The sequence below is a fragment of the Ranitomeya imitator genome, chromosome 10 (assembly GCF_032444005.1).
Source record: "Ranitomeya imitator isolate aRanImi1 chromosome 10, aRanImi1.pri, whole genome shotgun sequence".
In the NCBI taxonomy this organism is placed as follows: Eukaryota; Metazoa; Chordata; class Amphibia; order Anura; family Dendrobatidae; genus Ranitomeya; species Ranitomeya imitator.
Window position 1 is genome coordinate 861716 of NC_091291.1, and position 72089 is coordinate 933804.

Below are 72089 nucleotides of genomic sequence, written 5' to 3' on the forward strand. Positions count from 1 at the left end.
TGTCCCTTAGTATATAGTGAACTCAATTATTATGTATAGCACAGTCCCTTGGTGTATAGTGTATTCACTTATTATGTAAATCACAGTTCCGTAGTGTAGTGAAATATGTTAAGGTATGAATGTATGTCTAGCAGTAATTTAACATTTTAACATCTGTCCTGAGACTGCAGGTCTCACAGGGGGTCACAGCATATGTTATCCCGAGAAAGCAGTCTCCTGTCTACAATCTCGGCGGGGGGCTTCACTGAGAACCAGGAAGGGGAAACCTTTCACACCTTCTGGCTCTTTTGAAGAGAGATGTCAATTACAGCCTGACACTATCTATGAGAAACGTTACACAAAGAATTTCAGAGAAAATATATTCATTGGTGGAGTGGCCATGGTCCAGTCAAAAACAAGCAATTATAATATTAACATGAGAGGCTGGTCTAGAAATTTGACCTCCAGGGTGACTATAAATTAGGTCTACACACAAAGAAAGTTGTTCACAGACCGAGGGACAGCCAAGCTGATGTGATCCATTGCATATTCATTCCCCCCCTCAGGGAGCAGAAAGCAGACTACAAAGTAAGATATTTCTGTAAGTTTTCTCCCGTTTATTTTTATAACTGATATGCATATTTGTGTGTCACTTTTTATTCCCAGATTTGTATACCCTTTTTATTGTAAGCACTGTACCTTTTCTAATAAAGGTTAAAACTTTAATAAGTCTGAACCTTGCATGCTCTAAAGAATCCATAACTTTATGAATGGCAGACAGTAGTAGTAATATTTCCAGGACTCATCGCCCGCATGTTCAGTGAGTGGTGGCAGCGTGTATGAGCGGGGTGTGTGGACTGTGTCAGGGTGTGATTTATGCTCCCATTACAGCATAGGACAGAGGTTGAATGCTGGACTGAGAGGAGATAGGTTAACCCTTGCAGGCGCAACCCCAAGTCACATGCTGAGAAGCGGGTACGTGACACTTAGTATATAGTGCACTTCCTTATTATGTATAGCGCAGTCCCAATGTACATAGTGTACTCTCTTATTCTGTATAGCACAGTCCCTTAGTATACAGTGTATTCACTTATTATGTAAAGCACATTTCCTTAGTATATAGTGTACTCACTTATTATGTAACGCACAGTTCCTTAGTATATAGTGTACTCACTTTTAATGTATAGCGCAGTGCCACTGTATGTAGTGTACTCTCTTATGTATAGCACAGTCCCTTAGCATATAGCGTGCTCACTTATTATCTATAGCACAGTTCCTCAGTATACAGTGTACTCTCTTATTATGTACAGCACAGTCCCTTAGTATATAGCGTACTCACTTATTATGTATTGCACAGTCCCTTAGTATATTATATACTCACTTATTATGTATAGCTCTTCTGTGGCCTACCTTCTAACACTCTTGCACCCCTCCAGTCCGTCCTTAACTCTTCTACCCGACTAATTAATCTCTCTCCTCACTACACTCCTGCTTCCCCTCTTTGCAAATCTCTTCACTGGCTCCCAATTTCCCAGCGTATCCATTTTAAACTACTAACAATTAAATAGATGACGTAGGCACTACTAAAGGAGTGGTGCTCAAGTAGGGGCCCAAGCCGTCATAAACGTAGCGATAAACTTGGCACACACCAATATGTAGATGCAGTGAAAAAGGGGTTTAATGAGGTAAAGTACATACAGTAGTAGACGTTTCGGTCTATACAACAGACCTTCATCAATGTACGGAAAACAAAATGAAAATAAAGTATATACAAAATGGTGGGTCACTGTGTAGCGGTTGATTTAGAGAAATATAACATTTTATGGACGCAATCCAAATACATAGGTAAAACAGAAGCCATCAATAATATTATACCAAAATGGTAATAGCCACAAGATCGTGAGGATATGCAACCATATAGCCCAGTCAAATGTGATGGACAGATCAGATATATCTAATGTCAAATATTGTCCCCTGTTTGTGAGATGGAAAAACAATTTGAACCACACCTACCCTCACTCAATTGTTATATAGGGTACCCCGGGTCATGTGGAGGACAAGGAGTCCTAGAAAAAAAAGTGTAACACATGGTTACCGCAGGGTAGTGAGGTGAGAGGCTCCGTGGAGTAGTTAATGCAGACAAAACACACATACCCTGCTGTGGTCAGTAGGCTCCTGCTGTAAAGAGGGCCGCTAGGAGATCAGAAAGGAGCGGTGTTAGAGTCATGGCCATAATTGGGACCTGTCGTGTCACGAGGGAGCTAGTAGGCAGCAAAGTGTAGACTTACCAAAGAAAGATGAGAGGGATGCATGCGGACCTTGGACGCAGTATCCACCGCTTGTCCAGTGTGTCCAGAAGCATGGGTCGAATGTCTTTTATAAGCGTCCTGTATGCTCCTGCGGTGAGCGCGCGTGGCCGGATGTGCTGTCCCGGCAGTGACGCTTGTCATCACGTGACGTTTGTCTGCGTTCCACTGGGCTTTGTGAGTAGGTGGGTTCCACCCACCGCGCATGCGCACTAGGAGGATGTGAGGAGTATTCTGTGTATCCTCTGAGCGCCGGTGATGCTATCGGGAACTAGAACAGTGGGATCGTGAGCCTATGAACAGGTCCTAAAAACGGTGCACTTAGGGATCTTAGTAGGGTCGGTTCTGTGAAGAAAGTATAAATATGTTAATAAACTGAAATGTGCATCATAAACGCAACAATTTTAGCGCAACATTGTAAAGCGTACCATACCACATTTACAATAATACAGAATTGTATTGAGCCCTAGGTTAGTCAGATACGATCGATTGGATGTCATACTCCCTGTTCAGGCCTCGTGGGGCTAGTGTTTGATGTCATGTATCCAATAAGGAGGCGAACCCGATCCCCACTCCGCGAGGTGGTGCTACTGAGTCAATAACTGGGAATTTTAGTTGTGGAATGGTATGGCCGCAGGTTATGAAATGGTTAGGGACGGACAATAAGAAATTCTTACATCTAATTGTCGATTTATGCTTCGATATGCGATCACGTATGGGTTGTGTGGTTTCATTTTGTTGTATTTTGTTTTCAGTACATTGATGAAGGTCTGTTGTATAGACCGAAACGTCTACTACTGTATGTACTTTACCTCATTAAACCCCTTTTTCACTGCATCTACATATTGGTGTGTGCCAAGTTTATCGCTAAACTACTAACACTGACCTACAAAGCCATCCATAACCTTTCTCCTCCATATATTTCCAAACTAGTCTCCCGATATCTTCCCTCACGTAATCTCTGGTCCTCCCAAGACCTCCTACTCTCCTCCACGCTTATTCGCTCCTCACACAATCGCCTCCAAGACTTCTCCCGAATATCCCCCATCCTCTGGAGTTCTGTGCCTCAACACGTCCGGTTATCCGCCACATTTGGATCCTTCAAAAGAAACCTGAAAACCCGTCTCTTCAAGGAAGCTTACAACCTGTAATGACCACACAGCCACCTCAACACCATCGGAGCTACTGCAACTCTCCACCTACTGTCTCCTTCCCCACCATCCTGTAATGTAAGCCCCCCAGGGCAGGGTCCTCTCCCCTCTGTACCAGTCTGTCATTGTTAGTTTTCTTTAATGTGATATTTGTACTTTGATGTAACCCCTTCTCATGTACAGACCATGGAATTAATGGTGCTATATAAATAAATAATAATAATATAGCACAATCTCTTAGCATATATGCTCACTTCTTATGTATAGCATAGTTCCTCAGTATATAGTGTACTCTCTTATTATGTATAGCAGTCCCATAGTATTTAATGTACTCTCTTATGTATAGCACAGAACTTAAGTATATACTGTACTTACTTATGTATTGCGCAGTCCCACTGTATGTACTGTACTCTTATTATGTATAGCACAGTCGCATAGTATATAGTGTACTCTCTTATTATGTATAGCACAGTCCCTTAGTGTATAGTGTACTCACTTATTATGTATAACACTGCCCTTAGTTACATAGTTTCCTCTTTTATTATGTATAACATAATCCCTTATTATGCAGCTTCCTCTCTACTTATATATGGTGCTGTCCCTTATTATATAGCTTCCTCTGCTGTTATGTACAGTGCTGTCTCTTACATCGTTTATTCTTGTTATTTTTGTTATTCACAGTGTCCTCTTTTATTTCATAGTCCCCTCTCTTGTTAGATATAAAATGACAGCTGATGGATCAGCTTGAGACCAGATGAACAGTCCATCAGCTCCTCCATTAGAAAAGAAGCTTTCCCGTGCTCCACAGCCGCCATTGCATTACATATCTAACAAGACAGGACTGTATGTATAAAGACAGGGGATGCGGTAAATAATATGATATATAAAGGACAGTGCTGTATATAACAAGGGAGGGCACTGTGTAATAAGGGATGGCAATATACATAAAAATGAAGACTATGTAAGATATACATATGTATGTGCGTGTGGCTGTATATACAGTATATCTATATTATATATCAGTAGATTTGATTCTAGGAGGAAGGGGGCCCAGATACATTTCTTCCACAGGGGCCCCAAGCTGTCAGAGTCCGCCCCTGACTCGGCAGAATGAGTTCTGAAGTTTTTACATAACATGTGGTAACAGCAAAGAAGACTGCCACTCCACACAACTGACGAGAGCAGATCTGACGTATGGAAGCCGCTTAGGCGTGTGTCTTCCATAGTCCGATAATCACAGCCACATGCGGTGTCTGCGCGAGGCGCGGTGTCTGCGCGAGGCGCGGTGTCTGCGCGAGGCGCGGTGTCTGCGCGAGGCGCGGTGTCTGCGCGAGGCGCGGTGTCTGCGCGAGGCGCGGTGTCTGCGCGAGGCGCGGTGTCTGCGCGAGGCGCGGTGTCTGCGCGAGGCGCGGTGTCTGCGCGAGGCGCGGTGTCTGCGCGAGGCGCGGTGTCTGCGCGAGGCGCGGTGTCTGCGCGAGGCGCGGTATAGCAGGACAGACGTCGCCTTTTCCTGCTGTATCTTCTGTCCAGAAACTAATAAAAGATGGTTTTAGCAAGGGGTGAGGGCCACGTTTTTTCTTCCTCACTCTTCGGCTCTACCTGCCCTGCGTTCCTCATTTCACCTGTCACACACTGTAGTAAGCTTGTTGGACACCAGCATTGTTTTCTGCATCGACTCAGAAAGACCAGAAGCCAAAGACTCCAAGAAATAGTGGCCTTGTCATGTAGGCCCAGATACCATGATGTCTGCCAGGAGAACGCTCTAGCATTGTGGACACAGTGTCTGCCAGCTTCTCCATCCAGCTTTCTGGAAGTGGACATTCTTCATGTTCAGCATATTTCTAATTTCTCTTACAAGAAATGAAACTTGTGGTTCCAGTCACAGATGGAAAAAGCAGAAGAGAAAATCCTAGTGTCAGCACCAGCAATGGAGGAGGAAGGTAGATGTGAAATACAACACTATCTTCTGAGGCAGAGATTGCCAGTCACCGAGGATAGAGAATTCTTCAAAGGTGTCCAGAGACAGAGGTCAGTGCGCAAAATTATGTGGCCTATGGGGATGAGGACTGTGTGGAGCATGCAGATATAGAAGGGGCACAGACAACCTGCGCCGTCACCCCAAAGACTGCACCTTTCTCCATTCACTGCATCTTCCTAAAGTGACTGCACCTTCCTGTAATGACTGCACCTTCCTGTAGTGACTGCACCTTCCTGTAATGATTGCACCTTCCTGTAATGACTGCACCTTCCTGTAATGACTGCACCTCCCTGTAATGACTGCACCTTCCTGTAATGACTGCACCTTCCTGTAATGATTGCACCTTCCTGTAGTGACTGCACCTTCCTGTAGTGACTGCACCTTCCTGTAATGACTGCACCTTCCTGTAGTGACTGCACCTTCCTGTAGTGACTGCACCTTCCTGTAGTGACTGCACCTTCCTGTAATGACTGCACCTTCCTGTAATGACTGCACCTTCCTGTAATGACTGCACCTTCCTGTAATGATTGCACCTTCCTGTAATGACTGCACCTTCCTGTAATGACTGCACCTTCCTGTAGTGACTGCACCTTCCTGTAATGACTGCACCTTCCTGTAGTGACTGCACCTTCCTGTAGTGACTGCACCTTCCTGTAGTGACTGCACCTTCCTGTAGTGACTGCACCTTCCTGTAGTGACTGCACCTTCCTGTAGTGACTGCACCTTCCTGTAATGATTGCACCTTCCTGTAATGACTGCACCTCCCTGTAATGACTGCACCTTCCTGTAGTGACTGCACCTTCCTGTAGTGACTGCACCTTCCTGTAATGACTGCACCTTCCTGTAGTGACTGCACCTTCCTGTAGTGACTGCACCTTCCTGTAGTGACTGCACCTTCCTGTAATGATTGCACCTTCCTGTAATGACTGCACCTTCCTGTAATGACTGCACCTCCCTGTAATGACTGCACCTTCCTGTAGTGACTGCACCTTCCTGTAATGACTGCACCTTCCTGTAATGACTGCACCTTCCTGTAATGACTGCACCTTCCTGTAGTGACTGCACCTCCCTGTAATGACTGCACCTTCCTGTAATGATTGCACCTTCCTGTAATGACTGCACCTTCCTGTAGTGACTGCACCTTCCTGTAGTGACTGCACCTTCCTGTAATGACTGCACCTTCCTGTAATGATTGCACCTTCCTGTAATGATTGCACCTTCCTGTAATGACTGCACCTTCCTAAAGTGACTGCACCTCCCTGTAATGACTGCACCTCCCTGTAATGATTGCACCTTCCTGTAATGACTGCACCTTCCTGTAGTGACTGCACCTTCCTGTAATGACTGCACCTTCCTGTAATGACTGCACCTTCCTGTAGTGACTGCACCTCCCTGTAATGACTGCACCTTCCTGTAATGACTGCATCTTCCTAAAGTGACTGCACCTCCCTGTAATGACTGCACCTTCCTGTAATGATTGCACCTTCCTGTAGTGACTGCACCTTCCTGTAGTGACTGCACCTTCCTGTAGTGACTGCACCTTCCTGTAATGATTGCACCTTCCTGTAATGACTGCAGCTTCCTGTAATGACTGCACCTTCCTGTAGTGACTGCACCTTCCTGTAATAACTGCACCTTCCTGTAATGACTGCACCTTCCTGTAATGACTGCACCTTCCTGTAATGACTGCACCTCCCTGTAATGACTGCACCTTCCTGTAATGACTGCACCTTCCTGTAATGACTGCACCTTCCTGTAATGACTGCACCTTCCTGTAATGACTGCACCTTCCTGTAATGACTGCACCTTCCTGTAATGACTGCACCTTCCTGTAATGACTGCACCTTCCTGTAATGACTGCACCTTCCTGTAGTGACTGCACCTTCCTGTAGTGACTGCACCTTCCTGTAGTGACTGCACCTTCCTGTAATGACTGCACCTTCCTGTAATGACTGCACCTTCCTGTAGTGACTGCACCTTCCTGTAATGATTGCATCTTCCTAAAGTGACTGCACCTTCCTGTAATGACTGCACCTTCCTGTAGTGACTGCACCTTCCTGTAGTGACTGCACCTTCCTGTAGTGACTGCACCTTCCTGTAATGACTGCACCTTCCTGTAGTGACTGCACCTTCCTGTAGTGACTGCACCTTCCTGTAATGACTGCACCTTCCTGTAGTGACTGCACCTTCCTGTAATGATTGCATCTTCCTAAAGTGACTGCACCTTCCTGTAGTGACTGCACCTTCCTGTAATGACTGCACCTTCCTGTAGTGACTGCACCTTCCTGTAATGACTGCACTTTCCTGTAGTGACTGCACCTTCCTGTAATGACTGCACCTTTCTGTAGTGACTGCACCTTCCTGTAATGACTGCACCTTCCTGTAGTGACTGCACCTTCCTGTAGTGACTGCACCTTCCTGTAGTGACTGCACCTTCCTGTAGTGACTGCACCTTCCTGTAATGACTGCACCTTCCTGTAATGACTGCACCTTCCTGTAGTGACTGCACCTTCCTGTAATGATTGCATCTTCCTAAAGTGACTGCACCTTCCTGTAATGACTGCACCTCCCTGTAATGACTGCACCTTCCTGTAATGACTGCACCTTCCTGTAATGACTGCACCTTCCTGTAATGACTGCACCTTCCTGTAATGACTGCACCTTCCTGTAGTGACTGCACCTTCCTGTAGTGACTGCACCTTCCTGTAGTGACTGCACCTTCCTGTAGTGACTGCACCTTCCTGTAATGACTGCACCTTCCTGTAGTGACTGCACCTTCCTGTAGTGACTGCACCTTCCTGTAGTGACTGCACCTTCCTGTAATGACTGCACCTTCCTGTAGTGACTGCACCTTCCTGTAATGACTGCACCTTCCTGTAATGACTGCACCTTCCTGTAGTGACTGCACCTTCCTGTAATGACTGCACCTTCCTGTAATGACTGCACCTTCCTGTAATGACTGCACCTTCCTGTAATGATTGCACCTTCCTGTAATGACTGCACCTTCCTGTAGTGACTGCACCTTCCTGTAGTGACTGCACCTTCCTGTAATGACTGCACCTTCCTGTAGTGACTGCACCTTCCTGTAATGATTGCATCTTCCTAAAGTGACTGCACCTTCCTGTAGTGACTGCACCTTCCTGTAATGACTGCACCTTCCTGTAGTGACTGCACCTTCCTGTAGTGACTGCACCTTCCTGTAATGACTGCACCTTCCTGTAATGACTGCACCTTCCTGTAATGACTGCACCTTCCTGTAGTGACTGCACCTTCCTGTAATGACTGCACCTTCCTGTAGTGACTGCACCTTCCTGTAGTGACTGCACCTTCCTGTAATGACTGCACCTTCCTGTAATGACTGCACCTCCCTGTAATGACTGCACCTTCCTGTAATGACTGCACCTTCCTGTAATGACTGCACCTTCCTGTAATGACTGCACCTTCCTGTAGTGACTGCACCTTCCTGTAATGACTGCACCTTCCTGTAATGACTGCACCTTCCTGTAATGACTGCACCTTCCTGTAATGACTGCACCTTCCTGTAGTGACTGCACCTTCCTGTAATGACTGCACCTTCCTGTAGTGACTGCACCTTCCTGTAGTGACTGCACCTTCCTGTAGTGACTGCACCTTCCTGTAATGACTGCACCTTCCTGTAGTGACTGCACCTTCCTGTAGTGACTGCACCTTCCTGTAATGACTGCACCTTCCTGTAATGACTGCACCTTCCTGTAGTGACTGCACCTTCCTGTAGTGACTGCACCTTCCTGTAGTGACTGCACCTTCCTGTAATGACTGCACCTTCCTGTAATGACTGCACCTTCCTGTAATGACTGCACCTTCCTGTAATGACTGCACCTCCCTGTAATGACTGCACCTTCCTGTAGTGACTGCACCTTCCTGTAATGACTGCACCTTCCTGTAGTGACTGCACCTTCCTGTAATGACTGCACCTTCCTGTAGTGACTGCACCTTCCTGTAGTGACTGCACCTTCCTGTAATGACTGCACCTTCCTGTAATGACTGCACCTTCCTGTAATGACTGCACCTCCCTGTAATGACTGCACCTTCCTGTAATGACTGCACCTTCCTGTAATGACTGCACCTTCCTGTAATGACTGCACCTTCCTGTAGTGACTGCACCTTCCTGTAATCACTGCACCTTCCTGTAATGACTGCACCTTCCTGTAATGACTGCACCTTCCTGTAATGACTGCACCTTCCTGTAGTGACTGCACCTTCCTGTAATGACTGCACCTTCCTGTAGTGACTGCACCTTCCTGTAGTGACTGCACCTTCCTGTAATGACTGCACCTTCCTGTAATGACTGCACCTTCCTGTAATGACTGCACCTTCCTGTAATGACTGCACCTCCCTGTAATGACTGCACCTTCCTGTAGTGACTGCACCTTCCTGTAATGACTGCACCTTCCTGTAGTGACTGCACCTTCCTGTAATGACTGCACCTTCCTGTAGTGACTGCACCTTCCTGTAGTGACTGCACCTTCCTGTAATGACTGCACCTTCCTGTAATGACTGCACCTTCCTGTAATGACTGCACCTTCCTGTAATGACTGCACCTCCCTGTAATGACTGCACCTTCCTGTAGTGACTGCACCTTCCTGTAATGACTGCACCTTCCTGTAGTGACTGCACCTTCCTGTAGTGACTGCACCTTCCTGTAATGACTGCACCTTCCTGTAATGACTGCACCTTCCTGTAGTGACTGCACCTTCCTGTAGTGACTGCACCTTCCTGTAATGACTGCACCTTCCTGTAGTGACTGCACCTTCCTGTAGTGACTGCACCTTCCTGTAATGACTGCACCTTCCTGTAATGACTGCACCTTCCTGTAATCACTGCACCTTCCTGTAATGACTGCACCTTCCTGTAGTGACTGCACCTTCCTGTAATGACTGCACCTTCCTGTAGTGACTGCACCTTCCTGTAATGACTGCACCTTCCTGTAGTGACTGCACCTTCCTGTAATGACTGCACCTTCCTGTAGTGACTGCACCTTCCTGTAATGACTGCACCTTCCTGTAGTGACTGCACCTTCCTGTAATGACTGCACCTTCCTGTAGTGACTGCACCTTCCTGTAATGACTGCACCTTCCTGTAATGACTGCACCTTCCTGTAGTGACTGCACCTTCCTGTAATGACTGCACCTTCCTGTAATGACTGCACCTTCCTGTAATCACTGCACCTTCCTGTAATGACTGCACCTTCCTGTAGTGACTGCACCTTCCTGTAATGACTGCACCTTCCTGTAGTGACTGCACCTTCCTGTAATGACTGCACCTTCCTGTAATCACTGCACCTTCCTGTAATCACTGCACCTTCCTGTAATGACTGCACCTTCCTGTAGTGACTGCACCTTCCTGTAATGACTGCACCTTCCTGTAATGACTGCACCTTCCTGTAGTGACTGCACCTTCCTGTAATGACTGCACCTTCCTGTAATGACTGCACCTTCCTGTAGTGACTGCACCTTCCTGTAGTGACTGCACCTCCCTGTAATGACTGCACCTTCCTGTAATCACTGCACCTCCCTGTAGTGACTGCACCTTCCTGTAATGACTGCACCTTCCTGTAATGACTGCACCTTCCTGTAATGACTGCACCTTCCTGTAGTGACTGCACCTTCCTGTAGTGACTGCACCTTCCTGTAGTGACTGCACCTTCCTGTAATCACTGCACCTTCCTGTAATGACTGCACCTTCCTGTAGTGACTGCACCTTCCTGTAATGACTGCACCTTCCTGTAGTGACTGCACCTTCCTGTAATGACTGCACCTTCCTGTAGTGACTGCACCTTCCTGTAGTGACTGCACCTTCCTGTAATGACTGCACCTTCCTGTAGTGACTGCACCTTCCTGTAGTGACTGCACCTTCCTGTAATGACTGCACCTTCCTGTAATGACTGCACCTTCCTGTAATGACTGCACCTTCCTGTAATGACTGCACCTTCCTGTAGTGACTGCACCTTCCTGTAATGACTGCACCTTCCTGTAATGACTGCACCTTCCTGTAGTGACTGCACCTTCCTGTAATGACTGCACCTTCCTGTAATGACTGCACCTTCCTGTAGTGACTGCACCTTCCTGTAGTGACTGCACCTCCCTGTAATGACTGCACCTTCCTGTAATCACTGCACCTCCCTGTAGTGACTGCACCTTCCTGTAATGACTGCACCTTCCTGTAATGACTGCACCTTCCTGTAATGACTGCACCTTCCTGTAGTGACTGCACCTTCCTGTAGTGACTGCACCTTCCTGTAGTGACTGCACCTTCCTGTAATCACTGCACCTTCCTGTAGTGACTGCACCTTCCTGTAATCACTGCACCTTCCTGTAATGACTGCACCTTCCTGTAGTGACTGCACCTTCCTGTAATGACTGCACCTTCCTGTAATGACTGCACCTTCCTGTAGTGACTGCACCTTCCTGTAGTGACTGCACCTTCCTGTAATGACTGCACCTTCCTGTAGTGACTGCACCTCCCTGTAATGACTGCACCTTCCTGTAATGATTGCACCTTCCTGTAATCACTGCACCTTCCTGTAGTGACTGCACCTTCCTGTAATGACTGCACCTTCCTGTAATGATTGCACCTTCCTGTAATGACTGCACCTTCCTGTAGTGACTGCACCTTCCTGTAGTGACTGCACCTTCCTGTAATGACTGCACCTTCCTGTAATGACTGCACCTTCCTGTAATCACTGCACCTTCCTGTAATGACTGCACCTCCCTGTAGTGACTGCACCTTCCTGTAATGACTGCACCTTCCTGTAGTGACTGCACCTTCCTGTAATGACTGCACCTTCCTGTAATGACTGCACCTTCCTGTAGTGACTGCACCTTCCTGTAATGATTGCACCTTCCTGTAATGACTGCACCTTCCTGTAGTGACTGCACCTTCCTGTAGTGACTGCACCTTCCTGTAGTGACTGCACCTTCCTGTAATGACTGCACCTTCCTGTAATGACTGCACCTCCCTGTAATGACTGCACCTTCCTGTAGTGACTGCACCTTCCTGTAATGACTGCACCTTCCTGTAGTGACTGCACCTTCCTGTAATGACTGCACCTTCCTGTAATGACTGCACCTTCCTGTAGTGACTGCACCTTCCTGTAATGACTGCACCTTCCTGTAATGACTGCACCTTCCTGTAGTGACTGCACCTTCCTGTAGTGACTGCACCTTCCTGTAATGACTGCACCTTCCTGTAGTGACTGCACCTTCCTGTAATGACTGCACCTTCCTGTAATGACTGCACCTCCCTGTAGTGACTGCACCTTCCTGTAATGACTGCACCTTCCTGTAGTGACTGCACCTTCCTGTAATGACTGCACCTTCCTGTAATGACTGCACCTCCCTGTAGTGACTGCACCTTCCTGTAATGACTGCACCTTCCTGTAGTGACTGCACCTTCCTGTAATGACTGCACCTTCCTGTAGTGACTGCACCTTCCTGTAGTGACTGCACCTTCCTGTAATGACTGCACCTCCCTGTAGTGACTGCACCTTCCTGTAATGACTGCACCTTCCTGTAGTGACTGCACCTTCCTGTAATGACTGCACCTCCCTGTAGTGACTGCACCTTCCTGTAATGACTGCACCTTCCTGTAGTGACTGCACCTCCCTGTAGTGACTGCACCTTCCTGTAATGACTGCACCTTCCTGTAGTGACTGCACCTTCCTGTAATGACTGCACCTCCCTGTAGTGACTGCACCTTCCTGTAATGACTGCACCTTCCTGTAATGACTGCACCTTCCTGTAATGACTGCACCTTCCTGTAATGACTGCACCTTCCTGTAATGACTGCACCTCCCTGTAATGACTGCACCTTCCTGTAATGACTGCACCTTCCTGTAATGACTGCACCTTCCTGTAATGACTGCACCTTCCTGTAATGACTGCACCTTCCTGTAATGACTGCACCTTCCTGTAATGACTGCACCTTCCTGTAGTGACTGCACCTCCCTGTAGTGACTGCACCTTCCTGTAATGACTGCACCTCCCTGTAGTGACTGCACCTTCCTGTAATGACTGCACCTTCCTGTAGTGACTGCACCTTCCTGTAATGACTGCACCTTCCTGTAGTGACTGCACCTTCCTGTAGTGACTGCACCTTCCTGTAATGACTGCACCTCCCTGTAGTGACTGCACCTTCCTGTAATGACTGCACCTCCCTGTAGTGACTGCACCTTCCTGTAATGACTGCACCTCCCTGTAGTGACTGCACCTTCCTGTAATGACTGCACCTTCCTGTAGTGACTGCACCTTCCTGTAATGACTGCACCTCCCTGTAGTGACTGCACCTTCCTGTAATGACTGCACCTTCCTGTAATGACTGCACCTTCCTGTAATGACTGCACCTTCCTGTAATGACTGCACCTTCCTGTAATGACTGCACCTCCCTGTAATGACTGCACCTTCCTGTAATGACTGCACCTTCCTGTAGTGACTGCACCTCCCTGTAGTGACTGCACCTTCCTGTAATGACTGCACCTCCCTGTAGTGACTGCACCTTCCTGTAATGACTGCACCTTCCTGTAATGACTGCACCTTCCTGTAATGACTGCACCTTCCTGTAATGACTGCACCTTCCTGTAATGACTGCACCTCCCTGTAATGACTGCACCTTCCTGTAATGACTGCACCTCCCTGTAATGACTGCACCTTCCTGTAGTGACTGCACCTCCCTGTAGTGACTGCACCTTCCTGTAATGACTGCACCTTCCTGTAATGACTGCACCTTCCTGTAATGACTGCACCTCCCTGTAATGACTGCACCTTCCTGTAATGACTGCACCTCCCTGTAGTGACTGCACCTTCCTGTAATGACTGCACCTCCCTGTAGTGACTGCACCTTCCTGTAATGACTGCACCTCCCTGTAGTGACTGCACCTTCCTGTAATGACTGCACCTCCCTGTAGTGACTGCACCTTCCTGTAATGACTGCACCTTCCTGTAATGACTGCACCTTCCTGTAATGACTGCACCTTCCTGTAATGACTGCACCTTCTTGTAGTGACTGCACCTTCCTGTAATGACTGCACCTTCCTGTAATGACTGCACCTCCCTGTAATGACTGCACCTTCCTGTAATGACTGCACCTCCCTGTAGTGACTGCACCTTCCTGTAATGACTGCACCTCCCTGTAGTGACTGCACCTTCCTGTAATGACTGCACCTTCCTGTAATGACTGCACCTCCCTGTAATGACTGCACCTTCCTGTAGTGACTGCACCTTCCTGTAATGACTGCACCTTCCTGTAATGACTGCACCTTCCTGTAATGACTGCACCTTCTTGTAGTGACTGCACCTTCCTGTAATGACTGCACCTTCCTGTAATGACTGCACCTCCCTGTAATGACTGCACCTTCCTGTAATGACTGCACCTCCCTGTAGTGACTGCACCTTCCTGTAATGACTGCACCTCCCTGTAGTGACTGCACCTTCCTGTAATGACTGCACCTTCCTGTAGTGACTGCACCTTCCTGTAATGACTGCACCTTCCTGTAATGACTGCACCTCCCTGTAGTGACTGCACCTTCCTGTAATGACTGCACCTTCCTGTAGTGACTGCACCTTCCTGTAATGACTGCACCTTCCTGTAATGACTGCACCTTCCTGTAATGACTGCACCTTCCTGTAGTGACTGCACCTTCCTGTAATGACTGCACCTTCCTGTAATGACTGCACCTTCCTGTAATGACTGCACCTTCCTGTAGTGACTGCACCTTCCTGTAATGACTGCACCTACCTGTAATGACTGCACCTCCCTGTAGTGACTGCACCTTCCTGTAATGACTGCACCTTCCTGTAGTGACTGCACCTTCCTGTAATGACTGCACCTTCCTGTAATGACTGCACCTTCCTGTAATGACTGCACCTTCCTGTAGTGACTGCACCTTCCTGTAATGACTGCACCTTCCTGTAATGGCTGCACCTTCCTGTAATGACTGCACCTTCCTGTAGTGACTGCACCTTCCTGTAATGACTGCACCTTCCTGTAATGACTGCACCTTCCTGTAATGACTGCACCTTCCTGTAATGACTGCACCTTCCTGTAGTGACTGCACCTCCCTGTAGTGACTGCACCTTCCTGTAATGACTGCACCTTCCTGTAATGACTGCACCTTCCTGTAATGACTGCACCTTCCTGTAATGACTGCACCTTCCTGTAATGACTGCACCTTCCTGTAGTGACTGCACCTTCCTGTAGTGACTGCACCTTCCTGTAATGACTGCACCTTCCTGTAATGACTGCACCTTCCTGTAATGACTGCACCTTCCTGTAATGACTGCACCTTCCTGTAGTGACTGCACCTTCCTGTAGTGACTGCACCTTCCTGTAATGACTGCACCTTCCTGTAATGACTGCACCTTCCTGTAATGACTGCACCTTCCTGTAATGACTGCACCTTCCGGTAGTGACTGCATCTTCCTAAAGTGACTGCACCTTCCTGTAGTGACTGCACCTTCCTGTAATGACTGCACCTTCCTGTAATGACTGCACCTTCCTGTAATGACTGCACCTTCCGGTAGTGACTGCATCTTCCTAAAGTGACTGCACCTCCCTGTAGTGACTGCACCTTCCTGTAGTGACTGCACCTTCCTGTAGTGACTGCACCTTCCTGTAATGACTGCACCTTCCTGTAATGACTGCACCTTCCTGTAATGACTGCACCTTCCTGTAGTGACTGCACCTTCCTGTAATGACTGCACCTTCCTGTAATGACTGCACCTTCCTGTAATGACTGCACCTCCCTGTAGTGACTGCACCTTCCTGTAATGACTGCACCTCCCTGTAATGACTGCACCTCCCTGTAGTGACTGCACCTTCCTGTAATGACTGCACCTTCTTGTAGTGACTGCACCTTCCTGTAATGACTGCACCTTCCTGTAATGACTGCACCTTCCTGTAATGACTGCACCTTCCTGTAGTGACTGCACCTTCCTGTAATGACTGCACCTCCCTGTAATGACTGCACCTTCCTGTAATGACTGCACCTTCCTGTAATGATTGCACCTTCCTGTAATGACTGCACCTTCCTGTAATGACTGCACCTTCCTGTAATGACTGCACCTTCCTGTAATGACTGCACCTTCCTGTAGTGACTGCACCTTCCTGTAGTGACTGCACCTTCCTGTAGTGACTGCACCTTCCTGTAATGACTGCACCTTCCTGTAATGACTGCACCTTCCTGTAATGACTGCACCTTCCTGTAGTGACTGCACCTTCCTGTAATGACTGCACCTTCCTGTAATGACTGCACCTTCCTGTAATGACTGCACCTCCCTGTAGTGACTGCACCTTCCTGTAATGACTGCACCTCCCTGTAATGACTGCACCTCCCTGTAGTGACTGCACCTTCCTGTAATGACTGCACCTTCCTGTAGTGACTGCACCTTCCTGTAATGACTGCACCTTCCTGTAATGACTGCACCTTCCTGTAATGACTGCACCTTCCTGTAGTGACTGCACCTTCCTGTAATGACTGCACCTCCCTGTAATGACTGCACCTTCCTGTAATGACTGCACCTCCCTGTAATGACTGCACCTTCCTGTAATGACTGCACCTTCCTGTAATGACTGCACCTTCCTGTAATGACTGCACCTTCCTGTAATGATTGCACCTTCCTGTAATGACTGCACCTTCCTGTAATGACTGCACCTTCCTGTAATGACTGCACCTTCCTGTAATGACTGCACCTTCCTGTAATGATTGCACCTTCCTGTAATGACTGCACCTTCCTGTAGTGACTGCACCTTCCTGTAATGACTGCACCTCCCTGTAATGACTGCACCTTCCTGTAGTGACTGCACCTTCCTGTAATGATTGCACCTTCCTGTAATGACTGCACCTTCCTGTAGTGACTGCACCTTCCTGTAATGACTGCACCTCCCTGTAGTGACTGCACCTTCCTGTAGTGACTGCACCTTCCTGTAATGACTGCACCTTCCTGTAATGACTGCACCTCCCTGTAGTGACTGCACCTTCCTGTAATGACTGCACCTTCCTGTAGTGACTGCACCTTCCTGTAATGACTGCACCTTCCTGTAATGACTGCACCTCCCTGTAGTGACTGCACCTTCCTGTAATGACTGCACCTTCCTGTAGTGACTGCACCTTCCTGTAATGACTGCACCTTCCTGTAATGACTGCACCTTCCTGTAATGACTGCACCTTCCTGTAGTGACTGCACCTTCCTGTAATGACTGCACCTTCCTGTAGTGACTGCACCTTCCTGTAATGACTGCACCTTCCTGTAATGACTGCACCTTCCTGTAATGACTGCACCTTCCTGTAGTGACTGCACCTTCCTGTAATCACTGCACCTTCCTGTAATCACTGCACCTTCCTGTAATGACTGCACCTTCCTGTAGTGACTGCACCTTCCTGTAGTGACTGCACCTTCCTGTAGTGACTGCACCTTCCTGTAATGACTGCACCTTCCTGTAATGACTGCACCTTCCTGTAATGACTGCACCTTCCTGTAGTGACTGCACCTTCCTGTAATGACTGCACCTTCCTGTAGTGACTGCACCTTCCTGTAGTGACTGCACCTTCCTGTAATGACTGCACCTTCCTGTAATGACTGCACCTTCCTGTAGTGACTGCACCTTCCTGTAGTGACTGCACCTTCCTGTAATGACTGCACCTTCTTGTAATCACTGCACCTTCCTGTAATGACTGCACCTTCCTGTAGTGACTGCACCTTCCTGTAATGACTGCACCTTCCTGTAATGACTGCACCTTCCTGTAGTGACTGCACCTTCCTGTAATGACTGCACCTTCCTGTAATGACTGCACCTTCCTGTAATGACTGCACCTTCCTGTAATGACTGCACCTCCCTGTAATGACTGCACCTTCCTGTAATGACTGCACCTTCCTGTAATGACTGCACCTTCCTGTAGTGACTGCACCTTCCTGTAATGATTGCATCTTCCTGTAATCACTGCACCTTCCTGTAATGACTGCACCTTCCTGTAATGACTGCACCTTCCTGTAATGACTGCACCTTCCTGTAATGACTGCACCTCCCTGTAATGACTGCACCTTCCTGTAATGACTGCACCTCCCTGTAATGACTGCACCTTCCTGTAGTGACTGCACCTTCCTGTAATGACTGCACCTCCCTGTAATGACTGCACCTTCCTGTAATGACTGCACCTTCCTGTAATGACTGCACCTTCCTGTAATCACTGCACCTTCCTGTAGTGACTGCACCTTCCTGTAATGACTGCACCTTCCTGTAATGACTGCACCTCCCTGTAATGACTGCACCTTCCTGTAGTGACTGCACCTTCCTGTAATGACTGCACCTTCCTGTAATGACTGCACCTTCCTGTAGTGACTGCACCTTCCTGTAATGACTGCACCTTCCTGTAATCACTGCACCTTCCTGTAATGACTGCACCTTCCTGTAGTGACTGCACCTTCCTGTAATGACTGCACCTTCCTGTAATCACTGCACCTTCCTGTAATGACTGCACCTTCCTGTAGTGACTGCACCTTCCTGTAATGACTGCACCTTCCTGTAATGACTGCACCTTCCTGTAGTGACTGCACCTTCCTGTAATGACTGCACCTTCCTGTAATGACTGCACCTTCCTGTAATGACTGCACCTTCCTGTAATGACTGCACCTCCCTGTAATGACTGCACCTTCCTGTAATGACTGCACCTCCCTGTAATGACTGCACCTTCCTGTAATCACTGCACCTTCCTGTAGTGACTGCACCTCCCTGTAATGACTGCACCTTCCTGTAATCACTGCACCTTCCTGTAGTGACTGCACCTTCCTGTAATGACTGCACCTTCCTGTAATGACTGCACCATCCTGTAATGACTGCACCTTCCTGTAATGACTGCACCTTCCTGTAATGACTGCACCTCCCTGTAATGACTGCACCTTCCTGTAATGACTGCACCTCCCTGTAATGACTGCACCTTCCTGTAATCACTGCACCTTCCTGTAGTGACTGCACCTTCCTGTAGTGACTGCACCTTCCTGTAATGACTGCACCTTCCTGTAATGACTGCACCTCCCTGTAATGACTGCACCTTCCTGTAATGACTGCACCTCCCTGTAATGACTGCACCTTCCTGTAATCACTGCACCTTCCTGTAGTGACTGCACCTTCCTGTAATGACTGCACCTTCCTGTAATGACTGCACCTTCCTGTAGTGACTGCACCTTCCTGTAATGACTGCACCTCCCTGTAATGACTGCACCTTCCTGTAATGACTGCACCTTCCTGTAATGACTGCACCTCCCTGTAGTGACTGCACCTTCCTGTAATGACTGCACCTTCCTGTAATGACTGCACCTTCCTGTAGTGACTGCACCTTCCTGTAGTGACTGCACCTTCCTGTAATGACTGCACCTTCCTGTAATGACTGCACCTTCCTGTAATGACTGCACCTTCCTGTAATGACTGCACCTTCCTGTAATGACTGCACCTCCCTGTAATGACTGCACCTTCCTGTAATGACTGCACCTTCCTGTAATGACTGCACCTTCCTGTAATGACTGCACCTTCCTGTAGTGACTGCACCTTCCTGTAATGACTGCACCTTCCTGTAGTGACTGCACCTTCCTGTAATGATTGCACCTTCCTGTAATGATTGCACCTTCCTGTAATGACTGCACCTCCCTGTAATGACTGCACCTTCCTGTAATGACTGCACCTCCCTGTAATGACTGCACCTTCCTGTAATGACTGCACCTCCCTGTAATGACTGCACCTTCCTGTAATCACTGCACCTTCCTGTAGTGACTGCACCTTCCTGTAATGACTGCACCTTCCTGTAATGACTGCACCTTCCTGTAGTGACTGCACCTTCCTGTAATGACTGCACCTCCCTGTAATGACTGCACCTTCCTGTAATGACTGCACCTTCCTGTAATGACTGCACCTCCCTGTAGTGACTGCACCTTCCTGTAATGACTGCACCTTCCTGTAATGACTGCACCTCCCTGTAATGACTGCACCTTCCTGTAATGACTGCACCTTCCTGTAATGACTGCACCTCCCTGTAGTGACTGCACCTTCCTGTAATGACTGCACCTCCCTGTAATGACTGCACCTTCCTGTAGTGACTGCACCTTCCTGTAGTGACTGCACCTTCCTGTAATGACTGCACCTTCCTGTAATGACTGCACCTTCCTGTAATGACTGCACCTTCCTGTAATGACTGCACCTTCCTGTAATGACTGCACCTCCCTGTAATGACTGCACCTTCCTGTAATGACTGCACCTTCCTGTAATGACTGCACCTTCCTGTAATGACTGCACCTTCCTGTAGTGACTGCACCTTCCTGTAATGACTGCACCTTCCTGTAGTGACTGCACCTTCCTGTAATGATTGCACCTTCCTGTAATGATTGCACCTTCCTGTAATGACTGCACTTTCCTGTAATGACTGCACCTTCCTGTAATGACTGCACCTCCCTGTAATGACTGCACCTTCCTGTAATGACTGCACCTTCCTGTAATGACTGCACCTTCCTGTAATGACTGCACCTTCCTGTAATGACTGCACCTTCCTGTAATGACTGCACCTTCCTGTAATGATTGCACCTTCCTGTAGTGACTGCACCTTCCTGTAGTGACTGCACCTTCCTGTAATGACTGCACCTTCCTGTAATGACTGCACCTCCCTGTAATGACTGCACCTTCCTGTAATGACTGCACCTTCCTGTAATCACTGCACCTTCCTGTAATCACTGCACCTTCCTGTAGTGACTGCACCTTCCTGTAATGACTGCACCTTCCTGTAATGACTGCACCTTCCTGTAGTGACTGCACCTTCCTGTAATGACTGCACCTTCCTGTAATGACTGCACCTTCCTGTAATGACTGCACCTCCCTGTAGTGACTGCACCTTCCTGTAATGACTGCACCTCCCTGTAATGACTGCACCTTCCTGTAATCACTGCACCTTCCTGTAGTGACTGCACCTTCCTGTAATGACTGCACCTTCCTGTAATGACTGCACCTTCCTGTAATGACTGCACCTCCCTGTAGTGACTGCACCTTCCTGTAATGACTGCACCTTCCTGTAATGACTGCACCTTCCTGTAATCACTGCACCTTCCTGTAGTGACTGCACCTTCCTGTAATGACTGCACCTTCCTGTAATGACTGCACCTTCCTGTAGTGACTGCACCTCCCTGTAATGACTGCACCTTCCTGTAATGACTGCACCTTCCTGTAATGACTGCACCTTCCTGTAGTGACTGCACCTTCCTGTAATGACTGCACCTTCCTGTAATGACTGCACCTTCCTGTAGTGACTGCACCTTCCTGTAATGACTGCACCTCCCTGTAATGACTGCACCTTCCTGTAATGACTGCACCTTCCTGTAATGACTGCACCTTCCTGTAATCACTGCACCTTCCTGTAATGATTGCACCTTCCTGTAATGACTGCACCTTCCTGTAATGACTGCACCTTCCTGTAATGACTGCACCTTCCTGTAATGACTGCACCTTCCTGTAGTGACTGCACCTTCCTGTAATGACTGCACCTTCCTGTAATGACTGCACCTTCCTGTAGTGACTGCACCTCCCTGTAATGACTGCACCTTCCTGTAATGACTGCACCTTCCTGTAATGACTGCACCTTCCTGTAGTGACTGCACCTTCCTGTAATGACTGCACCTTCCTGTAATGACTGCACCTTCCTGTAGTGACTGCACCTTCCTGTAATGACTGCACCTCCCTGTAATGACTGCACCTTCCTGTAATGACTGCACCTTCCTGTAATGACTGCACCTTCCTGTAATCACTGCACCTTCCTGTAATGATTGCACCTTCCTGTAATGACTGCACCTTCCTGTAGTGACTGCACCTTCCTGTAATGACTGCACCTTCCTGTAATGACTGCACCTTCCTGTAATCACTGCACCTTCCTGTAGTGACTGCACCTTCCTGTAATGACTGCACCTTCCTGTAATGACTGCACCTCCCTGTAATGACTGCACCTTCCTGTAATGACTGCACCTTCCTGTAATGACTGCACCTTCCTGTAATCACTGCACCTTCCTGTAGTGACTGCACCTTCCTGTAATGACTGCACCTTCCTGTAATGACTGCACCTCCCTGTAGTGACTGCACCTTCCTGTAGTGACTGCACCTTCCTGTAATGACTGCACCTTCCTGTAGTGACTGCACCTTCCTGTAGTGACTGCACCTTCCTGTAGTGACTGCACCTTCCTGTAATCACTGCACCTTCCTGTAATGACTGCACCTTCCTGTAATGACTGCACCTTCCTGTAGTGACTGCACCTTCCTGTAATGACTGCACCTTCCTGTAATGACTGCACCTTCCTGTAATGACTGCACCTCCCTGTAGTGACTGCACCTTCCTGTAATGACTGCACCTCCCTGTAATGACTGCACCTTCCTGTAATCACTGCACCTTCCTGTAGTGACTGCACCTTCCTGTAGTGACTGCACCTTCCTGTAATGACTGCACCTTCCTGTAGTGACTGCACCTCCCTGTAATGACTGCACCTTCCTGTAATCACTGCACCTTCCTGTAGTGACTGCACCTTCCTGTAGTGACTGCACCTTCCTGTAATGACTGCACCTTCCTGTAATGACTGCACCTCCCTGTAATGACTGCACCTTCCTGTAATCACTGCACCTTCCTGTAGTGACTGCACCTTCCTGTAGTGACTGCACCTTCCTGTAATGACTGCACCTTCCTGTAGTGACTGCACCTTCCTGTAGTGACTGCACCTTCCTGTAATCACTGCACCTTCCTGTAGTGACTGCACCTTCCTGTAGTGACTGCACCTTCCTGTAATGACTGCACCTTCCTGTAGTGACTGCACCTTCCTGTAGTGACTGCACCTTCCTGTAATCACTGCACCTTCCTGTAGTGACTGCACCTTCCTGTAGTGACTGCACCTTCCTGTAATGACTGCACCTTCCTGTAGTGACTGCACCTCCCTGTAATGACTGCACCTTCCTGTAATCACTGCACCTTCCTGTAGTGACTGCACCTTCCTGTAGTGACTGCACCTTCCTGTAATGACTGCACCTTCCTGTAATGACTGCACCTCCCTGTAATGACTGCACCTTCCTGTAATCACTGCACCTTCCTGTAGTGACTGCACCTTCCTGTAATGACTGCACCTTCCTGTAATGACTGCACCTTCCTGTAATGACTGCACCTTCCTGTAATCACTGCACCTTCCTGTAGTGACTGCACCTTCCTGTAATGACTGCACCTTCCTGTAGTGACTGCACCTTCCTGTAATGACTGCACCTTCCTGTAATCACTGCACCTTCCTGTAGTGACTGCACCTTCCTGTAATGACTGCACCTTCCTGTAATCACTGCACCTTCCTGTAGTGACTGCACCTTCCTGTAATCACTGCACCTTCCTGTAGTGACTGCACCTTCCTGTAGTGACTGCACCTTCCTGTAGTGACTGCACCTTCCTGTAATGACTGCACCTTCCTGTAATCACTGCACCTTCCTGTAGTGACTGCACCTTCCTGTAGTGACTGCACCTTCCTGTAGTGACTGCACCTTCCTGTAGTGACTGCACCTTCCTGTAATGACTGCACCTTCCTGTAGTGACTGCACCTTCCTGTAATCACTGCACCTTCCTGTAGTGACTGCACCTTCCTGTAATGACTGCACCTTCCTGTAATGACTGCACCTTCCTGTAATCACTGCACCTCCCTGTAGTGACTGCACCTTCCTGTAGTGACTGCACCTTCCTGTAGTGACTGCACCTTTGTTAAAAATCATTATTGCTCAAAAATATCTAATCAAGACTTAACCAGGTGCGTTATTCTTAAAAGAAAAATGTCATGATATTCTGACGAAAGTATAGTGGTTTATTGAGTTATCCACCATCGCAGCAAAAACATAAAAGGTAGATGAAACAATTACAAACAGAGTGTCCATGTGTAAATATCAGCGCTTCTCCTGTTACTCATCTTTCCAGGGTCCTGAATGGTAGAAGTCATCTGTCTGTGTGAAAGTCTGAAGTCATCATGGCATGGAGTAGCTAACAGCTGTTGTTCCTCGTGTCTTGTCCCATGTCCATGGAGAATGATGGTGAAGGAAGGGAGGTGACCGTCCCACGTGACAAAAAGCCCCCCACCCCCTCCTAAGAGACATTTATATATGCTCAACACTGATCACGTGTTCCCTGTATATGGAGTTAACTTATACTCTGAGCTACATACACAGAAATAGCTTTGGATAATGTCAGCAAGAAACCATGTGCTCGGTACAGAATAAAAATAAGAATAATTAATATTTAACAACCTTCCTGTAATGACTGCACCTTCCTGTAATGACTGCACCTTCCTGTAATGACTGCACCTTCCTGTAATGACTGCACCTTCCGGTAGTGACTGCATCTTCCTAAAGTGACTGCACCTTCCTGTAGTGACTGCACCTTCCTGTAATGACTGCACCTTCCTGTAATGACTGCACCTTCCTGTAATGACTGCACCTTCCTGTAGTGACTGCATCTTCCTAAAGTGACTGCACCTCCCTGTAGTGACTGCACCTTCCTGTAGTGACTGCACCTTCCTGTAGTGACTGCACCTTCCTGTAATGACTGCACCTTCCTGTAATGACTGCACCTTCCTGTAATGACTGCACCTTTCTGTAATGACTGCACCTTCCTGTAGTGACTGCACCTTCCTGTAGTGACTGCACCTTCCTGTAATGACTGCACCTTCCTGTAATGACTGCACCTCCCTGTAATGACTGCACCTTCCTGTAATGACTGCACCTTCCTGTAATGACTGCACCTTCCTGTAATGACTGCACCTTCCTGTAATGACTGCACCTTCCTGTAGTGACTGCACCTTCCTGTAGTGACTGCACCTTCCTGTAATGACTGCACCTTCCTGTAATGACTGCACCTTCCTGTAATGACTGCACTTTCCTGTAGTGACTGCACCTTCCTGTAATGACTGCACCTTCCTGTAATGACTGCACCTTCCTGTAATGACTGCACCTTCCTGTAGTGACTGCACCTTCCTGTAATGACTGCACCTTCCTGTAATGATTGCACCTTCCTGTAATGATTGCACCTTCCTGTAAAGATTGCACCTTCCTGTAATGATTGCATCTTCCTAAAGTGACTGCACCTTCCTGTAGTGACTGCACCTTCCTGTAATGACTGCACCTTCCTGTAGTGACTGCACCTTCCTGTAATGACTGCACCTTCCTGTAATGATTGCACCTTCCTGTAATGACTGCACCTTCCTGTAATGACTGCACCTTCCTGTAATGATTGCATCTTCCTAAAGTGACTGCACCTTCCTGTAGTGACTGCACCTTCCTGTAATGACTGCACCTTCCTGTAGTGACTGCACCTTCCTGTAATGACTGCACCTTCCTGTAATGATTGCACCTTCCTGTAATGATTGCACCTTCCTGTAATGACTGCACCTTCCTGTAATGACTGCACCTTCCTGTAATGATTGCATCTTCCTAAAGTGACTGCACCTTCCTGTAGTGACTGCACCTCCCTGTAATGACTGCACCTTCCTGTAGTGACTGCACCTTCCTGTAATGACTGCACCTTCCTGTAATGATTGCACCTTCCTGTAATGACTGCACCTTCCTGTAGTGACTGCACCTTCCTGTAATGACTGCACCTTCCTGTAATGACTGCACCTTCCTGTAATGACTGCACCTTCCTGTAGTGACTGCACCTTCCTGTAATGACTGCACCTTCCTGTAGTGACTGCACCTTCCTGTAGTGACTGCACCTCCCTGTAATGACTGCACCTTCCTGTAATGACTGCACCTTCCTGTAGTGACTGCACCTTCCTGTAATGACTGCACCTCCCTGTAATGACTGCACCTTCCTGTAATGACTGCACCTTCCTGTAGTGACTGCACCTTCCTGTAGTGACTGCACCTTCCTGTAATGACTGCACCTTCCTGTAGTGACTGCACCTTCCTGTAATGACTGCACCTTCCTGTAGTGACTGCACCTTCCTGTAATGACTGCACCTCCCTGTAATGACTGCACCTCCCTGTAATGACTGCACCTTCCTGTAGTGACTGCACCTTCCTGTAATGACTGCACCTTCCTGTAATGACTGCACCTTCCTGTAGTGACTGCACCTTCCTGTAGTGACTGCACCTTCCTGTAATGACTGCACCTTCCTGTAATGACTGCACCTTCCTGTAGTGACTGCACCTTCCTGTAATGACTGCACCTTCCTGTAGTGACTGCACCTCCCTGTAATGACTGCACCTTCCTGTAATGACTGCACCTTCCTGTAGTGACTGCACCTTCCTGTAATGACTGCACCTTCCTGTAGTGACTGCACCTTCCTGTAATGACTGCACCTTCCTGTAGTGACTGCACCTCCCTGTAAAGAAGGGGGGCTGTAATGGGCGCAGCTGGATGAAAGCCCCCACATGACTGCGTTGCCAAGAAGGGAGTTTTAGAGTTTTGAATAAAAAAAGGGATCTTATAGGTGATTGGTGGAAATTTTTGAATAAGGGGTGGACCTAGTGGGGAAAGGAGGCAGGGGCTGGAGAAGTGCGGGAAGGATCACTTGTGAGGTGAATCATCAGGAGAGAAGAAGTGTGCAGCTACTCACCATGGCCTCCATAGACAGCCTCGTGGAGCAGCTGCGCAGGGAATCCAGGTCCAGGAGCGATGGATGGCTGGAAGAGCAGCTCACCAGGCTGCTGGGCGACTGCGGGAGCCGGGGCAGCAGGACCAGGAGAACCCGGCCCCCAGAAAGATTGTCCCCCGACATGTCACCGCGCGGCAGGCGCAGGCCGCGGAGCCCCTCCGGGGACCCTGCGGGGGCTGCGGGACGCGGCGCGACCATCCTGCCCGTCCCCCCCTCCGGCAGGAATCCACCCGGCGGCTCTGCCGGCGCGAGGCGGCGACGTGGAGCGGCGACCAGCCAGGCACGGCCCGATGCCAGGGCCGCAGCGGAAGCCAGGGCCGCAACGGAAGTGCGGCCTAGTCCGGGAGCGAGCGGCGGTGCGGCGCCCTCTAGCGGTGCCAGAAGCAGCCGGAGCACAGCGCGGGCAGCGGCGGCAGAGTCAGGAGGAGTAGGGAGCACAGCGACGTCAGCGGTGAGGGCCGCACAGGTAGTGCAGCCTAGTCCGGGATCGAGGGGAAGTGCGGCGCCCCCCAGCGGCGCCAGGAACAGCAGACTTACAGCACAGTTAGCGGCGGCGACAACAGGAGGAGCCAGGAGTCCAGCGACGGCAGCAGTGAGGGGGAGCTATGGAGCAGCGGTGACAGCGGCGGGCTCACCTCCCCTAGGTGGGCCTGGCAGCGGCACGAGACGACAGAGTAGGGCGACGGGCAGGCTGGCATCGGTGGTTCAGCTGGGCCCGGGACGCGTTGGTCGTGGGGCAGGTGCCGGTCGGGCAAGTAGGCCAGGAGGCCGAGGTGGATTGCAAACAGCCGTCAGGTCAAGATCCGCCAGGAGGTCCAGCGACAGGAGTGTATCGCCAGTCTCGGTCCCCCCTGGTGACGTGGAGGCCAGGGGCGCGGGCCTGGGGCAATTCAGCGGCAGCGACGACCCCGGATCTGAGAGCGAACATCCAGAAGATGGCGAACAGCGGGATTCCGGAGACACGGCTGGTGGGGACACAGCACCTGCGCAGCCTCGTGAGTACATGTCTATTCCTATTTCGGTGCCGGGTACGGTGGGGTTAGTGGAGGGGGTAGGGGACGCTGGTTCTGGGCTTCCTGGCGTTAGAGAGCTTTTGGCAGGTATGTCGCATATTTTGAGGCGATTGGACGCGGGGCCAGCAAGTAATATGGGAGGGTCACCTGCTGGGGCTTGGTTGGTGGATCCTGTTAGTACAGCCGGGGGAGGGGGCTCCGGTGAATTAGTGAGGTCTGGGGCGGCCGCGTCGGCCCAGGCAGCTGGGGTGTCAGTGTCGGTTCAAACGGAGACGGGTAAGAAGGATGAGATAAAGTTGGATGATCGGGCAAAAGGGGAGGTCTTTGTGTGCTTTGAGGGTCCCCTCGGTGCCCATTTAAAGAAGGAGGTGAAGGAGAAGATCTGGAAGGATGAATTTGTCGAGATTTTCTCCCTCCTCCCTTTGGAAAAATTTAATCTGGACAAAGGGAAAAAAGATGATAGCAAAAAGGAAGAGGAGGAAAAAAGGCGTTGGCGCCTGATTCCGCAAACGTTTGTTAATTGGCAACAGGCTTTTGCTATCTTGGCCAGTGTGATAGGAGAAAAATTCCCGGAAAATTGCTCGGGTCTTTTCTGTTACTTTGATTCTATTGGTGAGGCACATCGTACGTATGGGGGCCAGGCTTGGCAGCGTTACGATGAACAATTCAGGCAGCGGAAGGCGGTTAGGCCTGAGATAAAATGGGAGCATAAGGACATTGGATTGTGGCTGAAGGTGATGGCCCCTGTGAGGTACGGGCAGTCCTTTCAAGGGGGCGCGGGGAGTAGTAGTCAGCAATCAGGACAAGGGGGAGGAGGAGGACAGGGGTATCAAGGGGCGAAGGAAAAAACGGGAACGTGCTGGCAGTTCAACGACGGCCAGTGCAAGTATGGCAATACCTGCAGGTTTAAGCACGTGTGTTCCCATTGTAGCGGAGCTTCACACGGGGCTTCAAAATGTTTCAGAAAAGCAAGGGGCAAGCCAGCAGGGGGTAGCGGTCATGGGGGTGACGCCGGTGAGGCTTCAAAAGATGGCCCCTTATCTAAGTAGATATCCGGACCGGTTGAAGGCGGTGGTGATTAGGGACGGTTTTGCTGAAGGTTTTAGGATTCCTCACCCGAATCATACGGTCCCCTTTTCTACAAAAAATCTGAGGTCAGCAAGTTTACATGCGGATGTTGTTTCGAGTAAGTTAGCAAAAGAGGTGGAGTTAGGAAGAATGGCGGGCCCGTTTAGTTCGCTGCCTATGGAAGGGGTGATCGTTTCTCCATTGGGGGTGGTGCCCAAGAAGGAGCCAAATAAGTTTCGTTTAATCCAGCACCTATCGTACCCAAAAGGTTGTTCTGTTAACGATGGCATTGCGGAGGAATTATGCTCGGTTGTATACACGTCGTTCGATGCGGCAGTGCAATGGGTTCGTATGTACGGAGCGGGGGCCTTGATGGCGAAGACAGACATCGAGTCTGCCTTTCGGCTTCTGCCGGTACATCCGGAGAGCATTCCGTTACTAGGTTGTTTTTGGAATGGAGAATTTTATTTAGACAGGTGTTTGCCGATGGGCTGTTCCATTTCTTGCTCGTTGTTTGAAACTTTCAGTACTTTTTTGGAATGGGTTGTTAGAGACGTTTCTGATGTTGCTTCGGTCATTCATTATTTGGATGACTTCATGTTTGTGGGCCCCCCGGACTCTGCGGTTTGCGGTAATTTATTGGCCACCATGGAATGGGTGTCCGGGCATTTCGGGGTCCCTTTGGCGCAGGAGAAAACAGAGGGTCCCTGTACGGTCTTAAGTTTTCTCGGGATTCTTATCGATTCTAGAAAGATGGAATGCAGGTTGCCCGACGACAAATTGTTGTTGCTGAAGCAGGAGGTGTCCAGAATCGGAAAATTGAGGAAAGTGACGTTGAAGGAGTTACAGTCGTTGCTAGGGCGCTTAAATTTTGCGTGCCGGATCATGCCTATGGGCCGGATTTTTTGCCGAAGGTTGTCCAGAGCTACGGCGGGAGTCCGTGCAGCTCATCATTTCATACGTTTGAGCCGGGAGCACAAGGACGATCTGTTGGTTTGGCAGCGTTTCTTGGAAAATTATAATGGCAGATCATTGATTCAGCAGGAGGATTTGAACGCCTTTGATTGTGAAATTTATACGGACGCAGCAGGGGGAGCCGGTTATGGCGCCTACTGTGCAGGCAAATGGAGTGTCGGAGTGTGGCCGGAAGAATGGCGGCAAAACGGGCTAACCAAAAATTTGGCATTGTTGGAGTTGTTCCCAATTGTAGTGGCAGCGTTTATTTGGGGCGAGAATTTTAAGGATCGTCGGGTACGATTCCATTGTGATAACTTGAGTGTCGTGTCAGTTATCAACAGTTTATCTTCCTCTTCTCCCCCCGTGATTAGGTTGGTTAGGGAATTGGTGTTGAGGTGTTTGGAATTGAATTCGTGGATTTCGGCGGTGCATGTACCAGGTGTCCAAAACAATATAGCTGATGCTTTATCTCGTTTTCAGTGGGACCGATTCCGGGAACTGGCGCCAGATTCGGAACCTACAGGAGCGGGATGTCCTTCGCATCTGTGGCAGATTGTTGCGGAAGGGGAGGTCGCTTGATACAGGCCTCACTGTCGAGCAGGACATGGTCGGATTATGCAGCGGCGTGGGAGATGTGGGAAGGTTGGTTGGTCCAATGCGGCCCAGTGGAATCCGACGGCGATAAGATTATGGCTCTGCTGGCTTTGATGGGTAAGGCGGCCGAATGGGGATGGTCCGTTTCGAGGTTAAACAAAGTTGTTGCGGGTCTGGCCTTTGGTTTTCGGTTGCAAGGTTCAGCTGATCTGACAAAAGATTTTTTGATAAGGCAGGCTTTGAAGGGTTTTCGGAAGGGCAATGTGTCTTTTGATAAGCGTAGGCCGATTTCTTTTGGTATGCTGGAACGGCTTGGGGAGGCTTTGGGCGGTATTTGTAGTTCGCAGTTTGAGGTTGTATTGTTTAGGTTAGCCTTCTCTTTAGCGTTCTTTGGCGCTTTGCGCCTGGGGGAGCTGGTGTCCCCAAATAAAAATAAGGTGGGTGGTCTGTTAGCGGAAGATGTTGACTTTTGGGCAGGAGGTATTGTATTTTGGATCAGGCGTTCTAAGACTGATCAGCTTGGTAGGGGTAGGCGAGTGGTGCTGGGGAGAGTTGACGGTAGCGGGATGTGCCCGCAGCACTGTTTGGAATCTTATTGGCGTCTGTCGGCACTGAGGGCAGGCCCTTTGTTACGACATCAGAACGGGGAATTTTTGTTGCGCTACCAATTTACGGCGCTGTTGAAGAGGGGTTTGGGATCGTTGGGTGTTGACCCGAAGAATTTCGGGTCGCATTCATTTCGAATTGGTGCTGCGTCCGAGGCGGATGGTCTGGGCCTAGGCGTTGATGTTATCAAAAGAATAGGCAGATGGAGTTCGGATCGATATCTGTCTTATATTAGGAATTAGGTCTGTGGGGGAGAGAGCCTTGTTATGGTGTTAATCATTGTTGTGTTTTTTCAGGTCGAACCTCCCTCCTGGCATGGATTATCGGACATTCATTTGTTCATTGGGGTGCGCTTCGTGCGGAGGTCAGGCGAAATGGTAGGCAATTAGGCTTTGTAAGGGATTCGGTGGTTATTAGATGGTTGGGATTTCGGGGTATGTTATGGCGGAGTTTGTTGCCGGCAGTTGCCAACGCCGCTAGATTGGATCGACCCCCGGACATTTTGGTGGTTCACCTTGGAGGAAATGATTTGGGAGTTAGGCCAGTGAGGGAGTTGATCAGAGACATTCGTTTTGATTTTTTACGGTTGTGGGTATCTTTCCCGGGTGTTGTGACGGTGTGGTCGGACATTGTACCAAGGCGGAAGTGGCGTGATGTACGGTCCCATAGAGGGATCAATAGAGCCCGGGTGAAGCTGAATAGGGCGGTGGCAGGATTTGTGTCTCGGAACGGGGGTATTGCCGTTAGACATTTGGAGCTGGAGGATGGGATTGGCAATTATTGGAGGGATGATGGAGTGCATCTTAATGATGTTGGTATGGATTTATGGGCACTCGGGCTACAGGAAGGAGTCGAGAGAGCTTTGGTGGCGGTGGGGCACTCACGAGCCTGAGGTGGTCAGGGCTGTTCGTGTGTGGCGGGGGGTGGGGTTCTTGGAGGTGGTGATGACGTTTTTACGGGGTTGATCTGGCTTTTGTTTACGGGCTCTGGACGGGGAATTTACCTCGGGAGCTTTGGGGTTTTGGTTTGCCCGAAATGGGTTACATGGTGCCCTTGAGCTGGTGGTCACGGCTGAGGGTAAAGAAGTGTTTGGTTTTAAAGTTGGTGGTGGCTTTATGCCTATTTTTGAGCCAGATTTCTTACCCCCAAGAACCCTCCCCTCCAGGTTTTTACATATGGTATATATGTTGTTATTTATGTTATTGTTTGTTTAATAAAATGGCCGCTGTGGCCAAAATTATCCAAAGAAATTTACGTGTTGGTGTTTAATTTAAATTTACAGGAGAAGGGGAGAATGGCCCCCTGGGGATGGGGTGGGGGTCAGGAAGATTGAGTACGGGAAAGACCCTGTTTTGGCGATACGCGGTCAAGAAGGGGGGCTGTAATGGGCGCAGCTGGATGAAAGCCCCCACATGACTGCGTTGCCAAGAAGGGAGTTTTAGAGTTTTGAATAAAAAAAGGGATCTTATAGGTGATTGGTGGAAATTTTTGAATAAGGGGTGGACCTAGTGGGGAAAGGAGGCAGGGGCTGGAGAAGTGCGGGAAGGATCACTTGTGAGGTGAATCATCAGGAGAGAAGCCCACCCTCCCTCCCTTTATTGTGGATTAGTTTAAGTGAACAGTTTGATGGAGGGGTAGCCGGGGAGTTGGGTTTTTTCTCATCTCGGTTTTTTAATCAGTTATTGCCAGAGGGGAGTTTTCGTTATCATTGTCACAGTGGCAGTTTTGGCGGGGGGTGGGGTTCTTGGAGGTGGTGATGACGTTTTTACGGGGTTGATCTGGCTTTTGTTTACGGGCTCTGGACGGGGAATTTACCTCGGGAGCTTTGGGGTTTTGGTTTGCCCGAAATGGGTTACATGGTGCCCTTGAGCTGGTGGTCACGGCTGAGGGTAAAGAAGTGTTTGGTTTTAAAGTTGGTGGTGGCTTTATGCCTATTTTTGAGCCAGATTTCTTACCCCCAAGAACCCTCCCCTCCAGGTTTTTACATATGGTATATATGTTGTTATTTATGTTATTGTTTGTTTAATAAAATGGCCGCTGTGGCCAAAATTATCCAAAGAAATTTACGTGTTGGTGTTTAATTTAAATTTACAGGAGAAGGGGAGAATGGCCCCCTGGGGATGGGGTGGGGGTCAGGAAGATTGAGTACGGGAAAGACCCTGTTTTGGCGATACGCGGTCATGACTGCACCTTCCTGTAGTGACTGCACCTTCCTGTAATGACTGCACCTTCCTGTAATGACTGCACCTTCCTGTAGTGACTGCACCTTCCTGTAATGACTGCACCTTCCTGTAGTGACTGCACCTCCCTGTAATGACTGCACCTTCCTGTAATGACTGCACCTTCCTGTAGTGACTGCACCTTCCTGTAGTGACTGCACCTTCCTGTAATGATTGCACCTTCCTGTAATGACTGCACCTTCCTGTAGTGACTGCACCTTCCTGTAATGACTGCACCTTCCTGTAATGACTGCACCTTCCTGTAATGACTGCACCTTCCTGTAATGATTGCACCTTCCTGTAATGACTGCACCTTCCTGTAGTGACTGCACCTTCCTGTAGTGACTGCACCTCCCTGTAATGACTGCACCTCCCTGTAATGACTGCACCTTCCTGTAGTGACTGCACCTTCCTGTAATGACTGCACCTTCCTGTAGTGACTGCACCTCCCTGTAATGACTGCACCTTCCTGTAGTGACTGCACCTTCCTGTAGTGACTGCACCTTCCTGTAATGACTGCACCTTCCTGTAATGACTGCACCTTCCTGTAATGACTGCACCTCCCTGTAATGACTGCACCTTCCTGTAATGACTGCACCTTCCTGTAGTGACTGCACCTTCCTGTAGTGACTGCACCTTCCTGTAATGATTGCACCTTCCTGTAATGACTGCACCTTCCTGTAATGACTGCACCTTCCTGTAATGACTGCACCTCCCTGTAATGACTGCACCTTCCTGTAATGACTGCACCTTCCTGTAATCACTGCACCTTCCTGTAGTGACTGCACCTTCCTGTAATCACTGCACCTCCCTGTAGTGACTGCACCTTCCTGTAATGATTGCACCTTCCTGTAATGACTGCACCTTCCTGTAATGACTGCACCTTCCTGTAGTGACTGCACCTTCCTGTAATGACTGCACCTTCCTGTAATGATTGCACCTTCCTGTAGTGACTGCACCTCCCTGTAATGACTGCACCTTCCTGTAATCACTGCACCTTCCTGTAATCACTGCACCTTCCTGTAGTGACTGCACCTTCCTGTAATCACTGCACCTTCCTGTAATGACTGCACCTTCCTGTAATCACTGCACCTTCCTGTAGTGACTGCACCTTCCTGTAATGACTGCACCTTCCTGTAATGACTGCACCTTCCTGTAATCACTGCACCTTCCTGTAGTGACTGCACCTTCCTGTAATGACTGCACCTTCCTGTAATGACTGCACCTTCCTGTAGTGACTGCACCTTCCTGTAATGACTGCACCTTCCTGTAGTGACTGCACCTCCCTGTAGTGACTGCACCTTCCTGTAATGACTGCACCTTCCTGTAATGACTGCACCTTCCTGTAATGACTGCACCTTCCTGTAATCACTGCACCTTCCTGTAGTGACTGCACCTTCCTGTAATGACTGCACCTTCCTGTAATGACTGCACCTTCCTGTAGTGACTGCACCTTCCTGTAATGACTGCACCTTCCTGTAATGACTGCACCTTCCTGTAGTGACTGCACCTTCCTGTAATGACTGCACCTTCCTGTAGTGACTGCACCTTCCTGTAGTGACTGCACCTTCCTGTAGTGACTGCACCTTCCTGTAATGACTGCACCTTCCTGTAATGACTGCACCTTCCTGTAGTGACTGCACCTTCCTGTAGTGACTGCACCTCCCTGTAGTGACTGCACCTTCCTGTAATGATTGCATCTTCCTAAAGTGACTGCACCTTCCTGTAGTGACTGCACCTTCCTGTAATGACTGCACCTTCCTGTAGTGACTGCACCTTCCTGTAGTGACTGCACCTTCCTGTAATGACTGCACCTTCCTGTAATGACTGCACCTTCCTGTAGTGACTGCACCTTCCTGTAATCACTGCACCTTCCTGTAATGACTGCACCTTCCTGTAATGACTGCACCTCCCTGTAATGATTGCACCTTCCTGTAATGACTGCACCTTCCTGTAGTGACTGCACCTTCCTGTAATGATTGCATCTTCCTAAAGTGACTGCACCTTCCTGTAGTGACTGCACCTTCCTGTAGTGACTGCACCTCCCTGTAGTGACTGCACCTTCCTGTAATGACTGCACCTTCCTGTAATGACTGCACCTTCCTGTAATGACTGCACCTTCCTGTAATCACTGCACCTTCCTGTAGTGACTGCACCTTCCTGTAATGACTGCACCTTCCTGTAATGACTGCACCTTCCTGTAGTGACTGCACCTTCCTGTAGTGACTGCACCTTCCTGTAGTGACTGCACCTTCCTGTAATGACTGCACCTTCCTGTAATGACTGCACCTTCCTGTAATGACTGCACCTTCCTGTAGTGACTGCACCTTCCTGTAGTGACTGCACCTTCCTGTAATGACTGCACCTTCCTGTAGTGACTGCACCTTCCTGTAGTGACTGCACCTTCCTGTAGTGACTGCACCTTCCTGTAGTGACTGCACCTTCCTGTAGTGACTGCACCTTCCTGTAGTGACTGCACCTTCCTGTAGTGACTGCACCTTCCTGTAGTGACTGCACCTTCCTGTAGTGACTGCACCTTCCTGTAATGACTGCACCTTCCTGTAATGACTGCACCTTCCTGCAGTGACTGCACCTTCCTGTAGTGACTGCACCTTCCTGTAATGACTGCACCTTCCTGTAGTGACTGCACCTTCCTGTAGTGACTGCACCTTCCTGTAGTGACTGCACCTTCCTGTAGTGACTGCACCTTCCTGTAATGACTGCACCTTCCTGTAATGACTGCACCTCCCTGTAATGACTGCACCTTCCTGTAATCACTGCACCTCCCTGTAGTGACTGCACCTTCCTGTAATGACTGCACCTTCCTGTAATCACTGCACCTTCCTGTAATGACTGCACCTTCCTGTAATGACTGCACCTTCCTGTAATGACTGCACCTTCCTAAAGTGACTGCACCTTCCTGTAGTGACTGCACCTTCCTGTAATGACTGCACCTTCCTGTAGTGACTGCACCTTCCTGTAGTGACTGCACCTCCCTGTAATGACTGCACCTTCCTGTAATGACTGCACCTTCCTGTAGTGACTGCACCTTCCTGTAATGACTGCACCTTCCTGTAATGACTGCACGTTCCTGTAGTGACTGCACCTTCCTGTAATGACTGCACCTTCCTGTAGTGACTGCACCTTCCTGTAATGACTGCACCTTCCTGTAATGACTGCACCTTCCTGTAATCACTGCACCTTCCTGTAATGACTGCACCTTCCTGTAATCACTGCACCTTCCTGTAATGACTGCACCTTCCTGTAATGACTGCACCTTCCTGTAATGACTGCACCTTCCTGTAATGACTGCACCTTCCTGTAATCACTGCACCTTCCTGTAATGACTGCACCTTCCTGTAATGACTGCACCTTCCTGTAATGACTGCACCTTCCTAAAGTGACTGCACCTTCCTGTAGTGACTGCACCTTCCTGTAATGACTGCACCTCCCTGTAGTGACTGCACCTTCCTGTAGTGACTGCACCTTCCTGTAATGACTGCACCTTCCTGTAATGACTGCACCTTCCTGTAATGACTGCACCTCCCTGTAGTGACTGCACCTTCCTGTAATGACTGCACCTTCCTGTAATGACTGCACCTTCCTGTAATGACTGCACCTTCCTGTAATGACTGCACCTTCCTGTAATCACTGCACCTTCCTGTAGTGACTGCACCTTCCTGTAATGACTGCACCTTCCTGTAATGACTGCACCTTCCTGTAATGACTGCACGTTCCTGTAGTGACTGCACCTTCCTGTAATGACTGCACCTTCCTGTAATGACTGCACCTTCCTGTAATCACTGCACCTTCCTGTAATGACTGCACGTTCCTGTAGTGACTGCACCTTCCTGTAATGACTGCACCTTCCTGTAATGACTGCACCTTCCTGTAATGACTGCACCTTCCTGTAATGACTGCACCTTCCTGTAATCACTGCACCTTCCTGTAATGACTGCACCTTCCTGTAATGACTGCACCTTCCTGTAATGACTGCACCTTCCTAAAGTGACTGCACCTTCCTGTAGTGACTGCACCTTCCTGTAATGACTGCACCTCCCTGTAGTGACTGCACCTTCCTGTAATCACTGCACCTCCCTGTAGTGACTGCACCTTCCTGTAATGACTGCACCTTCCTGTAATCACTGCACCTTCCTGTAATGACTGCACCTTCCTGTAGTGACTGCATCTTCCTAAAGTGACTGCACCTTCCTGTAGTGACTGCACCTTCCTGTAATGACTGCACCTTCCTGTAATGACTGCACCTTCCTGTAATGACTGCACCTTCCTGTAATGACTGCACCTTCCTGTAATCACTGCACCTTCCTGTAATGACTGCACCTTCCTGTAATGACTGCACCTTCCTGTAATGACTGCACCTTCCTGTAATGACTGCACCTTCCTGTAGTGACTGCACCTTCATCTAATGACTGCACCTTCCTGTAGTGACTGCACCTCCCTGTAGTGACTGCACCTTCCTGTAATGACTGCACCTTCCTGTAGTGACTGCACCTTCCTGTAATGACTGCACCTTCCTGTAATGACTGCACCTTCCTGTAATCACTGCACCTTCCTGTAGTGACTGCACCTTCCTGTAGTGACTGCACCTTCCTGTAATCACTGCACCTTCCTGTAGTGACTGCACCTTCCTGTAGTGACTGCACCTTCCTGTAATGACTGCACCTTCCTGTAATCACTGCACCTTCCTGTAATGACTGCACCTTCCTGTAGTGACTGCATCTTCCTAAAGTGACTGCACCTTCCTGTAGTGACTGCACCTTCCTGTAATGACTGCACCTTCCTGTAATGACTGCACCTTCCTGTAATGATTGCACCTTCCTGTAATGACTGCACCTTCCTGTAATGACTGCACCTTCCTGTAGTGACTGCACCTTCCTATAGTGACTGCACCTTCCTGTAATGATTGCACCTTCCTGTAGTGACTGCACCTTCCTGTAATGACTGTACCTTCCTGTAATGGCTGCACCTTCCTGTAGTGACTGCACCTTCCTGTAATGACTGCACCTTCCTGTAATGACTGCACCTTCCTGTAATGACTGCACCTTCCTGTAATGACTGCACCTTCCTGTAGTGACTGCACCTTCCTGTAATGACTGCACCTTCCTGTAGTGACTGCACCTTCCTGTAATGACTGCACCTTCCTGTAATGACTGCACCTTCCTGTAATGACTGCACCTTCCTGTAGTGACTGCACCTTCCTGTAATGACTGCACCTTCCTGTAGTGACTGCACCTTCCTGTAATGACTGCACCTTCCTGTAATGACTGCACCTTCCTGTAATGACTGCACCTTCCTGTAGTGACTGCACCTCCCTGTAGTGACTGCACCTTCCTGTAGTGACTGCACCTTCCTGTAATGACTGCACCTTCCTGTAATGACTGCACCTTCCTGTAATGACTGCACCTTCCTGTAATGACTGCACCTCCCTGTAATGGCTGCACCTTCCTGTAGTGACTGCACCTTCCTGTAGTGACTGCACCTTCCTGTAATGACTGCACCTTCCTGTAATCACTGCACCTTCCTGTAGTGACTGCACCTTCCTGTAATGACTGCACCTTCCTGTAATGACTGCACCTTCCTGTAATCACTGCACCTTCCTGTAATGACTGCACCTTCCTGTAATGACTGCACCTCCCTGTAGTGACTGCACCTTCCTGTAATGACTGCATCTTCCTGTAATGACTGCACCTTCCTGTAATGACTGCACCTTCCTGTAGTGACTGCACCTTCCTGTAATGACTGCACCTTCCTGTAATGATTGCACTTTCCTGTAATGACTGCACCTTCCTGTAATCACTGCACCTTCCTGTAGTGACTGCACCTTCCTGTAATGACTGCACCTCCCTGTAGTGACTGCACCTCCCTGTAGTGACTGCACCTTCCTGTAATCACTGCACCTTCCTGTAATGACTGCACCTTCCTGTAATGACTGCACCTTCCTGTAGTGACTGCACCTTCCTGTAATGACTGCACCTTCCTGTAATGACTGCACCTTCCTGTAGTGACTGCACCTTCCTGTAATGACTGCACCTTCCTGTAATGATTGCACTTTCCTGTAGTGACTGCACCTTCCTGTAATGACTGCACCTTCCTGTAGTGACTGCACCTTCCTGTAATGACTGCACCTTCCTGTAATGACTGCACCTTCCTGTAATGACTGCACCTTTCTGTAATGACTGCACCTTCCTGTAGTGACTGCATCTTCCTGTAATGACTGCACCTTCCTGTAATCACTGCACCTTCCTGTAATGACTGCACCTTCCTGTAATGACTGCACCTCCCTGTAGTGACTGCACCTTCCTGTAATGACTGCACCTCCCTGTAGTGACTGCACCTTCCTGTAGTGACTGCACCTTCCTGTAGTGACTGCACCTTCCTGTAATGACTGCACCTTCCTGTAATGACTGCACCTTCCTGTAATGACTGCACCTTCCTGTAGTGACTGCATCTTCCTGTAATGACTGCACCTTCCTGTAATGATTGCACCTTCCTGTAATGACTGCACCTTCCTGTAATGACTGCACCTTCCTGTAATGACTGCACCTCCCTGTAATGACTGCACCTTCCTGTAGTGACTGCACCTTCCTGTAATGACTGCACCTTCCTGTAATGACTGCACCTTCCTGTAGTGACTGCATCTTCCTGTAATGACTGCACCTTCCTGTAATGACTGCACCTTCCTGTAATGACTGCACCTTCCTGTAGTGACTGCACCTTCCTGTAATGACTGCACCTTCCTGTAATGATTGCACTTTCCTGTAGTGACTGCACCTTCCTGTAATGACTGCACCTTCCTGTAGTGACTGCACCTTCCTGTAATGACTGCACCTTCCTGTAATGACTGCACCTTCCTGTAATGACTGCACCTTCCTGTAATGACTGCACCTTCCTGTAGTGACTGCATCTTCCTGTAATGACTGCACCTTCCTGTAATGACTGCACCTTCCTGTAATGACTGCACCTTCCTGTAGTGACTGCACCTTCCTGTAATGATTGCACCTTCCTGTAATGATTGCACTTTCCTGTAGTGACTGCACCTTCCTGTAATGACTGCACCTTCCTGTAATGACTGCACCTTCCTGTAATGACTGCACCTTCCTGTAATGACTGCACCTTCCTGTAATGATTGCACCTTCCTGTAATGACTGCACCTTCCTGTAATGACTGCACCTTCCTGTAATGACTGCACCTTCCTGTAGTGACTGCACCTTCCTGTAATGACTGCACCTTCCTGTAATGACTGCACCTTCCTGTAATGACTGCACCTTCCTGTAATGACTGCACCTTCCTGTAATGACTGCACCTTCCTGTAATGATTGCACCTTCCTGTAATGACTGCACCTTCCTGTAGTGACTGCACCTTCCTGTAATGACTGCACCTTCCTGTAATGATTGCACTTTCCTGTAATGACTGCACCTTCCTGTAATCACTGCACCTTCCTGTAGTGACTGCACCTTCCTGTAATGACTGCACCTCCCTGTAGTGACTGCACCTCCCTGTAGTGACTGCACCTTCCTGTAGTGACTGCACCTCCCTGTAGTGACTGCACCTTCCTGTAATGACTGCACCTTCCTGTAATGACTGCACCTTCCTGTAATGACTGCACCTCCCTGTAGTGACTGCACCTTCCTGTAATCACTGCACCTTCCTGTAATGACTGCACCTTTCTGTAATGACTGCACCTTCCTGTAATGACTGCACCTTCCTGTAATGACTGCACCTCCCTGTAGTGACTGCACCTTCCTGTAATGGCTGCACCTTCCTGTAGTGACTGCACCTTCCTGTAATGACTGCACCTTCCTGTAGTGACTGCACCTCCCTGTAATGACTGCACCTTCCTGTAGTGACTGCACCTTCCTGTAATGACTGCACCTTCCTGTAGTGACTGCACCTCCCTGTAGTGACTGCACCTTCCTGTAGTGACTGCACCTTCCTGTAATCACTGCACCTTCCTGTAGTGACTGCACCTCCCTGTAGTGACTGCACCTTCCTGTAATCACTGCACCTCCCTGTAGTGACTGCACCTTCCTGTAATGACTGCACCTTCCTGTAATCACTGCACCTTCCTGTAGTGACTGCATCTTCCTAAAGTGACTGCACCTTCCTGTAGTGACTGCACCTTCCTGTAATGACTGCACCTTCCTGTAATGACTGCACCTTCCTGTAGTGACTGCACCTTCCTGTAGTGACTGCACCTTCCTGTAGTGACTGCACCTCCCTGTAATGACTGCACCTTCCTGTAATGACTGCACCTTCCTGTAATGACTGCACCTTCCTATAGTGACTGCACCTTCCTGTAGTGACTGCACCTTCCTGTAGTGACTGCACCTCCCTGTAGTGACTGCACCTTCCTGTAATGACTGCACCTTCCTGTAATGACTGCACCTTCCTGTAATGACTGCACCTTCCTGTAATGACTGCACCTTCCTATAGTGACTGCACCTTCCTGTAGTGACTGCACCTTCCTGTAGTGACTGCATCTTCCTAAAGTGACTGCACCTCCCTGTAATGACTGCACCTTCCTGTAATGACTGCACCTTCCTGTAATGACTGCACCTTCCTGTAGTGACTGCACCTTCCTGTAGTGACTGCACCTTCCTGTAGTGACTGCACCTCCCTGTAGTGACTGCACCTTCCTGTAATGACTGCACCTTCCTGTAATCACTGCACCTTCCTGTAGTGACTGCATCTTCCTAAAGTGACTGCACCTTCCTGTAGTGACTGCACCTTCCTGTAATGACTGCACCTTCCTGTAATGACTGCACCTTCCTGTAGTGACTGCACCTTCCTGTAGTGACTGCACCTTCCTGTAGTGACTGCACCTCCCTGTAATGACTGCACCTTCCTGTAATGACTGCACCTTCCTGTAGTGACTGCACCTTCCTATAGTGACTGCACCTTCCTGTAATGATTGCATCTTCCTAAAGTGACTGCACCTTCCTGTAGTGACTGCACCTTCCTGTAATGACTGCACCTTCCTGTAATCACTGCACCTTCCTGTAGTGACTGCATCTTCCTAAAGTGACTGCACCTTCCTGTAATGACTGCACCTTCCTGTAATGACTGCACCTTCCTGTAGTGACTGCACCTTCCTGTAGTGACTGCACCTTCCTGTAGTGACTGCACCTTCCTGTAATGACTGCACCTTCCTGTAATGACTGCACCTTCCTGTAGTGACTGCACCTTCCTATAGTGACTGCACCTTCCTGTAATGATTGCATCTTCCTAAAGTGACTGCACCTTCCTGTAGTGACTGCACCTTCCTGTAATGACTGTACCTTCCTGTAATGGCTGCACCTTCCTGTAGTGACTGCACCTTCCTGTAATGACTGCACCTTCCTGTAGTGACTGCACCTCCCTGTAATGACTGCACCTCCCTGTAATGACTGCACCTTCCTGTAATGACTGCACCTTCCTGTAGTGACTGCACCTTCCTGTAATGACTGCACCTTCCTGTAATGACTGCACCTCCCTGTAATGACTGCACCTTCCTGTAATGACTGCACCTTCCTGTAGTGACTGCACCTTCCTGTAATGACTGCACCTTCCTGTAATCACTGCACCTTCCTGTAATCACTGCACCTTCCTGTAGTGACTGCACCTTCCTGTAATGACTGCACCTTCCTGTAATGACTGCACCTTCCTGTAATGACTGCACCTTCCTGTAATGACTGCACCTCCCTGTAATGACTGCACCTTCCTGTAATGACTGCACCTTCCTGTAGTGACTGCACCTTCCTGTAATGACTGCACCTTCCTGTAATGACTGCACCTTCCTGTAGTGACTGCACCTTCCTGTAATGACTGCACCTCCCTGTAATGACTGCACCTTCCTGTAATGACTGCACCTTCCTGTAGTGACTGCACCTTCCTGTAATGACTGCACCTTCCTGTAATGACTGCACCTTCCTGTAGTGACTGCACCTTCCTGTAATGACTGCACCTCCCTGTAGTGACTGCACCTCCCTGTAGTGACTGCACCTTCCTGTAATCACTGCACCTCCCTGTAGTGACTGCACCTTCCTGTAATGACTGCACCTTCCTGTAGTGACTGCACCTTCCTGTAATGATTGCACTTTCCTGTAATGACTGCACCTTCCTGTAATCACTGCACCTTCCTGTAGTGACTGCACCTTCCTGTAATGACTGCACCTCCCTGTAGTGACTGCACCTCCCTGTAGTGACTGCACCTTCCTGTAATCACTGCACCTTCCTGTAGTGACTGCACCTTCCTGTAATGACTGCACCTTCCTGTAATCACTGCACCTTCCTGTAATCACTGCACCTTCCTGTAGTGACTGCACCTCCCTGTAATGACTGCACCTTCCTGTAATGACTGCACCTTCCTGTAGTGACTGCACCTTCCTGTAATGACTGCACCTTCCTGTAATGACTGCACCTTCCTGTAATGACTGCACCTTCCTGTAATCACTGCACCTTCCTGTAGTGACTGCACCTTCCTGTAGTGACTGCACCTTCCTGTAATGACTGCACCTTCCTGTAATCACTGCACCTTCCTGTAATGACTGCACCTTCCTGTAATGACTGCACCTCCCTGTAGTGACTGCACCTTCCTGTAATGACTGCACCTTCCTGTAATGACTGCACCTTCCTGTAGTGACTGCACCTTCCTGTAATGACTGCACCTTCCTGTAATGACTGCACCTTCCTGTAGTGACTGCACCTTCCTGTAATGACTGCACCTTCCTGTAATGACTGCACCTTCCTGTAGTGACTGCACCTTCCTGTAATGACTGCACCTTCCTGTAATGATTGCACTTTCCTGTAATGACTGCACCTTCCTGTAATCACTGCACCTTCCTGTAGTGACTGCACCTTCCTGTAATGACTGCACCTCCCTGTAGTGACTGCACCTCCCTGTAGTGACTGCACCTTCCTGTAATCACTGCACCTCCCTGTAGTGACTGCACCTTCCTGTAATCACTGCACCTCCCTGTAATGACTGCACCTTCCTGTAATGACTGCACCTTCCTGTAATGACTGCACCTTCCTGTAATGACTGCACCTTCCTGTAGTGACTGCACCTTCCTGTAATGACTGCACCTTCCTGTAATGACTGCACCTTCCTGTAGTGACTGCACCTTCCTGTAATGACTGCACCTTCCTGTAATGACTGCACCTTCCTGTAGTGACTGCACCTTCCTGTAATGACTGCACCTTCCTGTAGTGACTGCACCTTCCTGTAGTGACTGCACCTTCCTGTAATGACTGCACCTTCCTGTAGTGACTGCACCTTCCTGTAATGACTGCACCTTCCTGTAATGATTGCACCTTCCTGTAGTGACTGCACCTTCCTGTAATGACTGCACCTTCCTGTAATGACTGCACCTTCCTGTAATGACTGCACCTTCCTGTAATGACTGCACCTTCCTGTAATGACTGCACCTTCCTGTAATGACTGCACCTTCCTGTAATGACTGCACCTTCCTGTAGTGACTGCACCTTCCTGTAATGACTGCACCTTCCTGTAATGACTGCACCTTCCTGTAATCACTGCACCTTCCTGTAATGACTGCACCTTCCTGTAATGACTGCACCTTCCTGTAGTGACTGCACCTTCCTGTAATGACTGCACCTTCCTGTAGTGACTGCACCTTCCTGTAATGACTGCACCTTCCTGTAATGACTGCACCTTCCTGTAGTGACTGCACCTTCCTGTAATGACTGCACCTTCCTGTAATGATTGCACTTTCCTGTAGTGACTGCACCTTCCTGTAATGACTGCACCTTCCTGTAGTGACTGCACCTTCCTGTAATGACTGCACCTTCCTGTAATGACTGCACCTTCCTGTAATGACTGCACCTTCCTGTAATGACTGCACCTTCCTGTAGTGACTGCACCTTCCTGTAATCACTGCACCTTCCTGTAGTGACTGCACCTTCCTGTAATGACTGCACCTCCCTGTAGTGACTGCACCTCCCTGTAGTGACTGCACCTTCCTGTAATGACTGCACCTTCCTGTAATGACTGCACCTTCCTGTAATGACTGCACCTTCCTGTAATGATTGCACCTTCCTGTAGTGACTGCACCTTCCTGTAATGACTGCACCTTCCTGTAATGACTGCACCTTCCTGTAATGACTGCACCTTCCTGTAATGACTGCACCTTCCTGTAGTGACTGCACCTTCCTGTAATGACTGCACCTTCCTGTAATGACTGCACCTTCCTGTAATGACTGCACCTTCCTGTAATGACTGCACCTTCCTGTAATGACTGCACCTTCCTGTAATGACTGCACCTTCCTGTAATGACTGCACCTTCCTGTAGTGACTGCACCTTCCTGTAATGACTGCACCTTCCTGTAATGACTGCACCTTCCTGTAATCACTGCACCTTCCTGTAATGACTGCACCTTCCTGTAATGACTGCACCTTCCTGTAGTGACTGCACCTTCCTGTAATGACTGCACCTTCCTGTAGTGACTGCACCTTCCTGTAATGACTGCACCTTCCTGTAATGACTGCACCTTCCTGTAGTGACTGCACCTTCCTGTAATGACTGCACCTTCCTGTAATGATTGCACTTTCCTGTAGTGACTGCACCTTCCTGTAATGACTGCACCTTCCTGTAGTGACTGCACCTTCCTGTAATGACTGCACCTTCCTGTAGTGACTGCACCTTCCTGTAATGACTGCACCTTCCTGTAATGACTGCACCTTCCTGTAGTGACTGCACCTTCCTGTAATCACTGCACCTTCCTGTAGTGACTGCACCTTCCTGTAATGACTGCACCTCCCTGTAGTGACTGCACCTCCCTGTAGTGACTGCACCTTCCTGTAATGACTGCACCTTCCTGTAATGACTGCACCTTCCTGTAATGACTGCACCTTCCTGTAATGACTGCACCTTCCTGTAATGACTGCACCTTCCTGTAATGACTGCACCTTCCTGTAATCACTGCACCTTCCTGTAATGACTGCACCTTCCTGTAATGACTGCACCTCCCTGTAGTGACTGCACCTTCCTGTAATGACTGCACCTTCCTGTAATGACTGCACCTTCCTGTAGTGACTGCACCTTCCTGTAATGACTGCACCTTCCTGTAGTGACTGCACCTTCCTGTAATGACTGCACCTTCCTGTAATCACTGCACCTTCCTGTAATCACTGCACCTTCCTGTAGTGACTGCACCTTCCTGTAGTGACTGCACCTTCCTGTAATGACTGCACCTTCCTGTAGTGACTGCACCTTCCTGTAATGACTGCACCTTCCTGTAATGACTGCACCTCCCTGTAGTGACTGCACCTTCCTGTAATGACTGCACCTTCCTGTAATGACTGCACCTTCCTGTAATGACTGCACCTTCCTGTAGTGACTGCACCTTCCTGTAATGACTGCACCTTCCTGTAATGACTGCACCTTCCTGTAGTGACTGCACCTTCCTGTAGTGACTGCACCTTCCTGTAATGACTGCACCTTCCTGTAATGACTGCACCTTCCTGTAGTGACTGCACCTTCCTGTAATGACTGCACCTTCCTGTAATGATTGCACTTTCCTGTAATGACTGCACCTTCCTGTAATCACTGCACCTCCCTGTAGTGACTGCACCTTCCTGTAATGACTGCACCTTCCTGTAGTGACTGCACCTTCCTGTAGTGACTGCACCTTCCTGTAGTGACTGCACCTTCCTGTAGTGACTGCACCTCCCTGTAGTGACTGCACCTTCCTGTAATGACTGCACCTTCCTGTAATGACTGCACCTTCCTGTAATCACTGCACCTTCCTGTAATGACTGCACCTTCCTGTAGTGACTGCACCTTCCTGTAATGACTGCACCTCCCTGTAGTGACTGCACCTCCCTGTAGTGACTGCACCTTCCTGTAGTGACTGCACCTTCCTGTAATGACTGCACCTTCCTGTAATGACTGCACCTTCCTGTAGTGACTGCACCTTCCTGTAATGACTGCACCTTCCTGTAATGACTGCACCTTCCTGTAGTGACTGCACCTTCCTGTAATCACTGCACCTTCCTGTAGTGACTGCACCTTCCTGTAATGACTGCACCTCCCTGTAGTGACTGCACCTCCCTGTAGTGACTGCACCTTCCTGTAATGACTGCACCTTCCTGTAGTGACTGCACCTTCCTGTAATGACTGCACCTTCCTGTAGTGACTGCACCTTCCTGTAATCACTGCACCTTCCTGTAGTGACTGCACCTTCCTGTAATGACTGCACCTCCCTGTAGTGACTGCACCTTCCTGTAATGACTGCACCTTCCTGTAGTGACTGCACCTCCCTGTAGTGACTGCACCTCCCTGTAGTGACTGCACCTTCCTGTAGTGACTGCACCTTCCTGTAGTGACTGCACCTTCCTGTAATGATTGCACCTTCCTGTAATGACTGCACCTTCCTGTAGTGACTGCACCTTCCTGTAATGACTGCACCTCCCTGTAATGACTGCACCTCCCTGTAGTGACTGCACCTCCCTGTAGTGACTGCACCTTCCTGTAATGACTGCACCTTCCTGTAGTGACTGCACCTTCCTGTAGTGACTGCACCTTCCTGTAGTGACTGCACCTTCCTGTAGTGACTGCACCTTCCTGTAATCACTGCACCTTCCTGTAATGACTGCACCTTCCTGTAGTGACTGCACCTTCCTGTAGTGACTGCACCTTCCTGTAGTGACTGCACCTTCCTCTAATGACTGCACCTTCCTGTAGTGACTGCACCTTCCTGTAGTGACTGCACCTTCCTGTAATCACTGCACCTTCCTGTAATGACTGCACCTTCCTGTAGTGACTGCACCTTCCTGTAATGACTGCACCTTCCTGTAATGACTGCACCTTCCTCTAATGACTGCACCTTCCTGTAGTGACTGCACCTTCCTGTAGTGACTGCACCTTCCTGTAATCACTGCACCTTCCTGTAATCACTGCACCTTCCTGTAGTGACTGCACCTTCCTGTAATGACTGCACCTCCCTGTAGTGACTGCACCTCCCTGTAGTGACTGCACCTTCCTGTAATGACTGCACCTTCCTGTAGTGACTGCACCTTCCTGTAATGACTGCACCTTCCTGTAGTGACTGCACCTTCCTGTAATGACTGCACCTTCCTGTAATGATTGCACCTTCCTGTAGTGACTGCACCTTCCTGTAGTGACTGCACCTTCCTGTAGTGACTGCACCTTCCTGTAGTGACTGCACCTTCCTGTAATGACTGCACCTTCCTGTAGTGACTGCACCTTCCTGTAGTGACTGCACCTTCCTGTAATCACTGCACCTTCCTGTAATGACTGCACCTTCCTGTAGTGACTGCACCTTCCTGTAATCACTGCACCTTCCTGTAGTGACTGCACCTTCCTGTAGTGACTGCACCTTCCTGTAATGACTGCACCTTCCTGTAGTGACTGCACCTTCCTGTAGTGACTGCACCTCCCTGTAGTGACTGCACCTTCCTGTAGTGACTGCACCTCCCTGTAGTGACTGCACCTCCCTGTAGTGACTGCACCTTCCTGTAGTGACTGCACATTCCTGTAATGACTGCACCTTCCTGTAATGACTGCACCTTCCTGTAATCACTGCACCTTCCTGTAATGACTGCACCTTCCTGTAGTGACTGCACCTTCCTGTAGTGACTGCACCTTCCTGTAATGACTGCACCTTCCTGTAATGACTGCACCTTCCTGTAATCACTGCACCTTCCTGTAATGACTGCACCTTCCTGTAGTGACTGCACCTTCCTGTAGTGACTGCACCTCCCTGTAGTGACTGCACCTTCCTGTAATGACTGCACCTTCCTGTAATGACTGCACCTTCCTGTAGTGACTGCACCTTCCTGTAGTGACTGCACCTCCCTGTAGTGACTGCACCTTCCTGTAATCACTGCACCTTCCTGTAATGACTGCACCTTCCTGTAGTGACTGCACCTTCCTGTAGTGACTGCACCTTCCTGTAGTGACTGCACCTTCCTGTAATGACTGCACCTTCCTGTAATGACTGCACCTTCCTGTAATCACTGCACCTTCCTGTAATGACTGCACCTTCCTGTAGTGACTGCACCTTCCTGTAGTGACTGCACCTTCCTGTAATCACTGCACCTTCCTGTAGTGACTGCACCTTCCTGTAATGACTGCACCTTCCTGTAGTGACTGCACCTTCCTGTAGTGACTGCACCTTCCTGTAGTGACTGCACCTTCCTGTAGTGACTGCACCTTCCTGTAGTGACTGCACCTTTCTGTAGTGACTGCACCTTCCTGTAGTGACTGCACCTTCCTGTAGTGACTGCACCTTCCTGTAGTGACTGCACCTTCCTGTAGTGACTGCACCTTCCTGTAGTGACTGCACCTTCCTGTAGTGACTGCACCTTCCTGTAGTGACTGCACCTTCCTGTAATGACTGCACCTTCCTGTAATCACTGCACCTTCCTGTAATGACTGCACCTTCCTGTAATGACTGCACCTCCCTGTAATGACTGCACCTCCCTGTAATGACTGCACCTCCCTGTAATGACTGCACCTCCCTGTAATGACTGCACCTTCCTGTAATGACTGCACCTTCCTGTAATGACTGCAACTTCCTGTAATGACTGCACCTTCCTGTAGTGACTGCACCTTCCTGTAATGATTGCACCTTCCTGTAATGACTGCACCTCCCTGTAATGACTGCACCTTCCTGTAATGACTGCACCTTCCTGTAGTGACTGCACCTTCCTGTAATGACTGCACCTTCCTGTAGTGACTGCACCTTCCTGTAATGATTGCACCTTCCTGTAATGACTGCACCTCCCTGTAATGATTGCACCTTCCTGTAATGACTGCACCTTCCTGTAGTGACTGCACCTTCCTGTAATGACTGCACCTTCCTGTAATGACTGCACCTTCCTGTAGTGACTGCACCTTCCTGTAATGACTGCACCTTCCTGTAGTGACTGCACCTTCCTGTAATGACTGCACCTTCCTGTAATGACTGCACCTTCCTGTAATGACTGCACCTCCCTGTAATGACTGCACCTTCCTGTAATGACTGCACCTTCCTGTAGTGACTGCACCTTCCTGTAATGACTGCACCTTCCTGTAGTGACTGCACCTTCCTGTAATGATTGCACCTTCCTGTAATGACTGCACCTCCCTGTAATGATTGCACCTTCCTGTAATGACTGCACCTTCCTGTAGTGACTGCACCTTCCTGTAATGACTGCACCTCCCTGTAATGACTGCACCTTCCTGTAGTGACTGCACCTTCCTGTAGTGACTGCACCTTCCTGTAATGACTGCACCTTCCTGTAATGACTGCACCTTCCTGTAATGACTGCACCTTCCTGTAATGACTGCACCTTCCTGTAATGACTGCACCTTCCTGTAGTGACTGCACCTTCCTGTAATGACTGCACCTTCCTGTAATGACTGCACCTTCCTGTAGTGACTGCACCTTCCTGTAGTGACTGCACCTTCCTGTAATGACTGCACCTTCCTGTAATGACTGCACCTTCCTGTAGTGACTGCACCTTCCTGTAGTGACTGCACCTTCCTGTAATGATTGCACCTTCCTGTAATGACTGCACCTCCCTGTAATCACTGCACCTTCCTGTAATGACTGCACCTTCCTGTAATGACTGCACCTTCCTGTAGTGACTGCACCTTCCTGTAGTGACTGCACCTTCCTGTAATGACTGCACCTTCCTGTAATGACTGCACCTTCCTGTAGTGACTGCACCTTCCTGTAGTGACTGCACCTTCCTGTAATGACTGCACCTTCCTGTAATGACTGCACCTTCCTGTAGTGACTGCACCTTCCTGTAGTGACTGCACCTTCCTGTAGTGACTGCACCTTCCTGTAATGACTGCACCTTCCTGTAGTGACTGCACCTTCCTGTAGTGACTGCACCTTCCTGTAATGACTGCACCTTCCTGTAATGACTGCACCTTCCTGTAGTGACTGCACCTTCCTGTAGTGACTGCACCTTCCTGTAGTGACTGCACCTTCCTGTAATGACTGCACCTTCCTGTAGTGACTGCACCTTCCTGTAGTGACTGCACCTTCCTGTAGTGACTGCACCTTCCTGTAATGACTGCACCTTCCTGTAGTGACTGCACCTTCCTGTAATGACTGCACCTCCCTGTAATGACTGCACCTTCCTGTAGTGACTGCACCTTCCTGTAATGACTGCACCTTCCTGTAGTGACTGCACCTTCCTGTAGTGACTGCACCTTCCTGTAGTGACTGCACCTTCCTGTAATGACTGCACCTTCCTGTAATGACTGCACTTTTCTCCTTTGACTGAACCTTCCTTTTGTGTTACAGTACTTTTCTCCAATGACTGTTCTTTCTTTTGTGACTGCTCCTTACTTCAGTGACTGCACTTTTCTCCAGTGACTGCACTCAATTTATCAATTTACCGCAGGGGCTTATTTTAGTTATCCCACTGCTGCTACAATATCACGAACTGCAGGGATTTATGTATATCCCGCTTTTCAGTTCCTCTTTGGAGCTTACAGCTCTCTGGCGCCCCCTTACCTTCAGGTCAGTCAGGGAACTACACCTGGGATAATTAGTCGCTGGATGGGCTGCTTCACTGTGGACTGGCTAGCAGGCACGCTGCAGCAAGAGAATTATAAATGCTCAGGCCGCAGCCAGACAATAGCTTATAAAACCCCATTCCGTTGCTGCCAGCGGCACCCACCCAGAACACACTTCGCTGCCACCAGCTCAGATTTATCACAGAGAGGGGTTCAGAGCCAACCCAATTTAGTAGCGCAATTTTTTCAGGTACGTGAAAATTCGCACAGAGCATGGAGAAGACCAAACTAGTAAATTTTATAGTTTACTCCAAAAGATTAGGCAGCGTTTATAAAAGATATAGAAAGATGTTGCAATAAGAGACAATTTAAACTATGTACAGCAATTATAAAATAAACAGGGATTCAAGAAAGATAAAACTCACATTTTGCTTAAGTCATTTCAGGCTAACCAGGTTGGTAGGCGGAGCCAAATGTTCCAGTTCATCAGACAAGACCTGCTGTAACCGCTCCTCAAGCAAGACTGAAGATTGGGCTCATTGGCAGTAACTTATACTTGTAGGCTTGTGACATCACGAAAGCCTTTCCCTTTCCCTCAAAGTTACAGATTTGCCAGCCTAACTTAATATTATCATGTCTTCCCTGGACAACCTAGCAGAGTAACAGCACCCACATCATTCATCTTGCATTAAAATTTACTTTCTAAGGATACCGCTCTCGGACTAGTTGGTCCACACAGTTCAGGAGAAATCCTCACTTTGTACTCGTTGTGTTTAGCTGCTAGTGCTTACAGTGATTGACACATCTACCGATGGGAATTCGCAATATGTACTCCATAGTTTTCTAGCCCAAATCGGTGGCCCAATATCTTACTATAATAGTACAAAGAACTTCATGTCTTTTTAGAGAGACTAGACCAGTTTCAGCTGATACTGGATGGGAGAATTGTCTACTGCAGCTACAGAGGTCGTAAAAATTCTTGTGGTGGGAGGGAATGAGGGATTTGGGATCCACACACACACACATCTCAGCAAGCCGAAGCACAAAGAGAAGGGGGGTCAGAGCCCACAGCATGTGTGCTAACAGGGAAAGCTAAAAATCATATTATATATTATCGTCACAAGAGTCTCATTGTCTATTCTTGTAGAGAACATCAATTATGTTGATTGAAACTGGTGTCCTTGTCCTGATGCTGTTCACGTTGGTGGAAAGTTATGACTCTCCATGCTTCGTAGCGATGCCAGGTATGCCAGGAATACCAGGAATCCCAGGCAGAGATGGACGAGATGGGCAGAAAGGAGCAAAAGGAGAGAAAGGTAAATTACTTTCCCAGCTGATTATTCCTTAAAATTCCCCTGAAATCTCATGTGGGGTCAAGGGCTATGTGTGCTATCTACAGAAAAGATGTCCTTGGAAAGATAAAGGTCTCAACTCCCTGTGACTAAAGGTACCGTCACACTAAGCGACGCTGCAGCGACACCGACAACGATCCGGATCGCTGCAGCGTCGCTGTTTGGTCGCTGGAGAGCTGTCACACAGACCGCTCTCCAGCGGCCAACGATGCCGGTAACCAGGGTAAACATCGGGTTACTAAGCGCAGGGCCGCGCTTAGTAACCCGATGTTTACCCTGGTTACCATCGTTAAAGTAAAAAAAAAACCACTACATGCTTACCTACCGCTGTCTGTCCCCGGCGCTGTGCTTCTCTGCCCTGTGTAAGCACAGCGCCGGGGACAGACAGTGGTAGGTAAGTATGTAGTGGTTGCTTTTTTTACTTTAACGATGGTAACCAGGGTAAACATCGGGTTACTAAGCGTGGCCTTGCGCTTAGTAACCCGATGTTTACCCTGGTTACCAGCGAAGACATCGCTGAATCGGCGTCACACACGCCGATTCAGCGATGTCAGCGGGAGATCCAGCGACGAAATAAAGTCCTGGCCTTTCTGCCCCGACCAGCGATATCACAGCAGGATCCAGATCGCTGCTGCCTGTCACACTGGACGATATCGTTATCCAGGACGCTGCAACGTCACGGATCGCTAGCGATATCGACCAGTGTGACGGTACCTTAAATCATTGTGAACTAGCCATGGGCTAGAGATCCATGTCTCCTCCTGTTCCTCCAACTTTGTTTACAGGGCACTATCCTCTGCTTGTTCTTCTATCGTTGATTTACAGGTTACTATCATCACCTGATACTCCTCCTCCTTGGTTTACAGGGAATTGTTATCTCCTGGCTCTCCTGTTGCCTTCCTTGAGTTACAGATCCTTGTTCTGTTTAGGTTTTCCTCTCCTTTGGCTTGCAGTTAACACTTTCCTAAGCTGGTTTTCTTCCATTGTGTACAGGTCACTTCCCTCTCCAGTTTCTTCTCCCGTTGGTTTGTCTTCTTCTAGCCCAACTCCATGATTTACAAGTCACTGTCCTCTGCTGGTTTTCTTTTGCTTGATTTAGAGGTCACTGTCCTCTTTTAGTTCTGCGGTTCTTCGTCCTGATTTACATATCCCTATCCTCTTCTGGTTCTCTTCTCCTTAGCTTACAGTTCAATGTCCACTTCTGGTTCTTTTCTACATCTTATAGGTCAATATGCTCTTCTGGTTCTCCTCGCCTTACTGGTCAATGCCCTCTGCTGGTTCATTTTTTTGGTTTACAGGTCACTGTTAGTGATGATTGAATAGTGAGATATTCGGATTTGGGAAATCGGCACAAACAATTTCTAATATCCATATATTCATACTGAATAACGAATACAATACAAGTCAATGGGAAATCCGAAAATTTTTCTGCTGGATCCAACAAACAGGTCTGGGGGCCAGAGAAAAAAGCTAAAATGCATGGGAAAGAGCTAAAACTAATGGGAACAGCATGGAGAAGATGCCTGCACGCTTTTCTGACTCTCATATGGTATCTAGGAATAATGTCAGATTATTGAACCGGTTTTACGGATTTTTAAGAAGATCTGAATAGATCTCTGGAGCATATTAACCCAGTCTCTCCGTGTGCACATACCGGTCATAAGCATTTAAATAGTCCTTATGATGCTGGAAGGCCAGCCAATCACAGTAATGCCACACCAAAGATGGCGCCGGCATTACTGTGATTAGCAAGCCAGCCCAGCATGTTCATTGGCTGCAAATAACGTGCTAAACGTGGTGGGCGGGTCACTCAAATATACCGAGGCGAATAGCAACTTACTTGCCAAGTAAGGAATAGCCCGAATACCGTACTATTCGTGCAAGTAACGAATAGTGTTGAATGTATTCGCACATCACTAGTCACTGTCCATTCTAGGTTATCTGTTCATTTGATTTACAGTTCACACTGTCCTCTGCTGACTTTCATTTATTGTTTCCAGGTCAATCAATGTCTTCTTCTGGTTCTCCTCTCCTTGACTGACCAGTTAATATCTTCATCTGGTTCTCCTCTCCTTGGCTGACTGGTCAATTTCTTCTTGTGGTTCTCCTCTTTGCTTTACAGGTCACTGTCCATTCTTGATTCTCCGTTCCTTTGCCTTACAGTTCACACTGCCCTCTGCTGACTTTCATTTATTGTTTCCAAGTCAATATATTCTTCTGGTTCTCCTCTCCTTGACTGACCAGTTAATATCTTCTTCTGGTTCTCCTCTCCTTGGCTGACTGGTCAATGTATTCTTCTGGTTCTCCTCTTTGCTTTACAGGTCACTGTCCATTCTTGATTCTCCGTTCCTTTGCCTTACAGTTCACACTGCCCTCTGCTGACTTTCATTTATTGTTTCCAAGTCAATATATTCTTCTGGTTCTCCTCTCCTTGGCTGACTGGTCAATGTCTTCTTCTGGTTCTCCTCTTTGCTTTACAGGTCACTGTCCATTCTTGATTCTCCGTTCCTTTGCCTTACAGTTCACACTGCCCTCTGCTGACTTTCATTTATTGTTTCCAAGTCAATATATTCTTCTGGTTCTCCTCTCCTTGGCTGACCGGTCAATGTCTTCTTCTAGTTCTCCTCTTTGCTTTACAGGTCACTGTCCTTTCTTGATTCTCCGTTCCTTTGGCTTACAGTTCACACTGTCCTCTGCTGACTTTCCTCCATTGTTTCCAGGTCATTATTCTTCTGGTTCTTTGCTCCTTGGTTTTCAAATCACTGTCTCCTGGTTCTCTGCCAGTTTGACTTATAGGACACCGTCCGTTCCTCCTCCTTGTTTCATACAGTATGTCCGTGTTCTTCCTGCTTCAGTGCTCAGAGACCTATTTTGTCTTGACTCCATTCCTATGTTTCTATTAGTAATTTGTTCCTTTTCATGTCTTTGATGTTCATGTTTTTGCTCTGGTTTATATTTGAACCATGTCACATTATGCACTCTGATGTCCTCTTGTCATCACAGGGATTCCAGCCAGCTCTAACATGGTCAATCTCAAAGGTGAAAAAGGGATTAAGGGGCTCCCAGGTCCAATGGGAAAAAATGGACCAAAGGGGCCACCTGGTCCTCCTGGGGACCAAGGCGAGCAAGGTCCCCATGGGGACAAAGGAATTTCGGGCAACCACAAGCAACAATATCAATCAGCTTTCACAATGGCAAGAGCAACAGAAATACACCCGGCAAAGAACACTCCCATCAAATTCAACAGAGTCATCACCAATGACCACCAGGACTATAATGCCACTTCAGGGGCTTTTGTGTGTCGGATCCCTGGACTTTATTACTTTGTGTATCATGCTTCACATTCCTCCAACCTTTGTGTCTCTCTATACGCAGCCAATGAGCGAAAGGTCAGCTTCTGTGACCATATGTCCAACACTCTGCAGGTCACATCAGGGGGAGTGCTGGTCCAGCTGAAAAGGAGCCAAGAGGTGTGGCTGTCTGCCAATGACTACAATGGTATGATAGGAATCGAGGATAACGACAGCGTCTTCTCCGGGTTCCTTGTATTTCCAGATTAGAATTTGATCTGAGCAAGTCCTTCACCACCTCCACCGTCTCGTGTCCTACACAGTGCTGTGCAATTTAGCTGAGCTGGAGGATCAATCTGACCATACACAAAAGATTGCCATGCGCGTTCAGCCATCTGTAATTTCCATGACTCACCCTTAAAGGGAATCTGCCAGTAGGATGGTCCCTCCTGAGCCTTCTATGCTGGCTCGTAGGAATTGTCCCTCCTGAGCCTTCTATGTTGGCTCGTAGGAATTGTCCCTCCTGAGCCTTCTATGTGGGCCAGTAGGATGGTCCCTCCTGAGCCTTCTATGTTGGCTCGTAGGAATTGTCCCTCCTGAGCCTTCTATGTGGGCCAGTAGGATGGTCCCTCCTGAGCCTTCTATGTTGGCTCGTAGGAATTGTCCCTCCTGAGCCTTCTATTTGGGCATATAGGTCATAGGAAGCAGAACAAAATAATATATTGATGTCTGCAATCCGATTTCTTATTCCAGAGAAATCCACATTTTATTAATATGTAAATTAGCTGTTAAGATTGATGGGCAGGACACAGACCTCCCTGATCCTCCTCCTCCAGAGCTTATTGTAAATGTCAGGGGGCGTTGCCAATGTGAGACGTGCAATGACTGACAGTCTGCTCTCATAATCACACACAGAGAGCGGTCATCACTCATCACACTGGTAACACCTAATGTCATTTACAATAAGCTGTGGAGGGGTAGTCTTAGGGAGATCTATGCCCCACCCATAGATCCTAACTCATTTACATATTAAGAAGATGTGGATTTCACTGGAATAAGATATCAGATTGCAGATATCAAGGTATCATTGCATTCAGCTAACTATGACCTGTGTGTCCATATACAGTTTACGGCTCAAAAAGGACGAGCATAATAACAAATCTTCTTTTTTTTAAATCAGATATTTTTTATTAAAGTTTTCAGAACATAACAGTATTTTCTCCAAAACACCCCACAATCTTTTCCCCATTCCCAACCCACAAATGTCCATTAAACCTCTACACCCCAACCAGCCAAGCATACGTATATGAGGTGGTGGAAGAAGCTGATCTTTCCGACCTATCTGGATGGCTCTGCCCTCGTCCAGACTTTCCTGTCCTCTCTGTCCTCTGTCTTCTCTGTCTTCATCCTCCTCTTCCAGACCTCTCTGTCCTTTTCGTCTTCCTCCTAATGTCCTCTCTGCCATCCTCCTCCAGATCTCCATCCTCCTCCAGATCTCCATCCTCCTCCTCCTCCAGCCCTCTCTGTCATTTTACTCCTCCTCCTGTCCTCTCTGCCCTCCTTCTCCAGATCGCTCTCTCCATTTCCTCCTCACCCTGTCCACTCTGTCCTTCTTCCCATTTCTCCAGACCTCTGTCCTCTTACTCCTCCTTCAGACACCTTTGTCCATTTCCTCCTCCTCCTGTCCTATTTGCTCTTCTTCCTCCTTCAACCTCCTCCAGACTCTCTGTCCCTTTCCTCTTCCTGTCCTTTTTGTCCTCCTCCTTCCTCTAGTCCTCTCTGTCCTCCTTCCTCCTCCTCCAGACTTCTCTGTATTCCTCCTCCAGACCACTCTGTCCATTTCTTCCTATTCATCATCCTGTCTGCTCTGTCCTCCTTCCGGTTCTCCAGACCTCTGTCCTCTTACTCCTCATCCAGACACTTTTGTCCTTTTCCTCCTTCACTTGTCCTTTTTGTCCTCCTTCCTCCTCTTGTCCTCTGTCCTCCTTCTCCAGACTTCTGTCCTTCTCCTCCTTCTGTCCCCGCTATCCTCTTTCCTTCTCCTCTAGACCAATCTGTCCATTTCCTCCTCCTCCTTATCCTGTCTGCTCTGTCCTCCCTCCCATTTCTCCAGACCACTCTGTCCTCCCTCCCATTTCTCCAGACCACTCTGTCCTCCTCTCCTGCCCTCCAGACCTGTCATTTTCTTCCTCCTCCTCCAGACTCCTCCCTTTCTGGGGCGGCCATGCTGTCGGCCATGTTTTCTGGAATCAGCATAGTGTCTGCAGCTTTTTTCTTGCCGTCTGCTGTAGATTGTGACGTCCTCTGCGCAGCTCTCCGGTGGTTCCTGATCACTGATTGGTTCATTCTTTTCTGCCTCCTGATTGTACGAGGTTATCTTAATTAAAGCATCAATTCACACAATTGTGAGTCTCATCTAAGAAGTATCGTTTCTCCGTGCTAATCATGTCGAGATGAGCTGACTTAAAGCCGCAATGCTCCTCTGGGAAATATGCTAATTATGCAAATGGTCTCTTCAGAGAGGATGAGAGCTAGAACTCTAGTGCCACCTATTGGAAGGCAGCAATCCTACAAGTCAATGTTGACCCTTTAACGAGCCTTGTCACATGACTCTGGATAATAGTCACAGCAGACACTGTGTTTCGGGGTGGGGTCCACATTGACTTGTAGGAATGCTACCTTCCAATAGGTGGCACTAGAGTTCTCATCCTCTCTGAAGAGACCATTTGCATAATTAGCAAATTAGCAAAGAAGCAAACACTGAAGGTGACGCCCATGAGGACCCCAAAAGATGAACCAGACCCCAAAAAGACCATTCCATTAATGGAAGAACCAGAATTTAATCACACATGATGGGAGTAGATGCAGAGCTCAGCAGTCAGTATCACACAGGATAGGATTAGATACAGCTCAGCAGTCAGTATCACACAGGGGAGGATTAGATACACGGCTCAGCAGTCAGCATCACACAGGAGAGGATTAGATACACGGCTCAGCAGTCAGTATCACACAGGAGAGGATTAGATACAGCTCAGCTGTCAGTATCACACAGGGGAGGATTAGATACACGGCTCAGCAGTCAGCATCACACAGGAGAGGATTAGATACACGGCTCAGCAGTCAGTATCACACAGGAGAGGATTAGATACACGGCTCAGCAGTCAGTATCACACAGGAGAGGATTAGATACACGGCTCAGCAGTCAGTATCACACAGGAGAGGATTAGATACACGGCTCAGCAGACAGTATCACACAGGAGAGGATTAGATACACGGCTCAGCAGACAGTATCACACGGGAGGATTAGATACACGGCTCAGCAGACAGTATCACACAGGAGAGGATTAGATACACGGCTCAGCAGTCAGTATCACACAGGAGAGGATTAGATACACGGCTCAGCAGTCAGTATCATACAGGATAGGATAAGATACACGGCTCAGCAGTCAGTATCACACAGGAGAGGATTAGATACACGGCTCAGCAGTCAGTATCACACAGGAGAGGATTAGATACACGGCTCAGCAGACAGTATCACACAGGAGAGGATTAGATACACGGCTCAGCAGACAGTATCACACAGGAGAGGATTAGATACACGGCTCAGCAGTCAGTATCATACAGGATAGGATTAGATACACGGCTCAGCAGTCAGTATCACACAGGAGAGGATTAGATACACGGCTCAGCAGACAGTATCACACAGGAGAGGATTAGATACACGGCTCAGCAGTCAGTATCACACGGGAGGATTAGATACACGGCTCAGCAGTCAGTATCACACAGGAGAGGATTAGATACACGGCTCAGCAGTCAGTATCACACAGGAGAGGATTAGATACACGGCTCAGCAGACAGTATCACACAGGAGAGGATTAGATACACGGCTCAGCAGACAGTATCACACAGGGGAGGATTAGATACACGGCTCAGCAGACAGTATCACACAGGAGAGGATTAGATACACGGCTCAGCAGTCAGTATCACACAGGAGAGGATTAGATACACGGCTCAGCAGTCAGTATCACACAGGAGAGGATTAGATACACGGCTCAGCAGTCAGTATCACACAGGAGAGGATTAGATACACGGCTCAGCAGTCAGTATCACACAGGAGAGGATTAGATACACGGCTCAGCAGACAGTATCACACAGGAGAGGATTAGATACACGGCTCAGCAGACAGTATCACACAGGGGAGGATTAGATACACGGCTCAGCAGACAGTATCACACAGGAGAGGATTAGATACACGGCTCAGCAGTCAGTATCACACAGGAGAGGATTAGATACACGGCTCAGCAGTCAGTATCACACAGGAGAGGATTAGATACATGGCTCAGCAGTCAGTATCACACAGGAGAGGATTAGATACACGGCTCAGCAGTCAGTATCACACAGGAGAGGATTAGATACACGGCTCAGCAGACAGTATCACACAGGGGAGGATTAGATACACGGCTCAGCAGTCAGTATCACACAGGATAGGATTAGATACACGGCTCAGCAGACAGTATCACACAGGAGAGGATTAGATACACGGCTCAGCAGACAGTATCACAGGAGAGGATTAGATACACGGCTCAGCAGTCAGTATCACACAGGAGAGGATTAGATACACAGCTCAGCAGACAGTATCACACAGGAGAGGATTAGATACACGGCTCAGCAGTCAGTATCACACAGGAGAGGATTAGATACACGGCTCAGCAGACAGTATCACACAGGAGAGGATTAGATACACAGCTCAGCAGTCAGTATCACACAGGAGAGGATTAGATACACGGCTCAGCAGTCAGTATCACACAGGAGAGGATTAGATACACGGCTCAGCAGTCAGTATCACACAGGAGAGGATTAGATACACGGCTCAGCAGTCAGTATCACACAGGAGAGGATTAGATACACAGCTCAGCAGTCAGTATCACACAGGAGAGGATTAGATACACGGCTCAGCAGTCAGTATCACACAGGAAAGGATTAGATACACGGCTCAGCAGTCAGTATCACACAGGAGTGGATTAGATACACGGCTCAGCAGTCAGTATCACACAGGATAGGATTAGATACACGGCTCAGCAGACAGTATCACACAGGAGAGGATTAGATACACGGCTCAGCAGTCAGTATCACACAGGAGAGGATTAGATACACAGCTCAGCAGACAGTATCACACGGGAGGATTAGATACACGGCTCAGCAGTCAGTATAACACAGGAGAGGATTAGATACACGGCTCAGCAGTCAGTATCACACAGAGGAGGATTAGATACACGGCTCAGCAGTCAGTATCACACAGGAGAGGATTAGATACACGGCTCAGCAGTAAGTATCACACAGGAGAGGATTAGATACACGGCTCAGCAGTCAGTATCACACAGGGGAGGATTAGATACACGGCTCAGCAGACAGTATCACACAGGAGAGGATTAGATACACAGCTCAGCAGTCAGTATCACACAGGAGAGGATTAGATACACGGCTCAGCAGTCAGTATCACACAGGAGAGGATTAGATACACGGCTCAGCAGACACTATCACACAGGAGAGGATTAGATACACGGCTCAGCAGACAGTATCACACAGGGGAGGATTAGATACACGGCTCAGCAGTCAGTATCACACAGGAGAGGATTAGATACACGGCTCAGCAGTCAGTATCACACAGGAGAGGATTAGATACACGGCTCAGCAGTCAGTATCACACAGGAGAGGATTAGATACACGGATCAGCAGTCAGTATCACACAGGAGAGGATTAGATACACGGATCAGCAGTCAGTATCACACAGGATAGGATTAGATACACAGCTCAGCAGTAAGTATCACACAGGAGAGGATTAGATACACGGCTCAGCAGTCAGTATCACACAGAGGAGGATTAGATACACGGCTCAGCAGACAGTATCACACAGGAGAGGATTAGATACACGGCTCAGCAGTCAGTATCACACAGGAGAGGATTAGATACACGGATCAGCAGTCAGTATCACACAGGAGAGGATTAGATACACGGCTCAGCAGTCAGTATCACACAGGAGAGGATTAGATACACGGCTCAGCAGACAGTATCACACAGGAGAGGATTAGATACACGGCTCAGCAGTCAGTATCACACAGGAGAGGATTAGATACACGGCTCAGCAGTCAGTATCACACAGGAGAGGATTAGATACACGGCTCAGCAGTAAGTATCACACAGGAGAGGATTAGATACACGGCTCAGCAGTCAGTATCACACAGAGGAGGATTAGATACACGGCTCAGCAGACAGTATCACACAGGAGAGGATTAGATACACGGCTCAGCAGACAGTATCACACAGGAGAGGATTAGATACACAGCTCAGCAGTCAGTATCACACAGGAGAGGATTAGATACACGGCTCAGCAGTCAGTATCACACAGGAGAGGATTAGATACACGGCTCAGCAGTCAGTATCACACAGGAGGATTAGATACACGGCTCAGCAGACAGTATCACACAGGAGAGGATTAGATACACGGCTCAGCAGTCAGTATCACACAGGAGAGGATTAGATACACGGCTCAGCAGTCAGTATCACACAGGAGAGGATTAGATACACGGCTCAGCAGACAGTATCACACAGGATAGGATTAGATACACGGCTCAGCAGTCAGTATCACACAGGAGAGGATTAGATACACAGCTCAGCAGTCAGTATCACACAGGAGAGGATTAGATACACGGCTCAGCAGTCAGTATCACACAGTATAGGATTAGATACACGGCTCAGCAGTCAGTATCACACAGGAGTGGATTAGATACACGGCTCAGCAGTCAGTATCACACAGGATAGGATTAGATACACGGCTCAGCAGACAGTATCACACAGGAGAGGATTAGATACACGGCTCAGCAGTCAGTATCACACAGGAGAGGATTAGATACACAACTCAGCAGTCAGTATCACACGGGAGGATTTGATACACGGCTCAGCAGACAGTATCACACAGGAGAGGATTAGATACACGGCTCAGCAGTCAGTATCACACGGGAGGATTAGATACACGGCTCAGCAGTCAGTATCACACAGGATAGGATTAGATACACGGCTCAGCAGTCAGTATCACACAGGAGAGGATTAGATACACGGCTCAGCAGACAGTATCACACAGGATAGGATTAGATACACGGCTCAGCAGTCAGTATCACACAGGAGAGGATTAGATACACAGCTCAGCAGTCAGTATCACACAGGAGAGGATTAGCTACACGGCTCAGCAGTCAGTATCACACAGTATAGGATTAGATACACGGCTCAGCAGTCAGTATCACACAGGATAGGATTAGATACACGGCTCAGCAGTCAGTATCACACGGGAGGATTAGATACACGGCTCAGCAGTCAGTATCACACAGGAGAGGATTAGATACACGGCTCAGCAGTCAGTATCACACAGAGGAGGATTAGATACACGGCTCAGCAGTCAGTATCACACAGGAGAGGATTAGATACACGGCTCAGCAGTCAGTATCACACAGGAGAGGATTAGATACACGGCTCAGCAGACACTATCACACAGGAGAGGATTAGATACACGGCTCAGCAGACAGTATCACACAGGAGAGGATTAGATACACGGCTCAGCAGACAGTATCACACAGGGGAGGATTAGATACACGGCTCAGCAGTCAGTATCACACAGGAGAGGATTAGATACACGGCTCAGCAGTCAGTATCACACAGGGGAGGATTAGATACACAGCTCAGCAGTCAGTATCACACAGGAGAGGATTAGATACACGGCTCAGCAGTCAGTATCACACAGGAGAGGATTAGATACACGGATCAGCAGTCAGTATCACACAGGAGAGGATTAGATACACGGATCAGCAGTCAGTATCACACAGGATAGGATTAGATACACGGCTCAGCAGTAAGTATCACACAGGAGAGGATTAGATACACGGCTCAGCAGTCAGTATCACACAGAGGAGGATTAGATACACGGCTCAGCAGACAGTATCACACAGGAGAGGATTAGATACACGGCTCAGCAGTCAGTATCACACAGGAGAGGATTAGATACACGGATCAGCAGTCAGTATCACACAGGAGAGGATTAGATACACGGCTCAGCAGTCAGTATCACACAGGAGAGGATTAGATACACGGCTCAGCAGACAGTATCACACAGGAGAGGATTAGATACACGGCTCAGCAGTCAGTATCACACAGGAGAGGATTAGATACACGGCTCAGCAGTAAGTATCACACAGGAGAGGATTAGATACACGGCTCAGCAGTCAGTATCACACAGAGGAGGATTAGATACACGGCTCAGCAGACAGTATCACACAGGAGAGGATTAGATACACGGCTCAGCAGACAGTATCACACAGGAGAGGATTAGATACACAGCTCAGCAGTCAGTATCACACAGGAGAGGATTAGATACACGGCTCAGCAGTCAGTATCACACAGGAGAGGATTAGATACACGGCTCAGCAGACAGTATCACACAGGGGAGGATTAGATACACGGCTCAGCAGTCAGTATCACACAGGAGAGGATTAGATACACGGCTCAGCAGTCAGTATCACACAGGGGAGGATTAGATACACAGCTCAGCAGTCAGTATCACACAGGAGAGGATTAGATACACGGCTCAGCAGTCAGTATCACACAGGAGAGGATTAGATACACGGATCAGCAGTCAGTATCACACAGGAGAGGATTAGATACACGGATCAGCAGTCAGTATCACACAGGATAGGATTAGATACACGGCTCAGCAGTAAGTATCACACAGGAGAGGATTAGATACACGGCTCAGCAGTCAGTATCACACAGAGGAGGATTAGATACACGGCTCAGCAGACAGTATCACACAGGAGAGGATTAGATACACGGCTCAGCAGTCAGTATCACACAGGAGAGGATTAGATACACGGATCAGCAGTCAGTATCACACAGGAGAGGATTAGATACACGGCTCAGCAGTCAGTATCACACAGGAGAGGATTAGATACACGGCTCAGCAGACAGTATCACACAGGAGAGGATTAGATACACGGCTCAGCAGTCAGTATCACACAGGAGAGGATTAGATACACGGCTCAGCAGTAAGTATCACACAGGAGAGGATTAGATACACGGCTCAGCAGTCAGTATCACACAGAGGAGGATTAGATACACGGCTCAGCAGACAGTATCACACAGGAGAGGATTAGATACACGGCTCAGCAGACAGTATCACACAGGAGAGGATTAGATACACAGCTCAGCAGTCAGTATCACACAGGAGAGGATTAGATACACGGCTCAGCAGTCAGTATCACACAGGAGAGGATTAGATACACGGCTCAGCAGTCAGTATCACACAGAGGAGGATTAGATACACGGCTCAGCAGACAGTATCACACAGGAGAGGATTAGATACACGGCTCAGCAGTCAGTATCACACAGGAGAGGATTAGATACACGGCTCAGCAGTCAGTATCACACAGGAGAGGATTAGATACACGGCTCAGCAGACAGTATCACACAGGATAGGATTAGATACACAGCTCAGCAGTCAGTATCACACAGGAGAGGATTAGATACACGGCTCAGCAGTCAGTATCACACAGTATAGGATAAGATACACGGCTCAGCAGTCAGTATCACACAGGAGTGGATTAGATACACGGCTCAGCAGTCAGTATCACACAGGATAGGATTAGATACACGGCTCAGCAGACAGTATCACACAGGAGAGGATTAGATACGCGGCTCAGCAGTCAGTATCACACAGGAGAGGATTAGATACACGGCTCAGCAGTCAGTATCACACAGAGGAGGATTAGATACACAGCTCAGCAGTCAGTATCACACAGGAGAGGATTAGATACACGGCTCAGCAGTAAGTATCACACAGGAGAGGATTAGATACACGGCTCAGCAGTCAGTATCACACAGGGGAGGATTAGATACACGGCTCAGCAGACAGTATCACACAGGAGAGGATTAGATACACATTTCAGCAGTCAGTATCACACAGGAGAGGATTAGATACACGGCTCAGCAGTCAGTATCACACAGGAGAGGATTAGATACACGGCTCAGCAGACACTATCACACAGGAGAGGATTAGATACACGGCTCAGCAGACAGTATCACACAGGAGAGGATTAGATACACGGCTCAGCAGACAGTATCACACAGGGGAGGATTAGATACACGGCTCAGCAGTCAGTATCACACAGGAGAGGATTAGATACACGGCTCAGCAGTCAGTATCACACAGGAGAGGATTAGATACACGGCTCAGCAGTCAGTATCACACAGAGGAGGATTAGATACACGGCTCAGCAGACAGTATCACACAGGAGAGGATTAGATACACGGCTCAGCAGTAAGTATCACACAGGAGAGGATTAGATACACGGCTCAGCAGTCAGTATCACACAGGAGAGGATTAGATACACGGCTCAGCAGTCAGTATCACACAGAGGAGGATTAGATACACGGCTCAGCAGACAGTATCACACAGGAGAGGATTAGATACACGGCTCAGCAGTCAGTATCACACAGGAGAGGATTAGATACACGGATCAGCAGTCAGTATCACACAGGAGAGGATTAGATACACGGCTCAGCAGTCAGTATCACACAGGAGAGGATTAGATACACGGCTCAGCAGTCAGAATCACACAGGAGAGGATTAGATACACGGCTCAGCAGACAGTATCACACAGGAGAGGATTAGATACACGGCTCAGCAGACAGTATCACACAGGAGAGGATTAGATACACGGCTCAGCAGTCAGTATCACACAGGAGAGGATTAGATACACGGCTCAGCAGTCAGTATCACACAGGAGAGGATTAGATACACGGCTCAGCAGTCAGTATCACACAGGACAGGATTAGATACACGGCTCAGCAGTCAGTATCACACAGGATAGGATTAGATACAGCTCAGCAGTCAGTATCACACAGGAGAGGATTAGATACACGGCTCAGCAGTCAGTATCACACAGGAGAGGATTAGATACACGGCTCAGCAGTCAGAATCACACAGGAGAGGATTAGATACACGGCTCAGCAGTCAGTATCACACAGTATAGGATTAGATACACGGCTCAGCAGTCAGTATCACACAGGAGTGGATTAGATACACGGCTCAGCAGTCAGTATCACACAGGAGAGGATTAGATACACGGCTCAGCAGTCAGTATCACACAGGAGAGGATTAGATACACAGCTCAGCAGACAGTATCACACAGGGGAGGATTAGATACACGGCTCAGCAGTCAGTATCACACAGGAGAGGATTAGATACACAGCTCAGCAGACAGTATCACACAGGAGAGGATTAGATACACGGCTCAGCAGTCAGTATCACACAGGAGAGGATTAGATACACAGCTCAGCAGACAGTATCACACAGGGGAGGATTAGATACACGGTTCAGCAGTCAGTATCACACAGGAGAGGATTAGATACACGGCTCAGCAGTCAGTGTCACACAGGAGGATTAGATACACGGCTCAGCAGTCAGTATCACACAGGAGAGGATTAGATACACGGCTCAGCAGTAAGTATCACACAGGAGAGGATTAGATACACGGCTCAGCAGTCAGTATCACACAGAGGAGGATTAGATACACGGCTCAGCAGTCAGTATCACACAGGAGAGGATTAGATACACATCTCAGCAGTCAGTATCACACAGGAGAGGATTAGATACACGGCTCAGCAGTCAGTATCACACAGGAGAGGATTAGATACACGGCTCAGCAGTAAGTATCACACAGGAGAGGATTAGATACACGGCTCAGCAGTCAGTATCACACAGGAGAGGATTAGATACACGGCTCAGCAGACAGTATCACACAGAGGAGGATTAGATACACGGCTCAGCAGACAGTATCACACAGGAGAGGATTAGATACACGGCTCAGCAGTCAGTATCACACAGGATAGGATTAGATACACGGCTCAGCAGTCAGTATCACACAGGAGAGGATTAGATACACGGCTCAGCAGACAGTATCACACAGGAGAGGATTAGATACACGGCTCAGCAGTCAGTATCACACAGGAGAGGATTAGATACACGGATCAGCAGTCAGTATCACACAGGAGAGGATTAGATACACGGCTCAGCAGTCAGTATCACACAGGAGAGGATTAGATACACGGCTCAGCAGACAGTATCACACAGGAGAGGATTAGATACACGGCTCAGCAGTCAGTATCACACAGGAGAGGATTAGATACACGGATCAGCAGTCAGTATCACACAGGAGAGGATTAGATACACGGCTCAGCAGTCAGTATCACACAGGAGAGGATTAGATACACGGCTCAGCAGTCAGTATCACACAGGAGAGGATTAGATACACGGCTCAGCAGTCAGTATCACACAGGAGAGGATTAGATACACGGCTCAGCAGTAAGTATCACACAGGAGAGGATTAGATACACGGCTCAGCAGTCAGTATCACACAGAGGAGGATTAGATACACGGCTCAGCAGACAGTATCACACAGGAGAGGATTAGATACACGGCTCAGCAGACAGTATCACACAGGAGAGGATTAGATACACAGCTCAGCAGTCAGTATCACACAGAGGAGGATTAGATACACGGCTCAGCAGACAGTATCACACAGGAGAGGATTAGATACACGGCTCAGCAGTCAGTATCACACAGGAGAGGATTAGATACACGGATCAGCAGTCAGTATCACACAGGAGAGGATTAGATACACGGCTCAGCAGTCAGTATCACACAGGAGAGGATTAGATACACGGCTCAGCAGTCAGTATCACACAGGAGAGGATTAGATACACGGCTCAGCAGTCAGTATCACACAGGAGAGGATTAGATACACGGCTCAGCAGTAAGTATCACACAGGAGAGGATTAGATACACGGCTCAGCAGTCAGTATCACACAGAGGAGGATTAGATACACGGCTCAGCAGACAGTATCACACAGGAGAGGATTAGATACACGGCTCAGCAGACAGTATCACACAGGAGAGGATTAGATACACGGCTCAGCAGACAGTATCACACAGGAGAGGATTAGATACACAGCTCAGCAGTCAGCATCACACAGGAGAGGATTAGATACACGGCTCAGCAGTCAGTATCACACAGGAGAGGAGTAGATACACGGCTCAGCAGTCAGTATCACACAGAGGAGGATTAGATACACGGCTCAGCAGACAGTATCACACAGGAGAGGATTAGATACACGGCTCAGCAGTCAGTATCACACAGGAGAGGATTAGATACACGGATCAGCAGTCAGTATCACACAGGAGAGGATTAGATACACGGCTCAGCAGTCAGTATCACACAGGAGAGGATTAGATACACGGCTCAGCAGTCAGTATCACACAGGAGAGGATTAGATACACGGCTCAGCAGTCAGTATCACACAGGAGAGGATTAGATACACGGCTCAGCAGACAGTATCACACAGGAGAGGATTAGATACACAGCTCAGCAGTCAGTATCACACAGGAGAGGATTAGATACACGGCTCAGCAGTCAGTATCACACAGGAGAGGATTAGATACACGGCTCAGCAGTCAGTATCACACAGGAGAGGATTAGATACACGGATCAGCAGTCAGTATCACACAGGATAGGATTAGATACACGGCTCAGCAGTAAGTATCACACAGGACAGGATTAGATACACGGCTCAGCAGTCAGTATCACACAGGAGAGGATTAGATACACGGCTCAGCAAACAGTATCACACAGGATAGGATTAGATACACGGCTCAGCAGACAGTATCACACAGGGGAGGATTAGATACACAGTTCAGCAGTCAGTATCACACAGGAGAGGATTAGATACACGGCTCAGCAGTCAGTATCACATAGGAGAGGATTAGATACACAGTTCAGCAGTCAGTATCACACAGGAGAGGATTAGATACACGGCTCAGCAGTCAGTATCACACAGGAGAGGATTAGATACACGGTTCAGCAGACAGTATCACACGAGAGGATTAGATACACGGCTCAGCAGACAGTATCACACAGGAGAGGATTAGATACACGGCTCAGCAGACAGTATCACACAGGAGAGGATTAGATACACGGCTCAGCAGTCAGTATCACACAGGACAGGATTAGATACACGGCTCAGCAGTCAGTATCACACAGGAGAGGATTAGATACACGGCTCAGCAGTCAGTATCACACAGGAGAGGATTAGATACACGGCTCAGCAGTCAGTATCACACAGGACAGGATTAGATACACGGCTCAGCAGTCAGTATCACACAGGAGAGGATTAGATACAGCTCAGCAGTCAGTATCACACAGGAGAGGATTAGATACACGGCTCAGCAGTCAGTATCACACAGGAGAGGATTAGATACACGGCTCAGCAGTCAGTATCACACAGGAGAGGATTAGATACACGGCTCAGCAGTCAGTATCACACAGTATAGGATTAGATACACGGCTCAGCAGTCAGTATCACACAGGAGTGGATTAGATACACGGCTCAGCAGTCAGTATCACACAGGATAGGATTAGATACACGGCTCAGCAGTCAGTATCACACAGGAGAGGATTAGATACACGGCTCAGCAGTCAGTATCACACAGGAGAGGATTAGATACACAGCTCAGCAGTCAGTATCACACAGGAGAGGATTAGATACACAGCTCAGCAGTCAGTATCACACAGGAGAGGATTAGATACACGGCTCAGCAGACAGTATCAAACAGGAGAGGATTAGATACACAGCTCAGCAGTCAGTATCACAGGAGAGGATTAGATACACGGCTCAGCAGTCAGTATCACACAGGAGAGGATTAGATACACGGCTCAGCAGTCAGTATCACACAGGAGGATTAGATACACGGCTCAGCAGTCAGTATCACACAGGAGAGGATTAGATACATGGCTCAGCAGTAAGTATCACACAGGAGAGGATTAGATACACGGCTCAGCAGTCAGTATCACACAGAGGAGGATTAGATACACGGCTCAGCAGTCAGTATCACACAGGAGAGGATTAGATACACGGCTCAGCAGTCAGTATCACACAGGAGAGGATTAGATACACATCTCAGCAGTCAGTATCACACAGGAGAGGATTAGATACACGGCTCAGCAGTCAGTATCACACAGGAGAGGATTAGATACACGGATCAGCAGTCAGTATCACACAGGATAGGATTAGATACACGGCTCAGCAGTAAGTATCACACAGGAGAGGATTAGATACACGGCTCAGCAGTCAGTATCACACAGAGGAGGATTAGATACACGGCTCAGCAGACAGTATCACACAGGAGAGCATTAGATACACGGATCAGCAGTCAGTATCACACAGGAGAGGATTAGATACACGGCTCAGCAGTCAGTATCACACAGGAGAGGATTAGATACACGGCTCAGCAGTCAGTATCACACAGGAGAGGA

General features: G+C 48.6%; 1 protein-coding gene across 2 annotated transcripts; it reads left to right on the plus strand.

Annotated features, from left to right (window-relative positions):
• Positions 1–5325: 5325 nt before the first annotated feature.
• On the plus strand, positions 5326–59079 carry LOC138652011 (complement C1q subcomponent subunit C-like). Of its 2 annotated transcripts, none has more exons than XM_069742691.1 (3): positions 5326–5464; positions 53182–53350; positions 56390–59079. In XM_069742691.1, the coding sequence occupies exons 2-3, from the start codon at positions 53194–53196 to the stop codon at positions 56944–56946; spliced, it is 714 nt and encodes a 237-aa protein (XP_069598792.1). In that variant the 5' UTR covers positions 5326–5464; positions 53182–53193; the 3' UTR covers positions 56947–59079. The 2 variants fall into 2 exon arrangements, with proteins under 2 accessions (XP_069598792.1, XP_069598793.1); XM_069742692.1 differs by lacking the exon at positions 5326–5464 and adding an exon at positions 52472–52489.
• The last annotated feature ends 13010 nt before the right edge of the window (positions 59080–72089 follow it).

Excerpts from the sequence above, each read along its gene's own strand:
- LOC138652011 (XM_069742691.1), top strand. The coding sequence starts at position 53,194 with ATGTTGATTGAAACTGGTGTCCTTGTCCTGATGCTGTTCACGTTGGTG. Across the intron at positions 53,351-56,389 it reads AGGAGCAAAAGGAGAGAAAG|GGATTCCAGCCAGCTCTAAC; the intron begins GTAAATTACTTT and ends TTGTCATCACAG.